Here is a 72,089-nt window from a genome sequence, read left to right on the forward strand (position 1 = left end):
AGAAGATTGAGTGAATTGAGTCACACCAAATTATGGTGTGGTCACTCTTTATTCCATCATCTCCCACTTGAACACACCATAATAAGATGATAAACCTGAGTTGAGCATTTTTAACCTTGGTACCAAAATTTTGCCTTATGTCAACTTTCATCTATGAAATTACCTCATAAATCGACGTCTGATTGTGACTTCGCCATACGTGCGCATGTTTTTGTCATCAATCTGACAGCACCAGTACGAATTTGTTCTCCTACTGACAACACATTCCAGATGACTTCAATTCACTATATAACAAGTGAACGACATCAATTTTCAGTGATGGGTTCATAGTCCATACCCAATCACCATTGACGACTTCAACCGTATACATTTTTCATGTGTCGACCTGCACTAAAATTATTGTTAAGTATTTCCTTTAAGACCCATTCCTGACGGTTTTCCTCAACACACCTTATCAATGACTTTTTGTTGATCAAGCAGACAATAGCATCTAGTTAGCACGTTGCATATTATGGACTTTACATCTCATGCTAACTATGATATCCGTACCTTGTCAGTTCCTCTATCTTGTTACCTGACCAAACACATGTTTCCATGCAAGATAGAGTCGCAAAACATCAGTTATCTAGGCGTCCCTAGAGTCATCCGACTATGCTCTTATATAAGTAGCTAAACCACCTAACTAGGTATTTTTCAATCCCATATTAGCTATATGTTCTTTGAATTTTTCCAGAGACAACCCTTTGGTCATAGGGTCAGCCACCATCTCTTCTGAGGGTATATAGTTGACTTTAATTTCACATCTCTTCATTATGTCCTGAATATAGTGGTAACTAACATCAATATGTTTTCCCTTAGAGCTATTTGCTCCACTTTTTATTAATGAGATGGCTGACTGATTGTCACAAAACATACTGACCGGTCTGACAGGTATACCTAATTGTAAACTGTCAACAAATCGTTTTATCCAGACCGCATAATTAACGGCTGTGCTACAAGCTATATATTCAGCTTCCATAGTATACTTTGCAACACAACTCTGTTTCTTACTTAACCAAGAAACTGTTGTTCCACCAAACAAGAACACATGACCACTAGTAGATTTTCTATCATCTACATCTCCTGCAAAATCCGCGTCAATGTATCATTTTATGTCTAGATCACACAAACCAAAACATAATTTCAAGTTTTTAGTGCTTTTTAAATATCTGAATATTCTTTTAACTGCTTGCCAATGTTCCTTACCTGGATTAGATTGAAACTGACTTACCAATCTGACTGCATGACAGATGTCAGGTCTAGTGCTTGTCATGGCATACAATAGGCTGCCTACTGCCTGAGCATACGGAACATTTCTCATTTTCTCAATGTCCGACTTAGTTTGAGGACTCATACTTTTACTAAGACTTTGTCCCTTGCAAACAGGCGTACTTAAAGAATTACAGTTATCCATATTAAATCTTTGAGCACCTTGTCTAGATATTTCTTTTGATCTAGATATAATAATTTTGAATTTCTATCTCTTGAAATTCTAATTCCTAGAACATAGGTTGCAAGACCAATGTCTTTCATTTCAAATCTAGATGCTAAGAAATTTTTGGTTTTTACAATCATATCTGGACAATTTCTTGCTAACAATATGTCATCCACGTATAAAGACAATATTGCTAACTTGTCATCATTTTTCCAAATATAAACATAGTGATCTAATGGACTTACGACATAGCCCATTTCTAAAATGGCTTGGTGGAATTTCAAGTACCATTGTCTTGAAGATTGTTTAAGTCCATATAGAGATTTTTTTAACTTGTAAACGTTATCCTCGTTGCCTTGGTTCTGGAAACCATCAGGTTGCATCATATAAATTTCCTCTTTTAATTCTCCATTGAGAAAAACACTTTTAACATCTAATTGATGCAATTCCAAATCCATCCTGGCTACTACCGCCATTAGAATCCTTATAGAGGCAAATTCTACAACAGGAGAATACGTATCTACGAAGTCTATTCCAGGTTGTTAAGTGAATCCCTTGGCTACTAACATGGCCTTGTATTTTTCCAAACTTCCATCTACTTTGAATTTCTTTCTAAGAACCCATTTGCAACCAATGGCTTTTCTTCCATTCGGAAGATCGGTTAATTCCCAAACATCATTTTTCTTGATCGAGTCAAATTCTTCATTCATCGCCTCAAGCCATTGTGTAGCATCATTGCTACTCATTGCTTCATTATAACTAGTAGGATCATCTACTAAGTTATTAAGTTCTTCAAGTTGAAAAACATAATGATCTTTCAAAACCGTAGATGGATGTCTTGCACTTTTACTCCCACTTATCTCAGAATTCGAAGCAGGTAAAACAACGTCATGTAATTTGCGTTTGCTCCCACTATTAGATGGTTCGGGGAGAATATGTGGACTGTGAGACAAAACAAGAAAAGAAGAATCCTGAGATACGTTAGAGAGCAATTCAATTTGTTCAATAGGAGTAACAAGATCAGTGGATTCAAGAAAAATAGTATCTCAACTTTTTATCAGTCCACGTTCGGGATGGTAAAAACGATAACCACTCCCATTTTCGACATAACCAATAAACTTGCATTCCCAAGTTTTGCTTCCCAATTTATCCCTTAAAGGTTTGGGAATAAGTACACGTGCCTTACATCCCCAAACTTTGAGATTTTGAACATTAGGTTTAGTGCCATGCCAGCATTCATAAGGAGTTAGAGATTTGGCTTTTGTTTTGACTCTATTTGAGATGTATGCAGCGGTGGACAAGGCTTCCCCCAAAAAATGAATATGAAGATCAACATGAGCCATCATAGACCTTGTCATTTCCATGAGAGTACGATTTCATCTTTCTGCGACGCCATTTTGTTGTGGCGTATATGGCATTGTAAACAAATGTTTTATGCCATTCTCCTTGCAGAAAGAATCCGTAGCTTCATATTCGCCACCTCGATCATTATTCAAGTGTTTAATGGATCGACCAAGTTGCTTTTCTATCTCTAAGTTATATTCCTTAAACTTTTCAATTGCTTCTGATTTGTGTTTAAGAAGGTAGATATGATCATATCTTGAATAATCATCAGTGAAAGTAATAAAGTATTCCATGCCTCGATGAGTTTTAGTTCTTAAAGGTCCATCAATGTCCGAATGAATTATTTCAAGTAATTCCGATGATTTCCAATGTTTAAAAAATGGCTTGCGAGTCATTTTACCTTTGATACATGGTTCACATATATCAAAAACATCAGAACATACTTTAGGCAATAAGCCACTTTTAAACATTCGAGACATTTTATTTTTATTAATGTGACCTAACCTTAAATGCCACAAATAAGAACTATTATTAGTAGAAACATGCAAATAATCAGAAATACATACTTTATTATCAATAGGAAGAGAGTACAGGTCATTCACTCTTACACCTTTCACTAATACACTTCCTTTCTTAATCAATACTGTGTTAAACCTAAAAGTAATCTCAAAACCTTTTTGAGTTAACACCGGAACTGAAATTAAATTTCGCCGAATGTTAGGTACATAAAGCACATCATGAAGCACAATAGAAGTCCCATTAATAGAGAATTGCCAATTGCCGATGCCCAAAACATCACTATAGGAGTTGTTTCCCGTGTAAATTCTATGTTCACCAACCTTCTTTTCAATAAACTCCACGAACATATCTTTAGTTTGCACAATATGCCTAGTTGCAGCAGAATCAATCCACCATGAATTTGATGAAGGTTCAAGCACCATTGCTTCAAAAACTGTCATGGCAACAGGGTTACGCTCCTTTGTCTGTTTCTTCTGAGGACAATTGGCTTTGATATGACCTTTTTGACCGCACTTGTAACATGGGCCAATTTGATGCTTGTGATGTTGTTGTTTTTGCCATTCTTGTGGTTTCTTCCATCCTTTCTGAAATCCCTTCTTCCATTTTTTCTTTAAAAAAGTCGTCTTTTTCTTGTTGAATGAAGTGTGGGTATTATTCTGTGGTTGTGGTGAAGATTGTGCCATCAACAAGTTAGAAGACAATCCTTTTTTACGCCTGCGCTTCATTCTTTCTTCTTCCAAAACTAAGAGTATAGGCAATGTGACCATTGAAATCTCTCGTCCGCTATGAGTTAAAGATGTGATAACATGATCCCAAGATAATGGAAGACTATTAAGTATAGTAGTTACTTGCATCTTGTCTGACAAAGAGTGATCAGCGTTGGATAATTCTTTAGCAATTAATTCCATTTGATTAACATGATCACCAACACTATCATTATCACTCATACGAGTGTTATTATATTTGTCCAAGAACAATTGAATTTGAGTATCCGATTGAACTCCATACTTACTTTCTAGTGCTTCCATTAGTTGTCTTGTAGTTTCATGTTCTTCAAAAAGCGGAATAATATTATCTTTCATATTATGTAACATAGTTGCCTTTGCCATTGCATCATCTTCTATCCATTTAGTTTGGAACCAACTAGAATCATTATCTGGTTTAGAAGTGGATAAAGTATGCAATGTTTTCTCATGTGTAAGAAGATAAAAAATGTGACGTTTCCATGCTCGGAAATTATTTCCATTAAACATCTCGATTCTTGAAGAATCCATGGTATTTTTAATAGCCATATTTAAAAAACAAAATGTGTTTCTATGAAAATTGAAATGTGAATATTACAATACTAAACTAAAAATAAAAATAAGCAAAATCAGCCTCTGTGATGAAAATGATGTGAAGGAATAGAACGATACTGTTGCCTTGGGTAAGAAAAATGAGGAAAACCTAAAGGCCTAGTAAACCCAATACTTTGCTTATGAGTATTGTAATAATAGTTACGAGCCCAAGGAACACAATGGTGCCTTTTAAACAATGTTCCTTTGGATGTTTTCCTTGGTAACACCCTTGGATAGCCTCCTCCTCGAATTTTGTTTTCAAAAAATTTAGTACAACGATCCACGGAAAAATTCTTAGAAGAATTTTGGAAATTTTGGCTTTTGAATGACTGAAAACGGCCTTGAAATGAGCGAGAACGAGCCAAAAAACCCTTTGAACCAATCTGTCGGTTCAATATTGTGGCTGAATCGGCTTGAACCGCTGGTCAACGCATGGGTCAATGCGCGGATCTGGGTGCGGACCTGGGCGCGGACCTGGACTGGCACGAGGGTCGGCGCGCTGGGCTAGCTGGGTCGCGAGCCTGGGCTGGTCTGTGCACTGGGCTGGCTGTATCTCTGGACTGGGCTGCTCTTGGCTGTGGGCTTCGCCTGGGCTAATGGGTTGAACAAAATTCTTTTTAATTTTTAGGCCCAAAGGAATTGATTTTCTGGCAGTAACTCTTATTTTTGGGCCCTTTTGAATTGGTTTTGTTTTTGGCCCAAATTCTTGAATATTCAAAACAGAGGCAAATTCAACGTCTTTCTGATTCTGGTTATTTTCTCCGGTGACAGGAGTCAGTGACCAAACACTGAATTTCGAATTTTGTGGATCAAATTGTCGCCGTTTTTCACAACGAATTTCACCGTTGTGATCAAAATTCTGCGAAGAACAAGATGGAGCCAATTTGGACACCCAATTTGAACCGAAAAATATTTTATAAAATTTCTTCCAACGGTGTAATTCGGCTTCACTTTCGGCAAGGTTCGGAACAATAGCGCCACCAACAGTTATTTTCTTCGGATAATATTCTGGAAATACGACAGGTTAATGATGATTAAATAAACAAATGGAATTTACCAATGCCGAAGATTGTTGATCAATAATTTTTTGAATTTTCGGAAAAAAGAGTTCGGAAACTTGTCTTTCTTCCGGACTAAAATTCGACATCTGCGATAATGTATATCCTTGCTCTGATACCACTGAAAGATGAGCTTTACAATGGCAATTGATTGAAATACCCGTGAGGGTGTTTATCACGTGAGAATGTCGATTATCCGAAAGTTAGAAAAATGATAAACTTCTAGTTTATATGTATATCTCTTTCCAAACCTGCTGTCACTATTTATATACAAATAGGTGACTTTTGGGAATAGATATAATACAACAACAGTCACCATGGTTCACAAAGTTGTGTCTATTGATGTTTGAATTCAAACCATTAACTAATTAACAGATAGATTCAACTCTCTTGTGGGAAGGTTCTTTACAATGCAAGAGAGAGAAGATTGATTGAATTGAGTCACACCAAATTATGGTGTGGTCACTCTTTATTCCATCAGCTTCAAGTCCATTGTACCGATAGGGGATGTGGATTTGGAGAAGTTAAAATTGGCATCATTTTGGGACTGTTTTTCAAGAGCTTAACATCAATATTATTGTGGGAGAATTACATTTCAGTGGGAGAAAATAAAATTTTTTACATGAACATGGAGATTTGCATCCCCACAACCTTTTAATTGCATCTCATCACAAAATTACTTACACCTCACATATTTTTATAATTTTTTTTTTTTTATATGTTCTACTGTGTTGAAACTTTCCCTATTATTATATAAAGGAAAAGAGGATGGACGAAACTCAAGTATCCAAGTTTACAAAATGAAACTCACGTCTTGGAAATGATGGCTTTTCTTAAAGCATTCAAAACGTCACAGTTTTTAGAGCAGGAATAGCTGCTGTGCATTATGCACAGTAGCATCAATTTGCTAGCTACGTAGGCCCGACCCAACCTGACCGCCCAAAAACCACATAGGGAGTAAATAATTATTTTTAGAAGTCAACGTTTTCCCAACGTATCATTCTTGGCCAAGTTGTGTCACTCCTTATAGATTGTATAAGAATCAAAATTGGATAACTTAGAAATACTTTGTGATACAAAATGAATGACACTACTAGGCGAATGTATTCTAAGATTTCTATGTAATCAACTAACTACTTAAATTTATGTTATATGGACTCTTTATGTTTTGGGAGGTACCTATGTCAACATGATATGGGTATGAGTGCGAGATACGGCTGGAATACGGCTTTTTAAAATTGGGTACGGAAGAAGAAATGAAAGAGGAGAGAGCAAGGAGACAATCTGGTCGTCGACTTTGAAAGGGTGAAGACATCGATTTCTCTGGTCACCGACTTTGATGACTCTGGTCTCACACCAATCGAGCTCTATCCCTTTGACTTCCTCTTCGACTTCAATAAGCACTTTTTGACTTTGACTTCGTCTTCATCTTCGACAAGCACCATTGTAAGCCCCTCTCTCTTTCTCTTGTCACGTCTCTCTCTTTCTCTTCCATCTCACCGACTTTGATCTGCCCCTATCTTTTCTTTTTTCTTTTTTTGTTCTTTTTATTCCATCTCTATTTTATTCTTTTTATAAAATTATTTATGTAAAAAAGATTGGGTTGAACCCAATAAATAAAATAAAAATTTGAGCCTACTAAAATTTTAGCCAACAAATCTTTTAATATCATGGGCTGTAATGTGGCTAATTTATATGTTTGGTCCATAAATTATATATGAAAAAAGTTATTCGGTAAACTTTTTAACTCGTGTTTATGTAAAATATATATTTAAGAAATAATTATTTGATGTATCCCAGTATCCGTATCTAAATTTGAATCCGTATCCATGTATCCTCTATTTTTAATTTTGAGGTGTCTATCCCTTAGATATGTACCGCACCCGAGACCCTATAACGTAGACTTAAAGAATAAAAAAAATTAAAAGGATCGCAAAAAAAATTCTTATGAAATTCTAATAATTTAATCACATGATCTAAAATAAAAAAATAAAAAAATAACCTAAGACGGATGTTGCTAATAAGGCAAGTTTTGTCTTTTTAAACTTTTGTTGCGCCTTGATTATGCATTGGATATTTTGTTTTAGGATTAGGCTTCCACGAGTTGGAGGGATTGTTTTAGATGACCTAAATAAGTATACTTTTTGTCTTTTTACGAAAAGATATGTAGAAAAGTAGAGAGGTGATGTGATGAAAAAAAGGTAAAAAGATAAAAAGATAGATTATTTTGCAATTGCCAAACTTGGCCTAAATCTAAACTAAACCGTGATGTTTGGATTTGTAAGATTTATCATGAGTTTCGTTGTAACAATTTAAATTATTTTTTTTGTAAGACTCTTCATATATATTATTTTTGAAAAAAATTAAGTAAATTTGATAATCGCAACATTTTCATTTTATCTTGTTTATTTCCAAAAAAATGAATAAGAAGTATGTTTTTAAAAATAGAACATTTATTTTTTTTAAGACAAACGTGATAAAATGAAAATATTACGATTTTCAGATTGATTTAATTTTTTTCATGGATAATATATACGGAGAATCCAACGAAATAAATGGTTCAAATTATCAAAATAGGATCCGTGTTGAGTCTCACAAGTCTAAACATGATGGTAAAATTTAAATTTTAAATTTGAGAAAAATTCAATCCTTTATTTTAAATAATTAATATAGGCCATCGATAATATTGAAGGAGTTAATAGCGACATTATATGAATAGCCAACAAAGCTCCTTCCTCCTCGACAACATCCATAACAATAATAACAATGGCTCATCAGATTCTCAACATATTTCTAGTCTCATTAGTCTGGGCAAGCGCAATTATCTGCATAATTAGCGGCACCGCCTTCATCCTAATTTTCTCCAGCTGCCTACTATCTTTACTATGTCGCAGGATGACAGAGACGATGACTTTGCCCTCTTCCATTGGCATGGTTTCAGAAACACAGCTCATTGTTCTTCCTTCATACAATTACACCAAAGACAATATTGACTTGGTTTCAAAAACCCAAGATAAAACGTGTGCAGTCTGCTTGTCTGAGTTCCTCGATGGCGAACAGGTTCGGGTCCTGCCTGACTGTTTGCACCCCTTTCATGTACCGTGCATCGACATGTGGCTGTACTCTCACTCAAACTGTCCGATCTGCCGCACCGATGTAACACCTCCGGCTGAAAATATATGCCTTGAGGTTGCCATTGCCACTGGGTGAAGCAGAGTATGATCGATAAGTTTTACTATCATTTTAGTTACTGGGATGGTGATTTAGCTTAGGATACACCGTACTAAGTTTTTCCAATAAATTGGATTACTTAAATCATAGATCGCTTACAAATGGTTACAATTATAGTCGCAGTCATTTGTAAGGTATCAGTGATTTCGGTGATTTTAATAACGTTGTTTTGGAGTTTGTCGAACGACGTTAAATTTGGTCTGTTATCACGAGTAAGTCAATATTTATTTCTGTCTAATATTTATTTTCTGGTGGTAATGATCTAGTTTTGACTTTTTTTTTTCCAAAAAAAAAAAAAAAATGCAATTTTTAAGAGACAAATAGGACCCGCAGCCCCTCCAGCTATTATCTGAATTGGATGGTTTTGTCTAAAGGCTGGTCATAGATTCCATTTTAATAAATTTAATTATTCATTTTGTGGATTCTTTTATATATATATATATATATCATTCAAAAAAAATTTAAATCGATATGATATTCATAACTTATTCAATTTATTGGATTTATTTCCAGAAAAATGAACTACAAATGTATTTTTTTAAATAGACCATCTATTTTTAGTGAAAAACTCGATAAATTGAATAAGTTAACCTTTTTCTTTTTTTTTTTAATGTGGAAGATATAAATAAAAAGCCCAACAAAATCTTTCAATGGGATTTCACAATCTCTTCAAGCCTCTCCTCAAAAGACTGTTAAAGAGAGAACTTTTAAAACAGAGAACTTTTAATCAAACTTTTATTTGTAAGTTCAAGTTTTGATATTATGTATATATAACAAAGAAAGAAAGGAAGGTAAGAAAAATGAAAAGGAATAAATTAAAGTACCTAGACGGCCTTCTAAATTGGGATCAATTTAATTGTTGGTTATGACACTTGTTTTTAATGAAGAATGGCTTATAAGGTTCATCTAGATTAGTTGACGAATTGACCGATTCAATTGGTCGATGTAGTCCAAATTTTAGAACATTGTAATCTAAAAAGCATGGATATTGTACGGGGAGGAAATAATTCTCCTCGTATAATCCTATTGACCAAGTCCACGCTCCTCCGTACGACGTTGCTTTATAACCTGAAAACACAAAAGTGAGCTAGCCGGCGGGTGTGTGCCGAAAACCTCTCCGATGCCTTAGTCAGTAAGCTTGACAAATAGACAAAGTTTTATGCTCTCAGAAAGAATTATGTTCAATTACCTCCTCCAAGGTGATGTTTGTGAGCTTTTATAAGTTTCCCGTGGCACAATCCTAGTAGGACTTGTATTTCTCCATGCAGAGTCCTCCTAGGATTCATACTCCTAAGGATAATGCTTATCCTTTTACACCCTCCCCCACTGCTTAAACCAAGTGGGATGGTTTTCTCCATGGCCGAATCACCATTTAACCGAAGTAACACTGGCTATGCTGAGCCACAGAGAAGACCGAACTATCCTTAGCTCGGTTTTCTCCTCCAACTCCTTATCTCGGCTTTCCCCCGTTCAACCATGATGCGTTTAGACCAAGCTTCTGAGTAGCAAGCTCTGGCCGATCTAACCACAATACACCGCGACCGGATTAACTCCGAGACCGGACTAACTCTAGTTATGAACTAACTGTGAGGCCGGACTCACATCAAGTTACCTCCAGACCGGAGTAGCTTTATACCATCTAGGGCCGAAGCAATTACACCTCTCCTAAACCGGAGTAACCATACCTCTCCTGGGCCGGAGTAACTATGCTTCTTCTGGACCGGAATATCATTGCGGCCTTTTACTGAGTTCTTCACACTTTGGGCCATAAAGTCCATCTCACAGCTCGGTCCAATTTCTCCAAAAATTATCCTCTCAGATATGAATGCAGACACGTTAATTTCAAAAAATTGGAGACATGAACGCAGTAACAAAATAATTTTTTTCATATACTTTTATTTGCTATGTAGATTAATATTACATCTACAAGCAATAAAAATTTACAAAAACTAGCACTAATTCAATATTTTTAAATTAACACTTAACGTTTATATCTTTTTTATGAATGATCTATTATGTATTTAAATTTAAGCAAAAATGAACAAACATTCAATATCTATCAAAAGCACTAAAAAAATGGAGGGGGGAAACTAGTTGATGTGTCCCCAAAGTGTCCTGAGGTAATAAAGGGACGTGTCCCCAAAGTGTCCTGAGGTAATAAGGGGACATGCCACGTGGTGTGTCCCATACATATCCTCGCGTTCAACACGATTATAGCACTTAACGTGTCCCTGTGTCACACAGTTATGGAGCTTTTTTTTTTTTTTTTGAAGTGTTGGTGCTTCATAGATTGTAATGTCATCAGAGAATATAAAATAAAGCAAATGCAATATAGGAAGAGAGAAATTGAGGCCTTTCCCTTGAAGAAGTTCCAACTTTTAACTGCTAATAATAATTGATTAATATTCAAAAGTGCTGCATTCATTCATTGAAAAAGGAAGAACAAATTGAATTTTGCAACCTTTTTCTTCTTTTTTTGGGAAAATGTAAGAGATGAAACCACCATGAAAAACTATTAAAAATCCTACAGAATAAAATGTATCAGAAGAAAATTCAAAACATTGTTCAATATTTGATTTAGAGTAAACTGTCAATAAGCATATGCCAAAAACCATAGAGCCTGAAAGTATATATCAATAACCATAAAACCTTCAAGAAAGCCGATTCCTTTGATTAGTTGCACGCTGGAGTTGATATGGAACTAGACTCGATAGCTGGAAATGCAGTTGAGACGTTGCATAGTGATTTCTCACCGCATTAGCCATCTGATTCAAGCAATTTGCACACACAAACAGTGCCATCAGTTAACTCCAATGCAAACTGGTTCGGTTTGTTTGGTTTCGAAGCAACCACTAGTGGGTATACGCCATGACTTTAGGAAAGAACTGTCATGACCTGAACCAGCCCCTAGAGGTTTGGATCATAACCAGCCAGTAATTATAAGATTACCTATGACCTTAGACAGAAATCAAATCATATTTAAACATATGGGGCTAGAAGCGGAAGCAAAATTAAAAAATTTTGTCTAATGAGCTATGTATAAATGGCATAAATAGAAATTTCTTATATATTAATAACTCACACTCATATATAGACATGAAAAGATAACATATGTTCAAGATCTTACAAACATCAATGTCATACAAACCAAAACTTATTAGTGGTGGTTGCGGGTCGGTTGCGGCCATGGAACCTCTAATTCGCCATCCGTCCGCCAGATTGGCGGATTGAAGAAAATTAATCCACATCTGTCCGCCAATCTAGCAGATGTGGATTGAGCGGATTGGCAGATTGGCGGATGGATGCGAATCAGTTTGGCAATTTAAAATTTTACAAATTTTCCGATTCCATTATGCATTAAAAAGTAAACTACTTGGAAAACTAATTTTGTATCTCAAGTTGGGAAATGGTCACTGATAAATGACAGCAAATGTTTGGCAAATTTGAAAATAGAAGGAACTATGCAATTACTAGGCAATAGAAAATACAACTTTCCATAATACGTCCATATATTCATATATTAACATATATATAAGCAAATGAAAAATAGAAATCAAAAGCAGTAATTCTAGTGGGATTGAGCTATGATTATCAATTATGCACATTTTTCTGAAGATAAAATGCATAAATATTACATTTAAGAAACAAAATTCACCATAGCAATGAAAGCCAACTCCATCACAACAATTTTTTCTCCTTGTGAAAAATCATTAAGTCAATTTAAATGGTCAAAAGTTCAGAAAAGATGCACCTCCGAAAGCAGCTCATCCGGCAAGAACTGATGTATAAGTGCTGGATCAACAAATGTTTACTACTTGCACTCCCAAAAGAAGGGACTGGTCTTACATGAACTCCATAAAGATCTGGGATTTAAAAGTAAATAAACATAAAAGACAATGAAAATCCAAAACTATTTACGTTCTCAAAGAATAACTAAGCCTATAACAAATAAAATCCTCATTGCATTAGCTAAATGAGAACATTAAAAAGAGGGCTTGATATAGAACCTTTACCAAGCCATGGCATTTGTGTTACAAAGAACTGTGCAATCCTCAGCTGTGAAGCTACTTCAAGCTCCGCTGGAATTTTCAAAGCAAAATCTGAAAGGGCCATAAACATTGATTCAATATGAATTAAATTAACACATACCACATAAAAATAAATAAATAAATAAATAAATAAAAACCTATAAAATTGAATGAATTTGGCTTTAGGAAATTAAAAAAAAAACCCAGATCAAATTACCGCAAATATTGACCATTTGGTCAATGCCCAGATGGTAAAATCCAAAGAATCGATCGAATTCGTAGAAGTAATAAAAGGAAAATCGTAATTTCGATAAATATTTGCATTGAAACAGAGGTGTATGTGAGGGGAATTACAGTAATTATAGGAACTCGAAAACCTACCTGAAGTCAAGAGGGTATCACGATGGTGGTTCTTTCTCAGAGAAGAACTGGCATGAATCTTCATTTCTTGAACATTTTCTTGAGAAAATTAGGGAAATAGAAATGTGAGGTACAAAAATAGAAACCAGTTTAATCAAGCCCATTGCAGAACACGGAACATAGGTTAAGAAGAAAAAAAGAGAAGAAGAGAAGAGAAGAGAAGAGAAGAGGAGAAGATAAGAAAAGAGAAGAGAAGAGAAGAATACTTTCCAATCGAGGCTCTGATCGTTGCTCACTGCTACTATCGTTGATCATCGCTTGCCGTCTCTGTCGCCAATCTCCGAACGTCGCTCGCCACTGTTCAAGTAAGAGAGAGAGAGAGAGAGAGAGAGAGAGAGTCAAATGAAGAACCTAGGGCAACAAAAACGTGAAATGACAAAATGAGGGCAAGACAAAGGGGGAAAGGGGAAAATATGGCCGTCGGGCAGGTCGGGTACAAGAATAAAAGTGGAGGATAATCCGCCACCCGACCCGAATCCGCAAAACTAAAAATTTTAGGCCCGCATCCGTCCGCCACCTGTCACGCATCCACCCAAAACACGTCACGTCAGGTCGGGTTGGATGGATTTGGTAGGTTGGGCCATTTGCTGCCCAGCCCCCTAGAACTTATACACAAAAGTGGTCGAGCATGACCAACAAAAAGAAACAAAAAAATCAAAAGACAAGAAAAACAAAAGTTCTGCTTGTGAGGCGTTCATAACAGACTTCACAAACTTGGTATCCTTCACAAGTTCACAAGGGCTGGGGCTGGACATCCTGCTACTCACCTACATACATGTATATAACGAAGTGAGCAAAAACCCAGTAAATAACATCAGAGTAAGGGTGTGTTTGTTTGGACGGACTGCATAAGGGAGGATTGGAATCCACTAGATTGTTAGTCCTGTGATATATTGTTCCCGGACTATTTGGTTGAACTGGATTTGTATCTCATGTTTATTTAGTCATGGGATTAGATATCAGGAAATGACTATTTGGTTAGATACGATATGAATCCTATGTTTGTTTAGGATATTATGGAAAAGGATAAATTTTCAAATGACTATTTTACCCGTTTCAATTATTTACTAAGCAATAGCAATATTAAACATATCTTTAATATTTTAATTATTTTTAACTAGATTAAATAAAAATTTATTTTATTTTATTTTTTACACAATTAAATAATTTTATTTTTTAAAAATAAAATATAATAAAAATGTGTTATTTTTTTAATTAAAAATTTAAATAAAACATCTATTAAAATTTAAATAATGAAATTAAATAAAACATAAACAAAATTTTAAAATAAAACATCAATAAAATATCTATAAAAAATTATTTTAAAAAATTAAATAAATAAAACATCAATAAAAATTAAATAAAATTGTTTTATTTTTAAATTAAGATATTTAAATTTATTGAATTTTACTAAATATAATACATAATTAAATAGTAGAGGGTCAAAATGGTCATTTCACCACCTAATCCCATATCCCCCCTTATCCCTCCATTTGTGTCCCACCTCTCTCCCCCCCTCCCCCCAATGGGACATAATAGTCTAATGGATTTAGAACTATTAGTCTGGAGGGACTAATAGTTTAGTGCCAAAATTGTGAACAAAACAATGGACTATTAATCTGGACGGACTAATAGTTCAATCTCACCCCTCAATCCCTCAAAACAAACACCACCTAAGAGGGTTATGTAAATGAGTTATATTAATGACATAAGCAATTTCATATCATAAACAATTCGTAATGGAACGACCTTGGGTCCATTATCAGATATTCGGAACGACCTTGGGTTTAATTCAGTTATACAGAACGATCTTAGGTCCATCATACACATTTGTGTCATATCAATTGCATTTACAGATATAATGTTGATCAAACAGATAGGAACTCATTCATACTTACAAAATCACCAGTTCGGAAAATATACCACAGTAGGATATACAAAAAATATAGTAATTAAGAAAATATCTTTACTAAGATATTACTCATAGTGATTCGGTTGTTAACTTGTCCTTGTGGATGATCCTACACAATCATAACATAGACACGTTGAATCACATCGCTTAACCGAATTGTTCTTTAACTTATTCAATTCTCTTAGGCTTCATTCTAATTCATTTAGGATGTTCAATTCGTGCCTAAGAATGCTCATAAAGCAATGAGAATGCACAATTGATCAGAATATGTCTTTCCAAAATATGTTAAAACAAAGCACTTTGATCGAGCGCAACATTAGTCGCTTGAGCGGACCACTTGGTCTGCAAAAGTACTGGATGGTCCGAATCTAGATTCGATGTTCGTTGAAGCCAAGGTACAAAATAAAAGGCGATCACTCGAGCCAACTTCAAGTATCTGCAAAAATACTGGATGCATGAAATACGCGCTCGAGCGACGGATTGTTCGCTCAAGCGGTGAGATAGAATTTTGGAAATTCCAAAACAGAGTTGAGCTTCAAAGCTTACATTTCAACACAAACTCTTGCATAGCTTGTAATCCACTTCTCAAAGACTTAAAACTCTTCCAAAAACATGAATACAAAACCAATTTTCAAAAATCAAAGCTCAAGGCTTAAAGAATTCTTCAAAATGAAACCCAAATCTTCATGCATGTTGATTCTAATTTCAAATTCTATTCGAAAGCTTCAAAAACATGCAATTCACTTTCAAAACCTTGTAATTCATGCATGCATGTACACTTCATTTTCCAAATTCAACATGGATGAGATAATTATGCTAAAAAATTGGTGAAACTCAACTAAACTATGCATGCATGTATGAATTGCCTTTAAATTCCACAATCTTAGCTTAATTCTTGTACTCAATCACATAGTTCTCTTGAATTCACATATGAAATAACTTAACTTCATAAATTAGGGTTCAAAAGCTTACCTAGGGTCTTCAATTGAGCTCAATTTAGCAAGTTCTTGAGTTGTCTTCCTTCCTTAAGCAAAATTCTTCAAATTCAAGCTCTTTCTTTCTCTATAATTGAATTCTCTCTCTTTAAAGCTCTCTATCTCAGAATTTTTGAGCTCAAATTTATGATTAATGCTTTAAGTTCTCAATTACAACATATTTATACTTGAGGATTAGATTAGGGTGTTAATCAAGGCTTAAGATTAACTAATTACACTTAGTTCTAATTAGTTTAATCTAATTAATTTAGACTGAATCAAATTTTAATCAAACTTTCTAATAGGCTCTAAAAATTATGTTGATCACAATAATTAACTAATTTCGGTTTCTGAAACTATTAAAACCTTCAATTTTCAAATCAAAGCAAAAATCATAACATATTTTCCTATGATCAACAGATATAAAGTCAAAAACATAGTAATGACATATTTATCACTCAAATTCACACTTAGCACATAAGCACATGCACAATTAAGGAATTAAAAATATAATACAGAACGCGGTTGTCATAAGAACAATAAGAAGAAAGAATTAAAAATGAATATTAGCACAAAACTTAGATATGAAACTCAATGCATATGTACGAAATATGTCTTGAATATCATTTTTTTTTCCTTGAAATTTAATGACTAAAATATTGTTTCCTGTCAATTTTACTTAACAGAAATAGGTGGATGGTTTAAATTGAAAATTTGAAAGTTAGTAATACCTGGTGCTGGATGGAAGATAAGTAGCAGGATTAATCAGGCATCATGGCCGGAGATCTGAAGCACGAAATATGCACATATTTCCATCCAAAAAGGCAATGTAAACCAACTGGCTATTGCATGAAAATGTTTCATGTGAGATTTGAGCCGACATCTCCAGAATCAGCCACCAGGAATACAAAACATATTTTATTTAAATATAAAAACAAAAACAAAACAAAAACAAAAAGTGTCAAACTATGGTATGTGCAAAATAAAGTTACCTGGACAACACATTCAAACTTGATACAACTTTCAACTCGTGCAAGGCAAGGAAGTGTTTCTGATCTTGGTGAAACTGAACCTCTGTTTCTCATAGTTTCCTGGTTGATCTTCTAGGTGGAAGCTGCAATAAGCAGCTCTTCTTACTTATCCATTTATTGCACTGCCACACAATTAGCTGCCAAATAAATAAATAAACAGTTAGAGAATTATGCGTTTGGGGAGGGCTTAGAAAATTAAATTGTCGAAGTTGACAAAATGTTAACCTAGTCATGTGTTCCAGCAGAAACAAGTAAATTACGCAGAGAGGAAAAGGCAAGGTCGGTGATCAGTTTAGAGTGACTCTCCTGCTTGGATTTAACCTTCAACACGAAGAGGTTAAAAAATTTACTTATCGTTTGAATTATCCATTTATAAAGAACCATTGAATCTACACATAAACAAACTAAGAAAATTGTACCTCATTTGCACGGGCATCATATATTAGAACTGTCGAATCATCCATGCCAATGGCAATTATGTTCTTATTATAAGGATAGAAGGAAACGTACATTGGCATAGACGGTGGATGCATAAAAGTCGCCATTGTCTGTGATGTTCCAACATTTAGGAAAGATCAATCTACTCTAAATAAAAATAAGGTTGTTTTTTACAAGAAGCTTGAGAACAACTTTTAATAAAGCCCATATAGAAAAATAGAATACTTAAAACCATATAAAAGCACTTGAAAGTCATACGATACCTCAAATGTTTCTATGTTGAATAAGGAAACTTGACCCCCAAATGTTGAAATGATTTTAGAATCATTTTTGGACAAAGAAAAATACATTAGTTAAGTCATTTGTCATTAATATCCTCAATATTGGATGCCATAATTGATGGGGATTCTTCGCCGTTGCTTGCATCAAGACAGACCTCAATTCTCAACATAACAATCATGAATTAATATTTGAATTCAAAGCAAAGCGTGCATGCATACAAATGAATGATGTAAATTTTATTACCTTGGCATCATGTGTTCACCTCCAAAGAAAATGGATTGCATTTGATTCTAATGCTAAAATGGCATCACTGGAGGAACTGGTATATGTCAACTTCAAGATCTGAATTAGTTAGTAGAGAAATAGATGAGAAGTACTAGCCTTTATTTCTCAAAAACTAAGAAGCACATACACGACACTGATACAACACGGACATGCCACCTTCTTAGAAGTTTCTGTGTATCTGATATTCCAATATAGAATGTTGTTGAAACAAAGGTGCAATTAAGGTAATCAAAATGTAACATTTATAGGATCATTTTGTATCTAAAATGGATGAACAATGATTGAACATATCTACACTACAATAATTAGTGAATCGCACCTTGGCCTTTTTGACAAAACTAGGAAGTAACAAGGACTGAAGTTGAGCATGTTCACTAATTTCTTTGATCTTCGATGTCTTTGTTGGTTTGACAACTTCAATTGTTTTAGGAACATCCACTGAGCTCCTTTCATCCCCATTCTATAGTAAGTCCAAGTTTTATATTACTTCAGATGTGATATCGAATATAGATATAAAGACATGGAATACATGTAAAATGAACGAAATATGACAGATTGTGAGAACAAAGAATACAATTAATATGAAAATATACCAAATGGAGAAACATTATGTGCACAATATAAATAAATATTTATATAACCACATCTTTAATTTTGACAAGAAATTTTGTTTAGTGATATAATGAACTAACCTTAGTTGCAATAATGGATACATGCATTTCATAAGCTTGCAATGACTGAATTCCATTGAGCGTTCCTAAGATTTTAATTCTGTTGTTTCTCACAAATGCAGCTAGTAACGTGCCATCCTTGTTGAAGCATATGCATGGAGTTTCCTTATGATTTGAGGAGAAGAAAAAAAAAAAAAACAAAAAAACAAAAACCAAAAACAAAAACCAAAAAAAAAGAAAAGAAAAGAAAAGAAAAGAAAGTGAATTGGAGTACAATTTTTAAAACATGGCTACGACACCAACACGCCAACACGTCGATTTTCAAAAAATGTAGACACGCTTGGACGTGAAAGTGTTTGATGTTATGAACTTGATTTTTTTAAATCAAGACATGTTGAAGAAGTGTTAGACACACTTTTAAGAGTATCCAAACAAAGTGACATGCTTCCTCCATAGAATAGATCGTGGTTCTTAGGATAAAGCTTATTACCTTTGGATTAATGAGCTTCTGTAACCTTGAATCTGTCAAGTTGCGGAAATTTAATCTACCACGAAAAACAACATTTGCCTCAATAAAGTCTAAACCCAACCACCATCTTTGATCTTACATTTGCTGCGTTAGTATAATTGGCAAGTAGTTTATTTTCTCTGCAAACCCACAAGATTTTTCAAATACATAAATGTCATCAAATGTTCTGTGAGAACATATTTTGTTTAGATTTCATACCTAAAATCATCTTATGTCAATAGCTTGGCCAAATCATTGAACATGTCTTGATTAAAAGCCAAAAAAACTTTGAGTTCATTCACAAGGATTGCAGTGGTTGCAACATAATCACGCCTAAAAAATTCTAACAAATTCAAGTTGATGCAAAGATTAAAGCCATACATAAAGGGAAAAGGGAGAGCAACAACTCAAGAAAATTTAACAATATACCTATCCAAGGCCTCAAGGAACTTCTGTTTTCTCAATTTGAAAAAGATCTTCCTAGAATATTCATTATCCTCCAATTTGGTGAAACTAGAAAGGTATTTTTATGTCTCATCCCAATTACCATCAAGTATCAGTTCCTTAAAATAGTTCATGTTAAATATGCAACTTGATTCACGCTCAAACTTTGATATAAACGGGACATTTTAAACAAGCAATATGTGAAATTGGAAAGGAAAAGATTAGGATTGTGAAGAGATGCATTGTACTTCTCCTCATTGAAAACTGCAAGATTAGGAAGATGAGATCCCTTTTGAGCCCTAATTTTTTGGTTTCTTGCTCTGACTTCATCATGTTCACTTCTTCAGAACCTCTAAAAATAAAAAAATAAAATAAGTCAATAACATCAACAATAACAATCTATTAAATGAGAAAAAAGGGAAAGTTGATCTGTTTGGTTTGACAGAAAATGTTTCCTTGGAAATCTTGTTGAGAAAGAAAATGAAATTTTTGCATAATTCTCAATTAAGAACAAGATCAAATATCAATGGGCAAAAACAGAGACATATTCAAGACAATACAAGAACATTAAAATTAAATGACATTATTAATCAAACAAGAGCATCAAGAATTTAGAATAAAATTAAAAGAGGCAAGCAAATAATTACTAGTAAGATCAAACAAGAACTACTATAATCAACTGGTTTGAACTAATCATCACAAACACAGTTAATTCTCAGAAACTAACAAAAAATTAGGGTTAATAGATCAAGAAATAGTATTACAAAAAATAATTAAATAAAAAAAAAAGAAACTTTTTTGGAGTGGAGATTCTAGAAATGGCAAAAAATAAAGAGAGAAAATTTAGGAAAGCTCAAGTGGAACCAAACTAACCTAGTTGGAAGTTAAAGATACAACAAAGAAATCCATAGCTTCAATGGCAGAAAAGAACATAAAAAGAAGTTAACAGAACACAATTCTCTTCTCTACAGCCTCTCTCTGTCTCTCTCCCATTCCCCTTTCTGGGCAAGGAAATGGGTTTATAGAGTACCAGAGTCTCTCTCTCTCTCTCTCTCTCTCGCTTTGGCTTATCCTTCTCTCTCTCTCTTTAGTGTATCTCTTTTTAGGACTACTAGCGGTTGCCACACGATGCGTGTGCAATTCAAATAAATAAAAATAAAATAAAATATTTATCATATAGTAAGTGGTAAGAGTCTTAAGTATAAGGTTTAAATCTCCTCCTTTCATTTATCTAATTTTTTTTTATTTCAAATAAAAAAATAGATACGTGGCAGCATAAGAAACAAAGACTTCAAAACACCATAAGGGGTGTTCACTTTATAATAGTATAGATAGATAGATAGATAAATAAAAATAAAATAAAACATTTATCATATGTTGTGTGCTAGTTAAGTTGTAAATGTCTTATTTATTTGACATAAGTCTAAAGTTCAAATCCCCTCTTCTCATCTATCTAATTTTTTATCTAATTTTTTTTTAAATAAAAAAATAGACACGTGGCAGTATAAGAAACAAAAGTTTCAAGACACCATAAAAGATGCTCACTTTATAATAATATAGATAGTAGGGGTGTGCATAATACTGCCGAAACCGCCAAAACCGCACCAAACCGCACCGCCAAGGCAAATTCGTTATTATTTGCCAATCGAACCGCCGGTTTTTGGTAAGAAAAATGACAAATTCTAATGACACTTTTATCAATCCGCCGGTTTCTATTTTTCTTCCAAACCGCACCGACCCGCACTGCTATTAAATCATATTTTATAAGATTCTAAAAATTCTTTTTTACTTAAGTTTGCTTGTTGTTCTATACCTTAGAATATAGTATTACGTTACTGCTCGAGGGGAATTCAAGATGTCAGTAATCCAAAATAAAGTTGGATTCCGATTAACTTTTCAATCTTTTTTTTTTTTTCTGGCCATGTTGCAAACTTGCATCAGCTCACTTTTCAATTTAAATACTTTTCAACAGTAAACATTTTCAATATATTGTAAACCCTGAATGATATTAATTTTATGTATTGTATTTGATAATTGTAGCTTCCACAGATGCTTGTAATGAACTGATGGCATAGTCATTGATATTATCATGTTATTGCTACACTTGCTGCATCAGAAGAAAGCTTCGCAAGATGCTTAGCATCACGGTATCTCTTGTCTTTTTTTTACTCTTTGATTTAAGTTTTGTAATTTGAATTATATTTTTTATAAACCGCCAATCCGCCCGAACTGCCAAGGAAAATCCGCCATTATTTGCCAACCGAACCGCCGGTTTTTGATAAGAAAAATGGCAAATTTTAGTGACACTTTTATCAATCCGTCACCCGCCATACGGTTTCTATTTTTTTCTCAAACCGCACCGACCTGCACCGCGCACACCCCTAATAGATAGGTAGATAGATTTGGTGGACTCCGATTTATAAAGGGTTACCAGATGATAAGCCAACGTGCTTGTCATTTAGTTGAATCTGGTAAGCATCTCCCACTTTCCACTATGACGTGTGTGCAACAAATCCGAAAAACGGATCACAAATAATTTTTTTTTACCAACCATGTAAAATAGTTTGAAAATGACATTTTCGAAGTTATAAGTGACAATAATAAATATTGAATAATGTTAGGAATCTTAAACGAATCATCAAAATATGTATATGAGTGTGAAAAGTCATGTGGATCTCAAATAATGTGAATCCTACACTCATGTACTCAATTTGTAAAATATTTTAACATTTTTATATAAAAAATAATTCATCCATATAATTTCTCCCCCACAAACTCTTCGAATGACGTAACAAACAAAATTTGAAAATTTGTCTCATACTCTAATATTTTTTTAAAACTCTTCTTACATGTAACCTGTCTTACCACCTTATTTGAGAAATTGTGGGTAGGAAAATTGTACGAAGATTGTATACAAATAGATTATTTAAAATAAAACAATCACAAGAGACTACACGTCACGTTGTATGAAAATAAAATAAAATAATCTATTTGTAAAGTATTACAATTATCTATTTGATAACACCACTAAGAGAAGCGTTGCATAATTTAAAAAAAAAAAAAGAAGAAGCTTTTACGTTACCCATTTATTTTATTTATAAAATTTAAACATATTACAAATCAATGGAATATTCCCCAAAATGACCATGGAGTTTAAAGGAAAAGAATTACCAAAACATGGTATAATGACTTGACAAAGTCCAAAATACCTTTTCCTCTCATCTTCTTCTTCCCCTTCCTTTGCAACTTCAGCAGCCATAATCCATTACTGGTCAACCCTCAATTTTCCCTTCCTTGTCACTCCTAGCCCCTCATCCACACTTCTCCTACTACTGCAACTCCTCTCCTAGCCCTCTCGCCACTACAAATTCTTTCTACCATGCCTAGCCCTTCCTTATTCGTCTCCCGTTACTGCAACTTCTCTTTCCCAATCCCTATCTCCTTTCCATGCCTCCACTGTTGTCACTACCCATTCTCCACCCTAACTAATCGTGGGTGACCTGCCTCTTACCTTCCTTCACCCTACTTAAATCTTCCACACCTTAATCCCCTTAGATCTAAATCAAATTTACAAAAAAAAAAAAAAAAAAAAGAAACCTTAAAAGAACAAAGACAATCCTCTCAGATCTAGATAAGATCTCAAACAAACCCTTAAAATAAAAACTTTAATAGAAGAGTCCCCTTAGATCTAGATCATATCTATATAAAAAAAAATAAAAATCCAAATCAAAACCTTAAAAGAAGAGAGAGAGAGAGAGAGAGAGAGAGAGAGAGAGAGAGAGAGAGAGATTATCGAATTAGATTTGGATGGCCCTCTTTCTTATTTGGTTGGTGATGAACTAGATCTAAATGAACCAAATCAAACTAGAGAAGGTGGTGTGCAGTGAACGACAATGTTGTTGTCGTGAATGGTAGTAGAGAAAGAGAAAGGCGGTAGAGCAGGATTGGGGTCACAAGGAGGGGAGATGTGGTAGTTGGCGGTAGCCCTTTTCTTGATTTGGAGGAAAAAAAAAATGTTAGTGGTACGGGTGTGATAACCCAACCCGAACTATGTTTAATTATGCATGTGATTATATGTTTGATATAAATTTGTAAATTTAAGTATATGAATTATGTGAATTTGGAGTAATATCTATTGAATGTAGAAAAATCTGTTGCAATTATAACTTTGAACTGAAATTGAAAGCCTTATAGGCGCGATAAGCCAAATCTAACTTCATATTGGTATTTAGCATGATTTTTAGAGACTACAGTAAAATTTTGAAAAATTACAATTCGTAATGTTTTAATTAAGTTTTATGAGTTAAGTTATATCTATGTATTTGGCTCTTGAGTTCATCATTTGGTTGAGAGCTTGCTAGAGTGAGTTAGAGAGAGAGGAAGAGGAAGAGCTAGGGTTTTGGAAGAGAATCAAAGGGTAAACCCTAGACTTGAGTTAAGGTATGATAATCTACTTATAATCTTTGTCTCAAACTCATCTTTGGCATGAAATCAAGAAGAAATTAAGAATTTTGAGTTAGGGTTTTGAGTTGTATAAGGGTTTGAAATAAATCATGAAATCTCTTCATTTTTGTTTGATTTGAGTTCATTCTTGTGATTGATCCATGAAGCAAACTCTAGATGGTTTATACAAACAAGATTTGTTGGAAGATTCACTATGTTTGTGTGTATTTTGAGCTTGTGTATGACATTCATGATTGTATGAAAAAGATGAGTTAATGAATTTGATATTGATGCAAGATTGATGTGTTTAAAGTGAAATCACACCTATATCATGCTACTATATCATTTTTTGAGTGAGTTTTGCTTTGATTTAAACTTGGACATGAGTTTGGAAAGTTTGCATCTTTGAACCATTTTCGGACTATCTGATTTTGCCTAGACCGCACGAGCGGAGCATGAACAAAAACAGAGGTTTCATTTTGCTCTCTCGGTGCTCGAGTGGCCATTGTTTCCGCTTGAGCGGTGAAGACTTCCGCACGTGCGGGACCCCTATTTCAACCCAACTTCAAAAAGGCATATCTCATTTATCTGGACTCCGTTTTAAGCGATTCGTGAGCCTAAACTCAAGCCCTGGAAGTCTAATTTCTAATAGTGGTGGTCTTATATCCAAATTCTAAGTGCACAAATAGATATACTCAAATTAGTGAAGGCTGTTTAATTTCTTTTAACCGTTTCATGTCATTTCCTACCCTAACTTAGTTTCCTTTCACTTCTTGCTATTTCCTTAAACCTTAAATATGTAAATATGATAATTTCAATGAAAAACATATGAAATTGTTGTAGGAAACATTAATTTAAGTCATGAACATTCAGGGTCGTTTAAAGTACATCTTTTGCACATACTTTGTACGTGATTCACATGTAGAAAAGATTAGCATTAAATACTTGAGAGAAATTAAAGAATGGGGAATGATTGAACGGATATGTAATGAATAAATCGATTGCGTGAATTGAAGGCAATGTGTTTTGAAATGTTATGCTTGGTTATGTTTTTGCAGGCTAAGTTGTTAAGGAGTATCATCCGACCAAGCACTGTGAGTAATTTCTTTGTAACGGTATTTTCATATGAAATACTTTGGAATTGTGAAACTTATGCTTTGTATAAATTATGTGCCTTGACGAGTGTTTTCGAAATGATAAAATATGCTTGAAATCTTCGGAGTAATTATGCTATGGCAAGTTTCTAATTTTTTTTTTTTTTGAAAAGAATGAATGAGTTTCCTTTCTAGCAACGATTATGATAACTTGGGAAAATGTACTTTGACCCTCAGTAACTGTTATTTGTCCATGATTCGTCGTGTACATTTTGTATAAGATAATGATTCGTTATAAACGTTTTGTATGATGTTAATCCTTGACGATTGTCATGTATGGTAATTCAACAAGTTAATTAAGGCCTAAATCACGATGAGTAATAGTAATGTAAATTCTTAAATAATCATTTTAATCCAGGTACGGTGACTTATTCTGAAATTGTGTTTGAATCGAAATGAATGAGTTTTATGAATGTTATACGACATGTGCAATATGGACCTAAGGTCGTTCCATTTATGCTACGATGTGTTTGGGCCCGAGGCCATTTTGGTATATTAGACCTAGGGTCGTTTTCTCATATGTGGGCCTGAAGCCATTTTGATATATTGGATCTGAGGTCGTTTTGTCATATATGGGCCCGAGGCCGTTTTGATATATGATTGGGCCTGAGACCATTTTGATATATTAGACTTGAGGTCGTTGTCATATATGAACCCGAGGCCGTTTTAATATATTAGACCTGAGGTCATTTTGATACATGATTGGGCCCGAGGACATTTCGATATATTGGACCCGAGGTCGTTTTGTCATATGTAGGCGTGAGGCCGTTTTGATACATGATTGGGCCCGAGGACGTTTCGATATATTGGACCTGAGGTCGTTTTGTCATATGTAGGTGTGAGGCCGTTTTGATACATGATTGGGCCCGAGGCTGTTTTGATATATAATGAGCCCAAGGTTGTTCTGTTTATTTGATGGGCCCAAGGTCGTTCTGTTTAGGTGATGGGCCCAAGGTCGTTTTGTAAATGTGATTAAAAGAAAAATATGAACTTCGCTATTTGGTAAGCTATGAAAGGATCAATGAACGGTATTTGATACTATGTGCTTTAGAAACGAGTTTAAATATGTCAAGATCTTTATATTGATTAAATAAGACATAAGGCTCATTCATTTAACCCCTTTCGTGGAGATTACTCATTGGGCTTCCAGCTCTTTCTGTTTATTTATATGTATGTAGGTGAGCATTAGGGAGTTCCACATTAGAGACCGCATCGGAGTCAGCCTTTTGTAAAGCCACCCAAGTTGCACCTCTACGTCGGGGCCCTAGTGTTGTTTTGGCCAAGCTTGAGAAGCTTGGGTTTTGTATAGTCTATGATGTTATAAGTTTTGATTTTGGGTTATGTATATATAATGAATGTGTGTAAATGTTATGACATATAACATGAAGTGTGATGTAAGATATAATATGTATGTTTCTGATCATGGCATGTATGCATAGCTCAGTGGACACATTTCATAATTGCTTCTGTTACAGGCCCCGTATATTTAAATATATTTTTATAATTCTGTTTGAGGCCGTAGGTAATTTCATGATTACTAGCTGGTTACGTCTTAAACCTTTAGGGGCAGGTTTAGGTCGTAACAAAGTAGTATCAGAGCATGAGTTATATCTCACACACGTGTCTATTTGAGCAATAAGAGTTGTAGAATGGAATTGAGGATTGCATTCATCTGTTAAGTGTTCATTTATCTGATAAGTATTCAGTGTGCAATATTTGACAAGTATGCAATCATCTGTTATGTATGCATTTATTTGATGCGTGTTCTATATGTTTTCATCTATCAAGTATATGATCAATTGTGCACCCAAAATATGTGAAATCTGAATATAAGAGTATGTGTTTATTTGTAAATATGCCTATGTGTATGTGTAACTTTCTGTATCTGTTAGAAAATAGTGAGAATAAGAGGGGATAAACTAGAGGAGTCAACCTCCTCATGACTAGACAGAATAGAAAGAATGATACATGAGATGGCGAAAAGTTTGGGACAACAACAAAAATGGAAACAACAACGGTAACAACCGCCACCTCTACCCCCAGTGCCAATACCGCCTATGCAAGAACATCAAATGGATGACCAAATTATCGTATTGACAAAAGTGGTCAAGAAAATGAAACCACCACTGTTCCATGGAGGACCCCGAAACTCAATCCACGAGAAAGCTAATGTGTTGAAATTAACAAAATACATTGATGTGTTAGATCGGGCATTGATGTCTGAAGTTAATATCAACCGATCTTCTATATGGAAGGGAAAAAGAAAAAGTACTGATGAGAATGAGGAATTTTCAAAGACTAAGAAATCAAAGTCAGGAACATCGAGCCAAGATGAACTCGCCCAAAGAAATGGTTTAGCACTGATTTGTTCTGAATGCGGGAAAAAGCACTAGGGAATTTATTATTGAATTTTCTGGAGCTTGTTATAGGTGTGGTAAGATGGGCCATACAGTGTGAAATTGTCCTCAGACTGGACAGACTATGAATAGACCTACCGCTAACTCAACTGGATTAGTACCAATAACGAGACTTGTTACTACAAGAGTGAATGCTAATCAAGGTACCTTTATTGATGTGAATGGTTACCTAAGTGTTACTTAATTTTGGACTAATATATATATACCTTTGCTAAGAATGATTGTTATGTTACTTATTCCTATTGACTAGACTATCGAAACTATAAGTCTATAATGATTATGTGACTTGGTTTAATATCTTGGATAGTAAACTCTATGCTATACATAATTGTGAACCTGCACGCCTACGTGTGGACTTATTTGAGAACTGTTATATTGAATACGATATGATACCCATTGATATGACTTTGAGATGATATGAACCATCACAATATGATTATGATATAACTGTGAGAACTAATGAACTTAAAACAAATTGTGAGACTGCCCATTCGTCTATCTGGATGATTTGATTATGACCTTTAGGACAAAACTTTGTTTGAAAATGATGGGATAGAACTGCATTTGATTTGATTTCATTACGGAGGGACTATGACTTGTTTATAAATAAATGACCAGGTTATGTCTACTAAGAGAAATGATAAACCGAGAACTTGAATCTGTTTTGAAGACTTTATTTGGACTGCCAATAATAGACTATTCGATATGAACAATATATAAACTCATACCTCCAATTGATTGGGAACATATTTTGATACCATGGGTTTGATGGTTTTAGAGAATGGTTGTATCCATGTCACCATATTTAAATATGATGCTGGAGGAATTGTTAACAACGGATTATATTGAATGTGAACATTATTTGGGATAAAAAATCTCAACTACGTAGAAGTATATGGATTTAATACGTTTTACGAACGATTGCTTTAGTATTATTGTACTATACAATTGATTCTATGGGCTATAGGGATATATGAATTATGAACATCATGTGACTGACTACTTCAACGTTGCATCTGTTGTCATGAGATATTGATCTATGAAGTTGCATTCCATTTCTAAAGACTTCTAAATAACCTTGGATGATTGTGATGGATCATTGAACTGTGAACCATTAAACGATTAAGATTTGAATTGAACTTCTGTAGCAAAGTTGAATATGGGAGAAACCCTTTGGAAAAAGGAGAATGATATAAGACTGAAATGTCTGCTTTGTATCCGACGCAAGGTAAACAAGTTTGGAGGACCAAACTTCTTAAATGGGGGAAAACCGTGATAACCCAACTCGTACTATGCTTAATTATGCATGTGATTTTGTGTTTGATATGAATTTGCAAGTTTAAGTACATGAATTATGTGAATTTGGAATAATATCTGTTGAATGTATGAAAATCTATTACAATTACAACTTTGAACTGAAATTAAAAGCCTTAGAGGCGCGATAAGCCAAAATTGACTTCATATTTGTATTTAGCATGATTTTTAGAGACTACAGTAAAATTTTGAAAAATTACTATTCGTAATGTTTTAATTAAGTTTTATGAGTTAAGTTATATCTATATATTTGGCTCTTAGGTTCATTATTTGGTTGAGAGCTTGCTAGAGTGAGTTAGAGAGAGAGGAAGAGGAAGAGCTAGGGTTTTGGAAGAGAATCAAAGGGTAAACCCTAGACTTGAGTTAAGGTATGATAATCTACTTATAATCTTTGTCTCTAACTCATCTTTGGCATGAAATCAAGAAGAAATTGAGAATTTTGAGTTAGGGTTTTGAGTTGTGTAAGGGTTTGAAATAAAATCATGAAATCTCTTTATTTTTGTTTGATTTGAGTTCATTCTTGTGATTGATCCATGAAGCAAACTCTAGATGGTGTATACAACCAAGATTTGTTGGAAGATTCACTATGTTTGTGTGTATTTTGAGCTTGTGTATGACATTCATGATTGTATGAAAAAGATGAGTCAATGAATTTAATGTTGATGCAAGATTGATATGTTTAAAGTTAAATTACACCTATATCATGCTACTATATCATGTTTTTGAGTGAGGTTTGCTTTGATTTGGACTTGGAAATGAGTTTAGGAAGTTTGCATCTTTGAACCATTTTTAGACTGTCTGATTTTGCCCAGACCACATGAGCGGAGCATGAAGAAAAACAGAGGTTTTCATTTTGCTATCTGGGTACTCGAGCGGCTAGTGTTTCCATTCGAACGGATTTGGGCCACACGAGCAGTGAGGACTTCCGCACGTGCGGAACCCCTATTTCAGCCCAAATTCAAAAAGCCATATCTCATTTATCCAAACTCCATTTTAAGCGACTCGTGAGCATAAATTCAAGCCTTGGAAGTCTAGTTTCTAATGATGGTGGTCTTACATCCAAATTCTAAGTACACACATAGATATGCTCAAATTAGTGAAGGATGTTTATTTTCTTTTAACTGTTTCATGCCATTTCCTACCGTAACTTAGTTTCCTTTCGCTTCTTGCTATTTCCTTAATCCTTAAATATGTAAACATGATATTTTCAATGAAAAACATATGAAATTATTATAGGAAACATTAATTTAAGTCATGAACATTTAGGATCGTTTAAAGTACATCTTTGTCATATGCTTTGTATGTGATTCACATGTAGAGAAGATTAGCATTAATCACTTGCGAGAAATTAAAGAATGGGGAACAATTGAACGGATATGTAACGAATAAATTGATTGTGTGAATTGAAGGCAATGTGAATTGAAGGCAATGTGTTTTGAAATGTTATGCTTGGTTATGTTTTTGCAGGCTTAGTCGTTAAGGAGTATCATCCGACCAAGCACCAGTACAGGAATTCACACTTTTGCCGACTAAAAATTTAGTTGGCAAAAGTCCATTTTTAATTAGCAAAAGTTATCCGCGACTATTTTTTTTTGTCGCCACTTTGGTCGCCAATTGAGGGTTGCGAAAAGTAATTAGCGACTAAAAAGTTTTTTAGTTGGGAAAAAGTTCTATTTGCTGACTAAATTTTTGGTCGCTAAATATATAATTACTGCGACTAATCCATTTTGTAGCTAAAACACTTTAGTCGCCAAAAGTGATATTTTTCCGACTAAATATGTTAGTCACTAATTATACCATTCCTCGACTAAACATGTTAGTTGCCAAAAGTAACATTTCCTGACCAAATTGGTTAGTTGCCAAAAGTAACATTTCCGGACCAAATCCGTTAGTCGCTAAAAGTAATGCTTGCGCGACCAAACTCTTTGGTTGCTAAAATTAATAATTTTACCGACTAATTATTTAGTTGCCAAATATACCCTTTTGCCGACCAACATTTTGGTCGCCAAATGTGAGTGGTCATACACCGACTAACAACTTTAGTCGGCAAAAATATTACTCATCTTTCCCGACTAATCACTTGGTCACCAAAAGAGGGAAAACAAAACCAATTTTTAGTCGCCAATTCAATTCTTTTTGTTTATCAAAATATAATAATCCATCAAATCCATGTAATATAACTTGTAATTTAACCAACAAAATCAACTGAATCATGAACATCTAACAAAATACATAAATCATCAAATCCTTAATCTGTTTAATTAAAGTCATCAATTATTATAAGTTTCCATCCACAAGTAATTCCAAATTACATAACCATTCAATTAAAAGTCATGTAATCTATATAATCATCCAATTCACATCTATCTAGCATAAAAAATTTAAAACATAACAAGTACTTGTTATTATATTTTAGATTTTAATCCATGCTCATCTATCTAAAAATATAACTACTAATCTATCCAAATATTTTCTATACACATCTACCCAAAAATATATAATCCTTCAAAAAATGTAACAAGTGCCAACTAATCCTGTACAATTCAGCTTCATGCATGAGTTCATCAATCTGTACCAAAGAAAAACAAAAATATTGTCAGGTACTTTTTTTATGAAAATATTTTCACATCAAATGATTATAAAATTGGACAAAAAATGAAAAATGTCAAAGGAAAGTAAAGGTAATATGAACAAATTAAATGACTATCAATACTATTTTATAAATAAAACAACATTCATAAGTATATATCCAATCAACACTACAATTCTATCAATGTCATCATTTGCAATGTTTGTCGCCTAGTTTTAATACCAACCACATCCCCAGACTTTTTCATTTGTGGTCTTTACTCAAATAAGGCTTTTTTTTATTATTCTTTACAGAAATGTTTGTTTTTGTTACTATTTCAGGAATTGTGGAAAAAGTGATGTTTTGTTGCTCTCACAAATGTGTTTAATCTAGGCCGATGTGACTAGGATGATCTTGGGGCTGTTTGGGTGCTATTTCCAATTTTCACCCCCATACGGCTCGTTTTTGCCTTTTTCTGTCACATTTTTTTGTCTATATCTCTAACCGTATATCCTATCGATGCGCCGTTTGCTCTAACAAGTTTGTTTAATCTAGGCCTAGGTGACCGTTATGATCTAGGCCTAGGTCACTCACCTGTTATTTCAAGTCCATGTACTTCGGTCATAAAATCCAACAATGGTTTCACCAAGATCCATATCCTCAATAATTCTAGCATCAAACTTGATTTCCAAGCTCAAATCAAAACTACTCAATCCAAATACCATCTATAGAAAATCTCAAGTAGCTTCATGACTATATTTGTTATGCAAGGCAAAAGATATAGAAGCTAAATTCTATCAGAACTTTTCAAAAACAAAAAAAGGTGTAACCTCACACAGACTCTAAATCTTGGTACCATTATGTTCATAAAAAGTATTTTCCATCTTGAAAAGTTACTTCTGTTGCAAGAAAATTTTCTAGCAAGATTTCAATGATAGAAAACAACTAAACTAATTGTCATAGTTAAAATAAATTCGCCAAGAAGATAATAGAATGATCTCAGAAAAGAACTATTTTACAAGCATAGATAAGAATTTTGATAGTCACAGTCAACAAAGAGTATGCTCACATGAAAGAATCCTATAATTTTCGGGATAAGATAAGAATATCAAATAATTTAAATGATATCTACTTTAGAGTTCATAAGCATACCTCTTCCTCAAGTACTGCATGGCAAGCAATACCAGCTTTCATTGCTTTAGTCTTTTCCGGTTTGCCAAACAGTAGAGAGAATTCCATTTGTTTTTCACACCATTCCTAATGTTAACATGAAATGAAGATGAATGTGAGATAAATCTAATCAATTTCCTTGCACCAAAACTAAAAGAAAAAAAAAAACATTTCCATGTTAAGAAAAAATGACAAAAAAAAAAATAAAAATGACAAAACATTTATATACAAAATCATAATGTGAAAATGATTACCAGGTTTTCAAGAGTCAAGGATGCCTTATTCTTATAGGATTACGGATTAATGCAGTGACAGCTAATAATTAACTTGAGTGCACACAACTACTGAAATATATTAATTTATATTTTCAAGTCCTAATAAAGAACCAGAGTCCCACCAACTCTACAATTTTCAAGTCCTAAAGAACCACCCACATTTTTCTTTGTTTCCCTCACCTTTTCCTTTCCCTTTCAAATTCCTATCCAAATTCATGATCCAAACATAACCTAAATAATTCTAGAAAATATGAAGTCTTTTTTTGCCAAATTCTCTGTGTACTAACTTAATAAAGTGCAGCTAGAAAATACTTATAATAAATTGTAGATCAGTAAATTACAGAATTCACTGTATAGAATGCCACAAAAAATGCATAATTTGTTATAAGATTCTAATATTCATGGACCTTCATTGAAAACTAGTGGACATCTGGCAACGTCTGGATTTTTTATAATAGTCTCACTACAAGATTATAATTTGTTGTAAAATTCTCACTACAAAACTTCTGGATTTGGCCACTATCAAAACAAGCATGATCATCTTTTCAATTTTAACAGAGATTCTATGTACATTATGCATGTAACCTCAATGGACATCTGGGAACTTCAGACCACTAAATGGGCTATAAAGACAAGGGGCGTTTTGAACAAATTTGAACTCTCAAAACCTCTGATGATCAGCAACATGCACAAACTATTTCATGAAAGCACAAAAAGGTGAGACTAGACCTCACCTATTCATTATTATAAGCATTTAATAATAGAAGTAGAAGGCTGAAAGAAGGCCGATTGCCAGAGAAGGTCTGTGAAAGACAATATGAATATTAGAAACATACTTTCAACAGAAAGTAAGAGACTACATGTCGTGAGAGGAAAATTACCTTGTGAGGGATAAGATAAGGGGGAACATTCTCATTCTGCAACTCCTGTGGTGTCTATAAGAAACTGAAATTTAGTTAAATGGGAGAATTACACTGACATTGTGTCAGTTACACTTATTTACCAAAAAGTGAAAAACATTATACACATTAATAATCAATATTATAAACTTTTTTTTATTAATTTGTAATTTTTTTCCACTGACCCAACTGTCAAGTAATTGTCCCTAGTTAAATATCCTAGCACTTTTAGGCAGATGTTGCAATCACAAGGCAAATTAATAGAAAAAAATCTGATGATTTCCAGATATGAATGCACACAATTAAAAATGGAAAAAGAAACAATCAACACTACAGGAATTTTTCATAATGTCAAACACCATGTAGCTGCGTGATTTGATGTGAAGACACTACTAGTTGAATGTGAACACAAGCACTGTGAGTGAGAAGCCACAAGATGACTTTTTAATTTAGTTATTTATATAATATTCAAAATGCTGAAAGCTTAAGAAAAGCTTCATACCTGAACCAAATAAATTGCCAACCAAAGTTTGTACATGACAGAATGGTTGGCATCATCTTGAAGCTATTAATGACTTATTATAAAGACGTGCACAAAAATTATAAACTGGGTCCAAAGCACATCTTTTTGATCCATGAAGGAAGGAAACATAAAATATTTTTACCATAGGACTGTAGTAGAGAGAATTTCATTACTCTACTCAGAAATGACTATTTTTCTCCTCTCTCTTTTCTGTTATTTTCTTATTGGGTAATTTACAATTAAATTTTTGTTTTCTTACTCTACTCCATCTTCCCCTTTTGTCAATCTACATATAATAATCAACACTCCCATATTTTTATAAAGTTTAATCTGAAATCTCTTCATTTGAAATGCATTAATCCAAGCAGAACCTTGGTTTCTCATAGCATGCTACAATCACTCCGCATAATGATTCACCGTCTTATTTAACATCTAGCAGAACAGTGCTCAATTATCATAATTAGTATGCAATTGAAAGTAAGAATCACAAGTGTATATATGTAGATAAATTCTTACTTGGATTGGGCTAGCAGCCCTTAGCAAACTAGCAATGCCACCACCAATAACACGACTATCAGGACAAAGATGGGGTGTGGAAGCAAAGAAAAAGTAAGTGTCAGTCCTCAACTCTTAATCTTAATCGTTTTCCAGTTGGAAAAACTAAATTGTTTTGAGTGAAAAGAAATTACCAGCATAGCTTTCTCTTGTAATGAACAAACTTGTGCTTCTATATTGTGGGAATTTGACAAACCATTTGTGCAAGAAAATTAAATTGTCCCGGCTATAATACAAAAAATTTCAGACAATTAGATTTAAAGTTCTAAAATTCCAAGGCAGTGTATAAAGTGGGACTTTTTTCAACCCCCAAAAAGAAAACAAAAACAGTAAACATAAAAATGACAAAAAAGTGAAAAGTTTACATAGTATTCAGTACTAAACCATTATAGGATTCTTACTACTAAACAATGAAAAGTGTAAAAGAAGAAGAACAAGTTGACTGTATTTTGAGCATAGAAAGAAGATAAATGTTTTTAGAAAACAATTTCAAGAAAATTGAAGAAAGTTGGGAAAATGTGGGTAAAATTGGATAGACATGCCTGTGATCTTGTCATTTACAGCCGCATAGGAGGAAGGATCAGATGAGTAAGAGAACCCAACTCCAATTGGTGTCTCCAAATACAACATATTTGTTTTTGTGGATCAATAAGCACACAATCACATGAAATCAATTCTTAGAAGCCAAATCATCTATATAACTTGTAAGGGTATATATAAAGTATAGTATAGTATAGTATAGTACCTCTGTTCCAGCTATATTCATTCCTGACCAGTGCCTTCCCACTAGGCCTAAACGGTCCATTTTCAGAGAATGCCCCAACCCCCAATGAAGAACAACCAAGCCCTACCACCAAAATAAAAATCAAAATTTTAAAAAATTAAAATTAAAACTAAATACCCATAATGTGGGTGTGTATGAGGAAGTAAGAAGTTGGAGTACCTCCATTTAACCAGATAGCAAGAGGCTTGCAGGCCGGATTTGATTCAGCTTCAAGAACCAGAGCTTTCTGTTTCTTGGCATCAACGGTCACATACCCAGAAAATTGCTGGTAACTGACTTGGGGTTGGCCAGGTAGTTGATGAATTCTGTCCGATGTAGAGAGGGAAGATGAAGAAGAAGACTCTACTGTTAGATAATATCTCAATGGGACCACATAATTAAATGTGGTGTTATCATTTATAAGAAGCCTACAATTTAAGTGATTCAATTTAGTTAATAGGCTTAAGGGTATATATGTGTTATGGACCTAATGTGTAGATACTAGTTGTATAATTTCTATTTCTATGAGGGGCAGAAATAGAAATTAAAACATATTGGTTAAAGTTGGTTTTCATTACCTTTCAGTTTTAAAACCAATAATGGGTAATTTATTGATTTTCATTACCTTTCAGTTTTAAAACCAATAATGGTTAATTTATTGGTTTTCATTACCTTTCAGTTATGAAAACCAATTACAACCTTTAAAAGGTTATGGTCCCTATTCCTTCCCAAGTGTGAGAAAAAAATAAGAACACTGTTTGTTTTTCTAAATCCTCTCAGGGAGAAACATAAGGCACCAAAGGGGAAAGGATTAGAAGGCAATAACATAGTCAATATCAAAGGTTTTATTGACAATCAGACGCTTCCGTTTAACTGTTCATCGATGGATTCAGGTATGTTTTTTTGTCTTGATTTCTTGATAATACACATGGTAAATGATCCGAAACATGAAGTTCTGAAATTTCTCTTTACAAGTGGTATCAGAGCGGTTATATCATGTGTATTATCAGAATAGATATGCTTTTATTCATCCTATTTAGTTTTTTGGAATTAGATTCTACTTTTTGTATTTCTGTTTTTCCCTCTGCTGCAAATTCTATTTTGTTTTCTGGAAATGGAACATAATTCGGATGGGCAGTTCATTTTTCAAATGGTGAACATCATGTATTTATATATATATGTATATAATTGGGATTGCTGCAGATTATATAACATATACGGGGTAACAAATAAAGCAATCTTTAAATTTAATATAATTTCATACAACGTCTACGGAAATTTAATTTTCTAATGTTCTAAATATAAGTCAATTCAAACAAGATGTCACAAAAGTGATCTCTCTTGTCTAGATTGTTTTATATGGAATGTTTTGAAGTTCATGTCTGTGTATCTCATGCGGGTATTTATCAGTCCAAAGACATGATTAATACTTGGCAGAATTACACACACATTTTGTGGTGATAAACATGTGCCAATTGTCAAGGAAACCTAATGTGAATAATAAATCCATCAAAAGATAGATTTGTTATTTGACATAACTTATTGTCAATGTTTGATCATTACAACAAGAATACCACTTACAGTTAATATCACTGCCCAAAGGCTTGGTATTAATGTTGTGCTAGGTATCTTGAGATGTTGTCATTAAATTAATTTATTTAGAGATTATATGTTTGGTAACTTAATGTGGGCATAATTGTTTATTCCTTTTATTTTCTTTTCGATTCAGCTTTAATGTCGACTACTTCAATCTCTGCCAACATGAACAATGTTCCAATGTTAAATGGAACAAACTTTAAGGACTGGAAAGAGAACATATTGATTGTTCTCGGCTGCATGGACATAGACTTGGCATTAAGGATGCCAAAACCGAATGCTCTCACTACACAAAGTACTCCTGAAGAAACTGTGTACTTTGAAAAGTGGGATCGTTCTAACAGGCTAAGTCTTATGATCATGAAGCGTGGGATTCCAGAAGTTTTTCGGGGTGCAATAACAGAGGATGTTACCGTTGCCGATGAATTTCTTTTAGAAATTCAAAAGCGTTTTGCTAAAAACGATAAGGCTAAAACAAGCACGCTTTTAGCAAGCTTGATTTCAATAAAGTATAAAGGCAAGGGTAATGTTCGCGAGTACATCATGGAAATGTCTCATCTTGCTTCAAAACTTAAGGCACTAAAGCTCGACCTATCTGATGATTTGCTCGTGCATTTAGTTCTCATCTCTCTTCCTGCACAATTTAACCAATTTAAGGTCAGTTATAACTGCCAGAAGGAGAAATGGACTCTCAATGAGTTCATTTCATTTTGTGTGCAAGAGGAAGAGAGATTGAAGCAAGAAAGGACTGAAAGTGCTCATCTAGCAAGCACCTCCAAGCATACGGGCAAAAGAACGCATAAGGGAAAGGAAGTTGCCATTGGAACATTGTTCATAGACGATTATTCCAGATATGGGTATCTATTTCTTATCCGTGAGAAATCACAGTCTTTGGACGTATTCAAAAGATTTAAGGCCGAACTTGAGTTACAACTCAACAAACGGATTAAAAGTGTCAGGCCTGACCGTGGTGGTGAATACTATGGCAGATATGATGGATCAGGTGAACAACGTCCAGGACCGTTTGCAAAATACCTGGAGGAATGTGGAATCGTCCCACAATACACCATGCCAGGATCACCTAGCATGAATGGTGTATCTGAGAGACGAAACCGGACTCTTAAGGATATGGTAAGAAGTATGATCAGTCATTCTACTTTACCAGAGTTCCTCTGGGGTGAGGCTTTAAAGACAGCAACTTATATCTTAAATCGGGTGCCAACTAAAGCACTTGTAAAAACACCTTATGAGCTTTGGGTTGGGCGAAAGCCTAGTCTAAAACATTTGCATGTGTGGGGGTGTCCTGCTGAGGCGAGGCCTTATAAACCTCATGAACGAAAATTGGACTCTAAAATCATTAGCAGCTACTTTATTGGCTATGCCGAACGATCACGGGGTTACAAGTTTTATGATCCCACAAATAGGTCAATATTTGAGACGGGAATTGCAACATTTTTTGAGGATGTTGAGTTTGGGGGGAGAAATCCAGTTAGAGACATTGTTTTTGAGGAGGAAGCAGGAGTCTTTGAGGAGGAAGCAGGAGTAATCCCACTTCCTACTACTACTTTTGACCAATCACAGGTTCCTATACCTGTCATTGCTCGAGAAGTAATTTCGAATCCTCAACTTCCTACTACTACTTTTGACCAATCACAGGTTCCTATACCTGTCATTGCTCGAGAAGTAATTTCGAATCCTCAACCAGACAATGTTGTTCAAGATAATATAGTTCAAACCCCCATTCAAGATGAGGTAATTGTTCCTGAGGAACAAACTCTACAACCTCAACCTCAAGAATCTGTGCCATTAAGGCGATCCACCAGAGAAAGGAGATTTGCATTTTCAGATGATTATATTGTATATCTCCAGGAACATGAGGTAGAAAATGGAATGTCGAAAGATGATCCAATCAACTTTCGTCAAGCCATGGAAAGTTCCAACTCTCATAAGTGGATAGAAGCCATGAATGAAGAATATAAGTCTATGCAAGATAATAAAGTTTGGGAACTTGTCTCATTACTAGTTGGTGCGAAGCCCGTAGGTTGTAAATGGATATTTAAAACCAAAAGGGATTCAAATGGTAATGTGGAGAGGTATAAGGCACGTCTTGTAGCCAAAGGATTTACTCAAAAAGAAGGAATTGACTTTAAAGAAACTTTCTCTCCAGTTTCTTCGAAAGATTCTTTTAGGACAATTATGGCGCTTGTTGCATATTTTGATCTTGAGTTGCATCAGATGGATGTCAAAACAGCTTTTCTTAATGGTGACATTAAAGAAACAATTTATATGGTGCAGCCAGAAAACTTTGTGTCAGGAGACCCAAAGAATATGGTTTGCAAATTGACTAAATCCATCTATGGACTCAAACAAGCTTCTTGTCAGTGGTACTTCAAATTTCATCAAATTCTCACTTCGTATAGTTTTGAAACTAATGTTGTTGATGAATGTGTGTATCACAAGTTCAGTGGGAGTAAACACATATTTTTGGTTTTATATGTTGACGACATATTGCTTGCCACAAACGATATAAACTTATTGCATGACACCAAGAGATTTCTATCTAAAAATTTTGAAATGAAAGATCTTGGTGATGCTTCCTTTGTATTAGGAATCGAAATACTCCGAGATCGTTCTCGGGGTATTCTGGGGTTATCACAAAGGAGCTATATCGAAAAAATACTCATTAGATTTGGCATGCAAAATTGTAAATCAGGTGAAACCCCGGTTGCTAAGGGAGACAAGTTTAGTCTCAGCCAATGCCCGAAGAACAGTCTTGAAATTCAAGAAATGCAGAAGATTCCTTATGCCTCGGCTGTAGGGAGTCTAATGTATGCTCAAGTATGTACGCGTCCGGATATTGCGTTTATAGTTGGCATGTTAGGCAGATATTTAAGTAATCTTGGCATGGATCATTGGAAAGCAGTCAAGCGTGTTATGCGATATTTACAGAGAATAAAGGAATATATGCTCACATATAGGAGATCGGATAAGTTAGAGGTCATTGGATATTCCGACTCCGATTTTGCTGGATGCCAAGACAGTAGGAAATCCACATCAGGCTATATTTATCTGTTAGCTGGCGGAGCAATTTCTTGGAGGTTTGCAAAGCAGACGCTCATAGCTTCATCCACCATGGCTGCAGAGTTTGTAGCATGTTATGAGGCATCAAACCAAGGGATATGGCTGCGAAATTTTGTCACTGGGTTGCGTATTTTGGAAGGCACTGAAAGACCACTTAAGATATATTGTGACAATAAGTCTGCAGTTTTATATTCCAATAACAACAGGAGCTCGACAAAATCAAAGCATATTGATATCAAGTTCTTAGTTGTAAAAGAAAGAGTGCAGAGTGGACAGATTTCCATAGAGCACATTGGGACAAACTCCATGATAGCGGATCCACTTACGAAGGGACTACCACCCAAGGTCTTTCATGAGCACACTGCTCAGATGGGTGTTGTTCTATTTGAGAACATTCTGGTTTAGTGGGAGTTTGTATTTATTTTACTGCTTTATGTCAGCCTTGAGTTTTATCTATATAATTAGATTAATTTCTGCAGAAATGAAGTATTCAGTTTATTACACTCTGTTACGTACTGTGAAGTATTGATCTCAATAAAGTTAAGTAGGACCAGTTGGAAATAGGCATGTATGGATCACATCACATGTAATTTCCATGCTACGCATCCATGATTGATCTATGTCATTTAGCTGTATTCGTATACGTGACCATTGGTGGGCCGAGTTACGATTAATGTAACGAAGACCGCTTTGATCCTATATTAATATAGTTAATGGACAAGATTGTTTGGATACCCTCAAGTTATGATAACAAATTTCTGAGCTCACTAAAGTTAAGCACATTTTTCAGGATACATATGTGGTCCAGTGGGAGATTGTTAGATAATATCTCAATGGGACCACATAATTAAATGTGGTGTTATCATTTATAAGAAGCCTACAATTTAAGTGATTCAATTTAGTTAATAGGCTTAAGGGTATATATGTGTTATGGACCTAATGTGTAGATACTAGTTGTATAATTTCTATTTCTATGAGGGGCAGAAATAGAAATTAAAACATATTGGTTAAAGTTGGTTTTCATTACCTTTCAGTTTTAAAACCAATAATGGGTAATTTATTGGTTTTCATTACCTTTCAGTTTTAAAACCAATAATGGTTAATTTATTGGTTTTCATTACCTTTCAGTTTTAAAACCAATAATGGTTAATTTATTGGTTTTCATTACCTTTCAGTTATGAAAACCAATTACAACCTTTAAAAGGTTATGGTCCCTATTCCTTCCCAAGTGTGAGAAAAAAATAAGAACACTGTTTGTTTTTCTAAATCCTCTCAAGGAGAAACATAAGGCACCAAAGAGGAAAGGATTAGAAGGCAATAACATAGTCAATATCAGAGGTTTTATTGACAATCAGACGCTTCCGTTTAACTGTTCATCGATGGATTCAGGTATGTTTTTTTGTCTTGATTTCTTGATAATACACATGGTAAATGATCCGAAACATGAAGTTCTGAAATTTCTCTTTACATCTACTACTTCCATGGAAAGGGTAATTAGCTGTAACAGAGATGGGGTATGGATTTGCAATCTGTGTGGATCACTCACAGATCTGTGTGGATCGACTCAAATCTTGGCCTACGGTTGTCAGACCTACACTGGAACATGGTTGATGCTGCCGTATCTCGCACTATCGGCTAGGGTTTTACGATCAGAACTGTGTGTGTGTGTGTGTGTGTGTGTGTGAGAGAGAGAGAGAGAGAGAGAGATGAAATAGAAGATGTAGGGAGAGACGGTGGTTCTAGTGGCAAAGTAGGTGAGGAGGACGCGCGTCGCCGGAGGGAAGGGGAGGCAGTGGTTCTGTTCTGCGTATTTTAAAGAGGAAGAGGAATGGGTTTAAAGAGAGATGAGGTTTGGTTATGAAGAAGAATCTGTGTTAGAGAGTGAACAATCTATTTTTGTTTAAACAGAGAACAGGCGGGCGTTATTTCCCTCTAAAATTTTCACACCTTTGGCGACAAAAAATAAATTTGGTCGCCAATTAATTTTATAAATCATTTGAAATGACTTCCTCAAAATATTTTAGTTTTTTGGCGACAAAAATAATTTTTCGTCGTTGAAAATAAATTTTTGGCCACCAAACTTTTGGTTGCCAAAGATAAAATTAAAATTTTTGTTTTTTATTCGGCGACTAAATAATTTTAATAGCCAAAACTAAATGTACAGCGACTAAAACATATTTTAGTTGTTGAAATTAAATTTTTGGCGACCAAATTTTTGGTTGCCAAAGATAAAATGTAATTTTTTATTTTTCATTCAGCGACTAAATAATTTTGGTAGCCAAAACTAACTGTACAACGACTAAAACATATTTTAGTAGCTGAAAATAAATTTTTGGCGACCAAAATTTTGGTCACCAAGATAAAACGTAATTTTTTATTTTTCATTCGGCGACTAAATAATTTTAGTAGCCAAACCTAACTATACGGCGACTAAAAAAAAAATTTGTCTCCAATTGTGCAATTTTTAGCAACTAAAATATTTTTAGTTGTCAATAATCAATATACCACAACTAAAAAGAATTAGTAGCTAAATCTTGTACTTTTCCCGACTAATATAATTTTTTGTTGCCAATTCCACAACTTTTGGCACTTATAAGTGTTTATAGGTAGATTGAGAAAGAGAAAGAGATTGTGTGTGTGAGAGAGAGAGATTCATATCGCTCTTGTTCTTCAGATCACCATGGCAACGAAGAGAGCTTGAAATAGAGAGAATGATATCAAGAGAGACAACATCCAAGGAACAATGCATAAGAAAAGGGGCTACGGCTCGCGTACAAGAAAAGGGCCTAGAGTGCAACATACGGTGGTAACAGTGGAGAGGCGAGAACGGCGGACGACAACGTTGATAGTGAGGTGAGGTGAGGTGAGGTTTGGTGGTGAAGGAGAATCTGTATGAAAGAGAGAACAATCTGATTGGTTTAAACAAAGAACATGCGGGGGAATCTAAAATTTTCACACCTTTGGTGACAAAATTGGTTTTTGGTCAGCAAATGCTATTATTTGCGACCAAAATATTTTAGTCGCTAAAAGTTTTTCATTCCCACTTTTTTTTTTGGTCTTCCCTCTTCGACTTTTGCTGACCAATTTTTTTTTTTTTTTTGTCGCCAAATGAAAATTTTTTGCGACTAAAATAGTAAATTGGTCTCTAAAAATCACTTTTTGGCAACAAAATATTTTTAGTCGGTAATAATGTCAAGTTTTAGCTATGAAATTTTTTTTGGTCTGCAAATGTCAATTTTTTGCTACCAAATTTTTTTTCGTCGGCAATTGTGTATTTTCTTGTACTTCAGATTCCATCAATTCCATCAAAAGAAACACATAATAAGAAACAGAGCAAGATTCAATTTTCAAAGCATAGATCAAGTCAACCACAATAATAGTAAGTCCAATCTGTGTAAGAGAGAGAACAATATGATTTGTTTAAACAGAGAACAGGTAGGGACAATATTAAATGGTTTCCCTCTAAAATTTTCACACCTTTGGCGACAAAAGTAGTTTTTGGTCGGCAAATGTTAATAATTGGTGACTAAAATTTTGTTGTAGCCAAAGCTTAATTTACAGCGACTAAAATATTAGTCGGCAAAAATATTAATTTGGCGACTAACTTTTTTTTGGTCGGAAAAAATAAATATATGACGACTAATTTTTTTTTGTTCGCCAAAGATAAAAAATAATATTTTTATTTTCCATTCGGCGACTAAATAGTTTTAGTAGCCAGAACTCAATATACGACGACTAAAATATTTTTAGTCGCTAAAAATAAGTTTTTGGCAACCAAAATTTTGGTCGCCAAAGATAAAAAATAATTTTTTATTTTCCATTCGGCGACTAAATAGTTTTAGTAGCCAAAACTCAATATACGGCGACTAAAATATTTTTAGTCGCTAAAAATAAGTTTTTCGGCGACCAAAATTTTGGTTGCCAAAAGATAAAAAATAAAATTTTATTTTCCATTTGGCGACTACATTGTTTTAGTAGCCAAAACTCAATCTATGCCGACTAAAATATTTTTTGTCGCTAAAAATAAGTTTTTGCCGACCAAACTTTTGGTCACCAATTCCACAACCAACTTATTTTTTGGTCGCCAAAATGTGACATTCCGCGACCAAATTTGTAGTTGGTCACCAATACCATACCACTTTCTGCAACCAACTCATTTTTTGGTCGCCAAAATATGACCTTCTATGACCAACTCATCTATGGTCGCCAAAAATAATGATCATGCGCGACTAATTAATATTTGGTCGCCAAAAGGTAACTTTTAGCTACCAACTTTTATATTGGTCACAGAAAGTGGTCGCTAAAAGTGCAGATTCTTGTAGTGCACTGTGAGTAATTTCTTTGTAACAGTATTTTCATATGAAATACTTTGGAATTGTGAAACTTATGCTTTGTATATATTATGTGCCTTGACGAGTGTTTTCGAAATGATAAAATATGCTTGAAATCTTCAGAGTAATTATGCTATAGCAAGTTTTTGAAAGTATGTTTTGACAAGAATGAATGAGTTTCTTTTGAGCAACGATTATGATAAATTGGAAAAATATACTTTGACCCTCGGTAACTGTTATTTGTCTATGATCCGTCTTTGACATTTTGTATAAGCAAATGATTCGCTATAAATGTTCTGTATGATGTCAATCCTGGACAATTGTCCTGTATGGTAATTCACCAAGTTAATTAAGGCCTAAATCACGATGAGTAATAGTAATGTAAAGACACATTCTTAAATAATCATTTTGATCTAGGTACTGTGACTTAGTTTGAAATTGTGTTTGAATCGAAATGAATGAGTTTTATGAATATTATACGACATGTTTAATATGGACCTAAAGTCGTTCCATTTATGCTATAATGTGCTTGGGTCCGAGGCAGTTTTGATATATTGGACCCAAAGCCATTTTGTCATATGTGGACCCGAGGCCATTTTGATATATAATTGGGCTCGAGGCCGTTTTGATATATTAGACCTAAAGTCGTTTTGTCATATGTGGGCCTGAGGCCATTTTGATACATGATTGGGCCCGAGGCCGTTATGATATATTGGACCTGAGGTTGTTTTGTCATATGTGGGCTTGAGGCCATTTTGATACATGATTGGGCCAACAGCCGCTTTGATATATGAGTGGGCCCGAGGCCATTTTGATGTATGATGGGCCTAAGGTCGTTCTGTTTATTTGATGGGCCCAAAGCCGTTCTGTTTACATGATGGGCCAAAGGCCGTTCTATAAATGTGATTAAAAGAAAAGTATGAACTTTGCTATTTGGTAAGCTACGAAAGGATCAATGAACAGTATTTGATACTATGTGCTTTAGAAATGAGTTTAAATATGTCAAGATCTTTATATTGATTAAATAAGACATGAGGCTTATTCATTTAACCCCTTACATGGAGATTACTCATTGGGCTTCCAGCTCACTCTGTTTATTTATGTATATGTAGGTGAGCATTAGGGAGTTCCACATTAGAGACCACATCGGAGTCAGCCTTTTGTTAAGTCACCCAAGTTGCACCTCTACGTCGGGGCCCTGGTGTTGTTTTGGCCAAGCTTGAGAAGCTTGGGTTTTGCATAGTCTATGATGTTATAAGTTTTGCTTTTGGGTTATGTATATATAATGAATGTGTGTAAATGTTATGACATATGATATGAAGTGCGATGTGAGATATAATATATATGTTTCTGATCATGGCATGTATGCACAGCTCAATGGACACATTTCATAATTGCTTCTACTATAGACCCCGTATATTTAAATATATTTTTATAATTCTGTTTGAGGTCATAGGTAATTTCATGATTACTAGCCAGTTACGTCCTAAACCTCTAGAGGCGGGTTTGGGTCGTGATAGAGGGTGGTCAACGATGGCGGTCAACGATGGCGGTGGCTATTGCCAACACCATTGCGATGAAAGGGGTATGTTGAAATATGATGGTTTCAAAGATTGAGAGAGAGGCTACAATGATGGAGGGAAGTAAAGAAGTGATTGCTGATGACCAAGGTGACAGAGTTTTGGTTTGCGACGAGTTTGGGTTACAAGGGAGAGAGAAGAGAAAAAAGAAAAAGAAAAAAAAGAATGAATTAATACTAACAAATTTATTATTTTTTCTTGTATTTATAAGTTATTTTGAATTTCCATATATGTTGCAAATTTATTTTAATACTCCCACTAAATTGCAATATTTTTGTCTTGTTTCCATTTTATTGTAATTTCTAAAAAAAAAATAAAAAATAAAAAATCACTCATTACAAGTAAAAGCCATGTTCAAAATCTTTTTTTTTTAATAAAAGTATATTTTACATCTTTAGTAAAAATAATATTATATTTAAAATTTAGATTTTGCAAACAAATGTTCAGCAGCACAATAAAAAAGACAAACAAATTTCAAATCCAATACATTTCTTATTAATTTCATATAGTATTTTTTACTCTTTTTTTTTTAAAAAAAAATCACTATTTTCAAAACACCTCTACATCTTTCTCAATATTAAACAATATTCATGAAATAGTTGTTAGCATTTGTTTAGTCTAAAACACATAAAAATTAAAATTGAAAATAATAATTAAAAGGATTGCCAAACAAGGAGGCGCGTGAAAGCACAACAACATGGGTGGGTGGTGTAGACGTCCCCGAACGTCCCGGGAGGGAAATCCCGTTCTGTTCATATGGGTTCACTACAGTTCAGGACTCAAAATGTCACGGTCCTGTATCTAATCTCGCAGAGTGCAATGCATGACCGATGAATCATCAAAGAGTCCAAATTCGGCAAATCATTTTTGAAAACTGATTTTTTTGAAAGAAGTGCCAAACATGGACTACTTTGCCAGATACAAAGTCGCCACCTAAATGTTTTATTTTGGGAAATTTAGGAAACCCTGACTCGTTGCCTAAGGCCACGTGCCCGTCATCACCAAAGTTGCCCCGGCTCGGGAACTTGGGTACGATTGTGGAAGGTCACTTCGTAAGCACCCACGTTCGCCTGATCAAAGATCGGCCTCTACTAACCATGATATCGAGTTTTGAAAACATTATGCATTCTGATTCCGGTTATTAGCCTAGATTTACTACGTGATGCGCACAACATACAAGTATAGACTGGATCGCCTGAATTGGAACAACACATCTCATGCTTGTTTATTTTGAAAATGGTTTGATGGTGCTACCCGCAAGTAGGCTAAGACGTGGATTTGCCACCCTCGGGTGGGCTTAGAAAACGTGATGGTTTGCCACTCTCAAGTGGGCTTAAAACTCACAGTCAATGCATTATTCCAATTTAGATAATCTAATATTCACCCACAGGCATTCAGGCAGGTATATCACATAAGCACATAGCCTCATGGTAAGCATGCTATCATGGCAGTCACTAACACACATGCAAGGATGCTAAAACATAAACACTTACCGAGTACTCTAAGCCAAAACAGAAGCTATGTTAGAAATCCATGCATGATCCTAACTATGCTGAAATGCCTAATGCAACACATGCAAGAATGCAACTACAATAGGCTCGACTATTCTAAAGATGGCATGTGAAATGCTACAACTAACAAGTATTCAACTCGAAATTGAAATACAATGCAGTTAGTATGATGCGCCGAGCCCGGTGCATGCAAGACAGATAAATGAATGCAAACATGCTATCATAAGTATGCTAATTGAAACATGCCCTAAACTAACCATCATAAGCTGGAAAACAAAAGGGAGAAAGACGTGGGGTTGGAAGACTTACATCACACACACGCACACTTATTACAACAATTGGCCCTCTCTCGGAGGGTCTGAAAGAATATTACACAACCAAAATAAATAACGAATTATTACACAATACTAATTACTTAACAAATGAATTAGGTAAGCAAAGTAAACTAGCATGCTATGCTACGTGCAATGGACTGCTTCAGCTCTGTTCCGAATGATGAAGGATGCATGCATACTCGGGTCACCTTGTCGGGAAATTCCATCACGACGCCTCGCCTCGCCTTTGTTCGCAATTGATCTCAGAAACTTGCACAAAGCTCCAGAAGGCTGAAACTCCACCTTGGGAAGGCTACCGACCAGTTATTAGCATGGGAGACCACCTACCGACCACCCTTTGTGGTGGAGACCAAAGAGGGTGGTCGGCCTGCTAGAAAATCTGGTCGGCCGACCTGTTTCCATCTCTGGTTTCTGGTTTTTCTGCAACAAAGATAAGAGAGAGAGGAAAGGCAATGTATTTTCAACAAATGTGTGCATGACCACTCTCCCTATCATTGCACAAGCTCTAGGGAGTGTAGTCCTCGATCCTCGTGCCACCAATCACGTATCTCGATGCATGATGGCTGAGAAGTCGAATTGCAGGACTCGATGTGAAATGAATGCACATATAAGCAAGTAAAGCCAACAACTCTATTATGGACAGTCAAGAGTGTCGGCGATCGAGAATCGAGGCACGTTTCGTCACTTGGAGTACGAAACGTCCCTCGTTTCCCGTGTTCGGACTAAACCCTACTCCAAACACAAAGCAATGAGATGGCATACACAATGCGACTAACATGCAACCTAGCATACGCAATGCTATGGGCTAAAATGGCATACACAATGCACGTGACATAACATGGCATACACAATGCACTTACGAAGACTATCATGCGCACATGAACTAAATGGCATATAAAAATGCAAGATGGACTTAAACCAATATGAGTGGACCTCAACCACACTCACATCAGTGGCCATGTGATGAAAATGAGACAACCGAAATACATGCAAACATACACGGATGCAAAGGATCGACCCTAAGGCACAATATGTAACTCTAACAAAGCATGGAAAGGGATGACATATGGCATATAATGACACAAATTCCAGCTCTGAAATAACATATAAGATGGTCTCGAAACATGCAAACGACTCACACAATGCATGCTAGATGGCCCGGATACCGAAACTAGTGAAGTGCGTTACACTAGAGGTATACAAAGCAATGCACAAATGGAAAAACCATCCCCAAACAAACCCTAGTCAGGTCCAAGACAGTAGGAAAATGGCCTAAAATGATGGCTCAAAGTGCATGGAAATGAAGCTCATTCAATGGTCCGAAAATGAGGCATTTATGCACAACTCTCAAACGCATTTAAAGATTGGAAAACATGACAATATGGTATGCATGTAAGCTTTGAAATATGATGTATAATGACCCCAAAGTATGAAAACACCTTAGTATATGCATGCAATAGACCTCAAATCTCAAAGCTAGGCATGGATATTGAACTACAAGCATGCAAAACAAGCATCATTCGACCATGAGACCCCAAAAGAGAGTTAAGGCAGTCTAAAACATGCACAAAATCAGTTTAAGGCATGGCCAAAAAGTGCTAACATGAAGGGCCAAAACAACATGCAACATAGGCTAGTAAGCCTAGTTTACACTACATATATATGAAGCACATAAGAGGCCACCAAACCAGCCAAAAATAGAAACATGGCATGCCAAAATATGACCAAAAACCCATTGAAACTCAGTCAACACATGTTAGAAGGAAGTGTTCCTTTGAAAGGCCAATGAGAGGGTTTTTCTACACATGTATGATAGACACACAAAATGGAAAAACTACCTCTGGATAGAGGTTATGAGTGCCCTAAAACTCACTGAAAAAGGGCCTAAAATGAGTCTAGGAAGCATGCAAGTAAAGGCCCCTTTGGAAGGCCTTGAAGAGGATTACTCTACACATGTATAGTAGACATTCAACATGGCAAAAAGGGCTTTGGACAGAGCCTATGAAGGTCACAAAACTCACAAAAAGTGGCCTGAAACATGACTTTGAAGCATGCAAATAGGGGCTCATTTGTAAGGCCAACAAAGCTAGTAAACAAAACAAGGAGTGAGAGGGTCACCCCTCTCTGATTTTGAGGCTCAAAACCACATGTTAGCCACTAAAAATCTGTTGGATTTCAGTGGCTAAAAGGCCAAACCAAGGCCAACACAAATGCTCTAATGCATAGCTCAAAACAAGAGGAAATGAAGCATGCAAGGGGGTAGATGACCCCCAACAGAAAAATGGCCTTAAACAAACATGTTTAGAAGCTCAAAACAAGGCTTTTTTTAGTTTATGACAAAGCCTAAATATGCTTGGAAATAGAGCTAAACTATGAAGCAAAATAAGGCTACAAAGAGGGAAAGAAGTGTTACCCTTGTAGAGAAGAGAACCAGCAACTTCTAGACCAATGTAGCAAGCTTTCAACCTCTGAAAAATAGCTCCAAGGTGCTTGGAGTGATGGTGGAGGTGTTGTGCTTGGAGGTGTAGGGCAATGGTGCAAGAACTATGGAGTTTTGGAGCTCAAGTGTAGAGATATAGAGAGAGAGAGATGTATAAGCCTAAGACACAAAAATCTCAACCTTGGCTCATGAGGGAGAGGCTCCCTCTTATAGAAGAGGAGGTCCATAAGCTTGGAGCAAAGAGGCCAAGCTTCTAAAGGAAGCTAAACCAAAAGGGTCAAGCTTCTTGAGGAAGCAAGATCAAAGGGGTCAAGCTTCCTCAAGAAGCTCAACAAAAGGTCAAGCTTCTCTTAGAAGCTAAGCAAAAGGGACCAAGCTTCTTTAAGAATCCAAAACAAGAGGGTCAATCTTTGGAGGATAGAGCAAATGCCTCCCAGCTGGCACAGCTGGATAGCACTCAAAGAGATAAAAAAGCAGAAGGCTGGCCGACCAGTTCAAGTGGTCGGTCGACCACTTGCCTTGGTCGGCCGACCAGGGGTCAAAAGGTTCAAGTTGAAAAGGTGGTCGGCCTATCCATATTGGTGGTCTCCCAGGTGCATGCAACTCAATGGTGGTATGGGAGACCAGAAATTGTGGCTCAAAAGTGAGGGAGACCACTTACCTGTCAAGAAAAATCGGCCGACCGGGAAATGTGGTCTCCAAGAAGAAAAGGTGGTCTCCCACCTACTACCACCTTCCTAACAATGAAACTAGGGTCCATGCCAAAAATGAACCCACGCCGATGCAAAACGAAGGTTCGAGGGCCAAAACGCGCAGCCAGGGGCCCCGAAAACTGACTGTTAAGCACCGGAAGTGGCGTGCGACCACGAAGGTGGTCTCCCGGGCCACAGTGTCCCTCTAAAGAGAGGAAACAAGGTGTGTGCCAAAAATCGGAGCAAACAGAGATAGTTAAGCAGTCCCGAACCGAGGCGCGTGGCCGACGGCTCTGAAAATTGGAAACTAGTCTCCAAACTGGAAAAGTGGCCGATGACCACGAAACGTAGCCTACGGCCACTGAGAGATGGTCTACGAGACCTCTCCCTCCCTTCGGGAAGAGAAAACAGAACCTGGTTTGCAAACCGAGGCGAAGCACAAAAATTCCGAAGTCTGGAGGCAAGGCTCTCAGCCGAGACTCCGAAACCTCAGAACGAGCACAATATGTGCAATCACCGAGCGCTCAATCAATGACATCTAAGTCTTAAGGTCAGTCAAAAATGGGGTGTCTACAGTTGCCCCTCTTTGACAGAACTCGGAAGTCATAAGTGACGGGAGTGAATGTCAAAGCCCAGAGACGACCTATTTTTGACAAGGCTGAAGATTTAGACAAAGCATACAAGCTATAGATAAAAGATATGCGCCCGAGGGCGGGGGAAAAATGCAAGAACAATGCACAAAGCCGAGCATAATTTATGATCACGCAAAGAAAGCTGTAACGAAACATAACATGCAACAGTTTTAAGCAAGAATACACAAATCTAACTACATTACATGCAGAAAGAGTGTAAGAGAATTACTGCAATTCTCACTGCGAATACAGTGTGTATGTGTGATAGATACACAAAGCGAATGTGTGATAGATACACAAAGTGAGTAAGCACGTGTGATAGATACACAAAGGGTGAACACAAGGTGTGATAGATGCACTTAGTGAACAAAGTGTGATGGATACACAAAAGGTGAACACGAAGTGTGATAGATGCACTTAGTGAACAAGTATGATAGATACACTAAAGGTGAACACAAAGTGTGATAGATGCACTTAGTGAACAAGTATAATAGATACACTAAAGGTGAATACAAAGTGTGATAGATGCACAAAGTGAACAAATGTGATGGATACACAAAAGGTGAACACGAAGTGTGATAGATGCACTTAGTGAACAAGTATGATAGATACACTAAAGGTGAACACAAAGTGTGATAGATGCACTATGTGAACAGAGTATGATAGATACACTAAAAATGAACACAAAGTGTGATAGATGCACTAAGTGAACAAGTGTGATGGATACACAAAAGGTGAACACGAAGTGTGATAGATGCACTTAGTGAACAGGTGTGATGGATACACAAAATATAATGAAGTGTGACGAATACACTAAAGTAAATGAAGTGAATGCGTGCATGATAGATACACAAAATGAGGATGTGTGTGATAGATACAGAAAATGAAAGAAGTGTGATTGATACACTAAGTGAAGAGAGTGTGATTGATACACTAAATAAATGAAGTGTGATTGATACACTAAGCGAATGAAGAAAGTGTGATAGATACACTAAGGGTGAATGAGGTGTGATTGATATACTAAATAAATGAAGTGTGATTGATACACTAACTGAATGAAGTGTGATTGATACACTAAATAAATGATCTCAAACGGAACTTCTTTGCATGAACCGTACATACAATATCGTGCATGAATGAGAAAGAAACTTGATAGGTACAACGCAATATAATGCATGATGTTTAAGGAACGCAATAAACAAGCGTAGTAGCGCTTTAGAAAGCACCTCATGGGGTGAGTGGCGATGAACCGCTCCACTCTAATGGGGATCTCCCTTCGTGCTCTTCGAACATTTACCTTCAACTCACAATACAAAAGCTCTGAAATACTGACAAGGGTTCTTCACATAGAACACTTTGGATTCTGCCTTTCTTCCTGATCATATTCACAACTTTCCCTATTCTCCAACGGGGTGACAGACTAGGTTGGTTCGGTATCCAGAATTGAGGTGCATACACGCTATCTCAACCTATGGGGCTTCCATACAGATTTCAAGCCGAGGACACGCCTCTGGGTATTTAAACCAAACTTTAGTCTCAAAAATCCCGAACCTTTGCATTCTAGGCAACAGCCATTCGAACTCTAGTTTCCACCGTCACAGTTGGTCTCCTAGGAACTCATTGCGAACACAGCCAAGATGCCTCTAGCAGGGAATGGTACTCAGGGAGAGCACTTCTGATTGCCATTCTGGCTTGAAGTAGACTTGATCTTGAGCTTGAGGTAGAGGCACACTCATACTTCGGAGCATTGGCAAGACCTGAAGAGGTACACACGGAATGCAATCTCGGAACTTACTAAAGTTAAAACAAACTCAGATGCCCGACATTTCCTCTTTTCTCTTGCTTTGCAGTCTGGAAGCCATATAGCTTCAGATAGGTCCTGGCTTTACTGTTCTGACATGACCTAGGTTGAACCCTGCAGTTTTATGAAAGAACGAATCCTGTTTTGCACAATTGTAAAGAACGGCACAACACTCTGAGCACAAAACAAATCATTTTGAAATTGAGAAATGAGTTCTCAATCGGGTATTGAGCCTACGACTGAACACAGCGCACCACGGCTCAACAAAGGAAAACAAAGGCAAAACAACCTAAACACAAACACAGACACTAAAAAATGACTCAAGACAAGAATCAAGATAAAACAAAAAGACACAACACTCAGACGTGCATAGGGAGCCTGTTTCTCTAGGTATTGTTTCGCACCCTCTCTCATTTGTGATTCTCACATCACTCGGCCCTCAGGCTCGGCTTTTCTCACAAAACCCTTTTTCTCACTTTTTCTCTCAGCACACATCTCTCTATTCTTCAATCTCTCATTTTTTATCCCTCCCCTGGGTGGTTGATGGATAAACAAGAAGTTGCGGGCTCTTGCCCCTAGCATTCTGCTAGATTTTCTTTCTTGTTCACAATAGTGAGTTTCTCCTACAGAGGGGTTGCAATGCGACCAGACGCGCAGCAGATCTGCAATTGATATCGGTTGACGATGCTCCGCTGAGGAGTTTAGACGTGATCTGATCTGTCCGGATGAGGGAGTGGAATACCTTGCTCCATTCCAGTTCGTGCTTCGCACTTGGCTTGATACCTCGCTGCTCGGAGTATATGAGAGCTTTCAGCCCTTTTCTGTTAGCTTCCGATGTGCCCTTCTTGGCGAATAGAGTGCCCTTTCCGGCAAGTATGGTGCCCTTTCTGGCAAATGCATTGACAACGGGGGAAAGACAGGAAGTCTGACTCAACTATGTCCCTAGTTCATCATTTTGACCAATTTTTTTTTTTGTTTTGGCTTTCTACTAAAACAATTTTGACCGACATGAGAGTTAGATTAACATGCTTGCTCAATTTTCTGATTTGAAATCATGCAAGTTAGGTTATGAGCACTGCAAATTTTCCTTTTTGGGTCCAAGAAATGGTCCAGTTTTGGAAAAATGGAATAATTTTTGAGAAAATTAGTCAACTTCATTAAAAATTCTCAAAACTATTTTTACAAATGGCCACTGCTCAACGAGCGCCGAATTTACTCTTGAGATGCACAACCTCAGATCCGAAGGAGAATTGCCCCTTATCTAAACAGCACTGCATGGCAACGGGAAGTTACCCCTTGTTTGAATGGCACCGCAGTGCGCTGTATGGCAACAGAAAGTTACCCCTTGTTTGAATGGCACCGCAGCGCTGTATGGCAACGGAAAGTTGTCCCTTGTTTGAATAGCACCGCAGCACACTGTAACCAGTTTTCAAGGTGACGATCACAACCGAACTCTCGGATACAGAGAAGACAATGATGATCAGAACCATCACATGGACACAGTCGAATTTGAAGTGTTTTACGGCTGAACTTCAGAATGAAGTTGCCTACGTATCCCAAAGATGGGAATCAAGCCTTGCGTAGTTCGGGGTTAAGGTATACTCGTGTATTTAACCTCTCCTTTTGCGCTCTAACTTTTGCTAAGGCCGCCCTTCCGGGTTTTCAACCTTGCGAGCTCTGTTCTTCTTTTCTTTTCATTTTTTTCTTTTTCATCTTTTCTTTTCATTTTCTTCATTTTTTTTGCATTTTTTTTCTTTTTTTTTTTGTTCTTTTTGTTCTTTTTCTTGCTCTAACTTTTGCCTGGGTTGCCCTTCCGGGTTTTCAGCCCAGCGAGCCTCTCAAGGGTAAAAGTGTAGCTTTGTCTATGTCAAATGGTTTTGAGATCCTGAAGTGATCTGAATCCAGGAGAATTGCTGTTGTTCGCTGATGATGTAGGAGTCTATCCAATGGGGGGTTGAATTGCCCCCCAGTGTTGTAGATAGGAACTCAGTTGTTCTTCAGCTATACTTCATTCTTTTCTTCTCTTTTGGGATTTGGCATTCTTGCCAATCTTCATTAGCTTGAGCAATGACCCCATTTTTGACTCTTCGAGCACATTTGACATTTTTTGCCCCTAGTTTGAGGGGTGCTTCTGGTCTGACTTTGTAAGCTTTCTTCTGACGGCGTCTGACCTTCTTGATCTGACTTTCTTGCCTCTTTGTCGAGGGCCGTTTTTGATCCAACCACACAGGCTTTACATGGTGGTTGACCATTGAACATTCTGAATCTAGGTTCAAGGTTCGAAAGCAAGGGGTCGAGTCTCGAGGCTGAGAGCGATCCTAGGCTGCACAATCTCAAGAGCGATTCCACACAGGTCTTCGCAAGACCGCACAAAATATATATATATATATATTTTTGAAATCTTTTAAGAAAGCGACTAGTCGCTCGTGCTGAAGACAGTGTAGAACCAATCTGGATCAAGCCAGGGTCCTTCTCAGTACTCATATTAACAAACATGATTTCATTCATTAAGGGCTTAGCATGCCTCTCTTTCTCTCAATTGATCAAAATTTTTTTTTGCAAATCCTGAGGAATTCCTTCCTCTTTGTTTTCATCACAATGTTCAAAAAGTTTTGAAAAACTTAGGTCCATGCAATGAGTTCGAGGCACAGAAAAGTAGGCAAAAAGTACTGCCGTTTCATTCAAACTTTTTGGCACAACTGGCGCAAGACAGAAGCAAATACAAGGGTGTGAAAATCACTGCTGTTCATTCAAATCTGTTGGCATTACTGGCTCCAAGGCAGAAACAGACTCAAAAGAAAGCAAAAAGACAAACATAATACAAAATAGTGATGTCTGAGGTAACACTCCCCGGAATCACCCGACTCCAACGCAACAGGACTGACTCGATGTAACAAGACAGACCCGACTGACTCAGTACAAAAAGACTGACTATGCACAAAACAATAAAACTGACACAATACCCAAGTCAGAAAGTACAAAAACTAGCATTCTCAAATGCTCAAAACAATGCATGCCATACACCACATCTGGAGTAAACTGAGCGCTGCCCACAGGTGGTTCATCCCTTGATCACATTACATTACCCCCCACAAGTTCACTGATCAAGTGCCGATAGAGTTTGCTGAGCTGGTGCGGCGATGACCTTGTTGTCAAACAGATCTTATATATCATGGCGAAGACGAAAGTAACTATCAGTGTCATGATCGGTTTGTTGATGGTAGGCACAATATTTAGTGTGGTCATGCTTTGGAGGGATAGGATCGGGTAGAGGCCGTTGTTCCAATGGTTTCAAATATCCCTTTCGGAGTAAGGCCTCCAAAGCCTGTGATAAAGGTATATAAAGTGTGGTAAAAACCCTCTTGACTCGGGGTGGATATTTTGTTTTTTGTGAGCTAATTCCGGACGCACTGGTGAATGGGGTAGCTATTTTTGATGCGGTGGTGGTAACCATGCCCACTTCAGAAGATCTTGCAGCCGCATCACCACTGGTGGTTGCATTCGAGCTGCGGGAAAACGCCCTCCTGGACTGCTCATTCTCTTGGTCAATGAGGCCCTGCTTCATAGCATCCTCAATTTGTACCCCCATCTCATGTAAATCTGAAAAGGTGGGGAAGGGGAGAACAATCATTTTCTGTATAAGCTTGGGCTGGAGATTGCGCACAATCATCTGAATCTGATCTTTGTCAGTGGGCCTAGTGGTTATCATTGAGGCCTTGGCTCTCCATCTCATTACGAACTCTGAGAAACCCTCATTTGGTTCTTGGCGGGTGACTTCGAGATCATGAGTTGTGACCTCGATCTGTGTGTTGTAGGAGTATTGAGCAATAAAGGCCTCAGCCAGCTCTTCCCAGTTCCGGTTCACAGAGTCCTCTAATTTCGCATACCAGATTGCGGCTATCCCAGACATGGTTCGGCCAAAGAGAGACAATTTCTGAGCTGTGGTCAAACCCATTGGCCTCAAAATATCAGAAAACAAGTGGAGGTGCACCCTTGGGTCTCCAGAGCTGTCAAAGCGATCGATATGCGGCATTTTGAATCTGTCCGGCAACGTCACAGCTGCATCGGTATACCCATCCTCGATGTCTGGGATGGACTTTACTCCCTGAGATTCCTTGAACATCTTTTCAAGCTTGCTCAACTTCAACGCTCTATGGTCTATCTCGAACTCAAAGGGAGAGTCTGGTAGGTTGATTGGTGCTTTAGACAGCTGGGGTAAGATTGTGGGCGGAGCAGGCCCTGTCGGAATGTCCGTACCTTCTTGGACATTTGGTGTCTCCCCAGGTGCTGGAGCTCCTGGTGGGGGAGGAGCTTGATGCGAAGTAGATGCTCCGTTTTGCTGTTGCAGCTTGGTGATTAGCTCAGCCTGCTAGACCATGATCGCAGCCTGCTGTTTGGCAAATTCCGTCTAGCGGGCAGCGTCTTGCTGCATGAGTTCCATACTTTCTTGGAGTTGACGCATCATTTCCTCCATCCCTGCCATGTTCTGCTATTCCGGCTGACTGACTGGTATATCTATCTCTGTGATAAAAACTGAGGCCTTGGCCTGACTGTTCGCTGGTGGGGTGAATAAGGGCCACTGATTTGGTCACTGCTGACCTGGTGATCTGTGCCTAACTGGCCCTTTTACCCTACCTCTGGCAAAGGAACACTGATTGCCCTTGAATTGAATCTCTGACCCGACAAAGTCTATCAACACAAGTCCAATGAATTTGGGGGATCTCAGAGCCTTCTGAAGCTATGGTTCCAAGACTACCCCTAGCAAAAGAGAAAACAGACAGCATTTCAGCCCAATTTCACCAGAACAGATTTGAGCACAGTTGAATGATTGCACTCGTTACTGATTTCTGTCCCAAAATTCTACCTCAAATCTGATACTCTCGAGTAAAACTGATTCTCTAAATAGTGATGCCCGTAGGCCTGATGCCCGGACTCGTAAACTGATACATGCATTCCTGTAGAGACGCACTCTAAAAGCATATAGCAAGAAAATGAGAGCCAAAACACCCCTATGGTGGGGTAGGGTTTCCCTATCCTATTTTGTCAGGAGCTAGGGTTTTACTACGCACACAACAGTTTCAAACAACCTATGATCGGGTAAGCAACCTGTCCTAGCTTTGGAATGGTCACTATGGATTCCGAATATGCACTAGGTCGAATGGTCAAAAAGGGTGCCCCGGTAAAATCGGGGTTTGTGTTCCCGTCGTGGCAAAGCCCGCAACTGGTCAACCTTATGGCGCGCTTCGTAAAGCGAGCCTCCGACAAACCGTTCAGGAATAGCATACGGCAAACACGGTGTCCTAGGCGCACCAATGCAAATACAATGCAAAGAAACACATAAGTGTAGTCAAAACCAGATATCACGAGTTCGAGTCAAGTTCTCTAAGTCCCCAGTGGAGTCGTCAGAAACTGTAGACGTCCCCGAACATCCCGGGAGGGAAATCCCGTTCTGTTCATATGGGCTCACTACAGTTCAGGACTCAAAATGTCACGGTCCTGTATCTAATCTTGTAGAGTGCAATGCAAGACCGATGAATCATCAAAGAGTCCAAATCTGGCAAATCGTTTTTGAAAACTGATTTTTTTGAAAGAAGTTCCAAATATGAACTGCTTTGCCAGATACAGAGTCGCCACCTAAATGTTTTATTTTGGAAAATTTAGGAAACCCTGAAGTTGCCTCGGCTCGGGAACTTGGGTACGATTGGGGAAGGTCACTTCGTGAGCACCCCCGCTCGCCCGATCAAAGATCGGCCTCTACTAACCATGATATCGAGTTTTGAAAACATTATGCATTCTGATTTCGGTTATTAGCCTAGATTTACTACGTGATGCGCACAGCATACAAGTATAGACTGGATCACCTGAATTGGAACAACACATCTCATGTTTGTTTATTTTGAAAATGGTTTGATGGTGCTACCCGCAAGTAGGCTAAGACGTGGATTTGCCACCCTCGGGTGGGCTTAGAAAACGTGATGGTTTGCCACTCTCAAGTGGGCTTAAAACTCACAGTCAATGCATTATTCCAATTTAGATAATCCAACATTCACCCACAGGCATTCAGGCAGGTATATCACATAAGCACATAGCCTCATGGTAAGCATGCTATCATGGCAGTCACTCACACACATGCAAGGATGCTAAAACATAAACACTTACCGAGTACTCTAAGCCAAAACAGAAGCTATGTTAGAAATCCATGCATGATCCTAACTATGCTGAAATGCCTAATACAACACATGCAGGAATGCAACTACAATAGGCTCGGCTATTCTAAAGATGGCATGTGAAATGCTACAACTAACAAGTATTCAACTCGAAATTGAAATACAATGCAGTTAGTATGATGCGTCGAGCCCGGTGCATGCAAGACAGATAAATGAATGCAAACATGCTATCATAAGTATGCTAATTGAAACATGCCCTAAACTAACCATCATAAGCTGGAAAATAAAAGAGAGAAAGACATGGGGTTGGAAGACTTACATCACACACACGCACACTTATTACAACAATTGGCCCTCTCTCGGAGGGTCTGAAAGAATATTACACAACCAAAATAAATAACTAATTATTACACAATACTAATTACTTAACAAATGAATTAGGTAAGCAAAGTAAACTAGCATGCTATGCTACGTGCAATGGACTGCTTCAGCTCTGTTCCGAATGATGAAGGATGCATGCATACTCGGGTTACCTTGTCGGGAAATTCCATCATGACGCCTCGCCTCGCCTTTGTTTGCAATTGATCTCAGAAACTTGCACAAAGCTCCAGAAGGCTGAAACTCCACCTTGGGAAGGCCACCGACCAGTTATTAGCATGGGAGACCACCTGCCGACCACCCTTTGTGGTGGAGACCAAAGAGGGTGGTCGGCCTGCCAGAAAATCTGGTCGGCCGACCTGTTTCCATCTCTGGTTTCTGGTTTTTCTGCAACAAAGATAAGAGAGAGAGGAAAGGCAATGTATTTTCAACAAATGTGTGCATGACCACTCTCCCTATCATTGCACAAGCTCTAGGGAGTGTAGTCCTCGATCCTCGTGCCACCAATCACGTATCTCGATGCATGATGGCTAAGAAGTCGAATTGCAGGACTCGATGTGAAATGAATGCACATATAAGCAAGTAAAGCCAACAACTCTATTATGGACAGTCAAGAGTGTCGGCGACCGAGAATCGAGGCACGTTTCGTCACTTGGAGTACGAAACGTCCCTCGTTTCCCGTGTTCGGACTAAACCCTACTCCAAACACAAAGCAATGAGATGGCATACACAATGCGACTAACATGCAACCTAGCATACGCAATGCTATGGGCTAAAATGGCATACACAATGCACGTGACTTAACATGGCATACACAATGCACTTACGAAGACTATCATGCGCACATGAACTAAATGGCATATACAAATGCAAGATGGACTTACACCAATATGAGTGGACCTCAACCACACTCACATCAGTGGCCATGTGATGAAAATGAGACAACCGAAATACATGCAAACATGCACGGATGCACAGGATCGACCCTAAGGCACAATATGTAACTCTAACAAAGCATGGAAAGGGATGACATATGGCATATAATGACACAAATTCTAGCTCTAAAATAGCATATAAAATGGTCCCAAAACATGCAAACGACTCACACAATGCGCGTTAGATGGCCCGGATACCGAAACTAGTGAAGTGCGTTACACTAGAGGTACACAAAGCAATGCACAAATGGCAAAACCACCCCCAAACAGACCCTAGGCAGGTCCAGGACAGTGGGAAAATGGCCTAAAATGATGGCTCAAAGTGCATGGAAATGAAGCTCATTCAATGGTCCGAAAACGAGGCATTTATGCATAACTCTCAAACGCATTTAAAGAGTGGAAAACATGACAATATGGCATGCATGTAAGCTCTAAAATATGATGTATAATGACCCCAAAGCATGAAAACACCTCAGTATATGCATGCAATAGACCTCAAATCTCAAAGTTAGACATGGATATTGAACTACAAGCATGCAAAACAAGCATCATTTGACCATGAGACCCAAAAACAGAGTTAAGGTAGTCCAAAACATGCACAAAATCAGTTTAATACATGGCCAAAAGTGCTAACATGAAGGGCCAAAACAACATGCAACGTAGGCTAGTAAGCATGGTTTACACTACATGTATATGAAGCACATGAGGGGCCACCAAACCAGTCAAAAACAGAAACATGGCATGCCAAAATATGACCAAAAACCCACTGAAACTCAGTCAACACATGTTAGAAGGAAGTGTTCCTTTGAAAGGCCAATGAGAGGGTTTTTCTACACATGTATGATGGATACCCAAAATGGAAAAATTACCTCTGCACAGAGGTTATGAGGGCCCTAAAACTCACTAAAAAGGGCCTGAAATGAGTCTAAGAAGCATGCAAGTAAAGGCCCCTTTGGAAGGCCTTGAAGAGGATTACTCTACACATGCATAGTAGACATTCAACATGGCAAAAAGGGCTCTGGATAGAGCCTATGCAGGTCACAAAACTCACAAAAAGTGGCCTGAAACATGGCTTTGAAACATGCAAATAGGGGCTCCTTTGTAAGGCCAACAAAGCTAGTAAACAAAACAAGGAGTGAGAGGGTCACCCCACTCTGATTTTGAGGCTCAAAAACACATGTTAGCCACTGAAAATCCACTGGATTTCAGTGGCTAAAAGGCCAAACCAAGGCCAACACAAATGCTCTAATGCATAGCTCAAAACAAGAGGAAATGAAGCATGCAAGGGGGTAGATGACCCCCAACATAAAAATGGCCTTAAAAAAACATGTTTAGAAGCTCAAAACAAGACTTTTTTCAGTTTATGACAAAGCCTAAATATGCTTGCAAATAGAGCTAAACTATAAAGAAAAATAAGGCTACAAAGAGGGAAAGAAGTGTTACCCTTGTAGAGAAGAGAACCAGCAGCTTCTGGACCAATGTAGCAAGCTTTCAACCTCTGAAAAACAGCTCCAAGGTGCTTGGAGTAATGGTAGAGGTTTTGTGCTTGGAGGTGTAGGGCAATGGTGCAAGAACTATGGAGTTTTGGAGCTCAAGTGTAGAGATATAGAAAGAGAGATGTATAAGCCTAAGACACAAAAATCTCAACCTTGGTTCATGAGGGAGAGGCTACCTCTTATAGAAGAGGAGGTCCATAGCTTCTCTAAGAAGTTTGGAGTAAAGAGGCCTTCTTAAGGAAGCTATACCAAAGGGGTTAAGTTTTCTCAAGAAGCTCAACAAAAGGTCAAGCTTCTCTTAGAAGCTAAGCAAAAGGGACCAAGCTTCTTTAAGAAGCCAAAACAAGAGGGTCAATCCTCGGAGGATGGGGCAAATGCCTCCCAGCTGGCACAGCTGGATAGCACTCAAAGAGAAAAAAGTAGAAGGCTGGCCGACCAGTTCAAGTGGTCGGCCGACCACTTGCCCTGGTCGGCCGACCAGGGGTCAAAAGGTTCAAGTTGAAAAGGTGGTCGGCCTACCCATATTGGTGGTCTCCCAGGTGAATGCAACTCAATGGTGGTATGGGAGACCAGAAATTGTGGCTCAAAAGTGAGGGAGACCACTTACCTGTTAAGAAAAATCGGCCGACCGGGGAAAGGTGGTCTCCAAGAAGAAAAGGTGGTCTCCCACCCTACTACCACCTTCCTAACAATGAAACTAGGGTCCATGCCAAAAATGAACCCATAACGATGCAAAACGAAGGTTCGGGGGCCAAAACGCGCAGTCGGGGGCCCCGAAAACTGACTGTTAAGCACTGGAAGTGGCGTGCGATCACAAAGGTGGTCTCCCGGGCTACAGTGTCCCTCTAAAGAGAGGAAACAAGGTGTGTGCCAAAAATCGGATCAAACGGAGGTAGTTAAGCGGTCCCGAACCGAGGCGCGTGGCCGACGGCTCAGAAAACCAGAAACTGGTCTCCAAATCGGAAAAGTGGCCTATGACCACGAAACGTAGCCTACAGCCACTGAGAGATGGTCTATGTGACCTCTCCTTCCCTTTGGGAAGAGAAAACAGAACCTGGTTCGCAAACCGAGGCGAAGCACAAAAAGTCCCAAAGTCCGGAGGCAAGGCTCTCAATCGAGACTCTGAAACCTCAGAACGAGCACAATATGCTCAATCACCGAGCGCTCAATCGATGACATCTAAGTCTTAAAGTCGGTCAAAAATGGGGTGTCTACGGGTGGGAGAAGGAGATGAACCTTAGAGCTCGTTTTAATTTTTTTATAAAAAAATTAAAAAGTGATATGATAATTTAATGAGTCGTGCTGCAGGCCTCGAATATTGAGACGTGAATTTGCCTCGAATTTATTTAACTGGTTGTCTGGCCGGTCATTCGGTAAAGAGGCTGACGGCTGCGGTCGACAAGGTGACAACCGCAATAGACAAATGTTTCACCCGATTGTCCGGTTGATCGTCCGGCCAGTCAACCGGTGACCACAAATTCGAGCCATTTGCGCCTGAAACTCTCAAGGCCTGAAGCATTAGTGTAATTTAATTTGATTTTTTTAACTATTTGAATTAAAAAAATACTCCCCAAACAAATATCCAAAGTTGTATGAAATTATGGCAAAACTACAAAAATGATGGGATTTATTATCTGGTGGTCCCAACTATTAACGTCTGCCACGTAGAAAGTGTCTACAACATTTTGTAGTTTAGTGACATTTGAAAGTGCCACAAAACTATTGGTTTAATGACATTTTTTAGTCTTGTGGCATTTTGAACAAGTGCTATTTGTATCCGTGCCACGGTAGATACTTGCAAGTGCCACTACACCATCATGGCTAAAAACTTTCAATGACATTTTGATGTCATGGTAGATATTATTTGTGGCACTATCAAGCGCCATTAAAAAAAGAGTTAGTGACACTTATAAGTGTCATTACACCATCAAGACTAAAACCTTTCAGTGACACTTTAATGTCATGGTAGGCACTATTTGTGACCCTATCAACTGGCATTCGTGACGATAATTTGTTGTAGAACAATTTGATCCGCTCTTGCGGAGACTCGAACCGCCAACCTCCCGCACCATAAACCTTACACACCACACTCTTCCCACTACACCTCTATAGCACCACATGATTATATATGCAACATATATTATTTATATAGTACATTCATCCATATTAATATAAAAGTATATGTATAAACATAATTATTTTATTGAACATAATTTATTTAAAATAAACTATTTACTAGCAAAATAAAAAAAGACACTTTTGGCGACTAAAAATATTTTTTAGTCGTCAATTCTATACTTTTGGCTACTAATTGTTTTTTAGTTGCTAAAAAACTTAACTTTTGCCGACCAAAATCGGATTTGGTTGCCGAAGATGCACTTTTAGCTACCAAAATTTGGGTCACCAAAAAATTTAATTCCCGCCTTAGGATTTTAGTTCTCCTGCGCTAAAAATATGGCCACTTTTGGTGACTAAACTTATTTTTTAGTCGCTAATTGTAGACTTTTGGCTACTAAAATTTTTTTAGTCACCAAAAAGCTTTACTTTTGGCTACTAAAATTTTTTTAGTCAATAAAACCCATATAATCAGCAGCCAAACTTATTTTTAGTCGCCAATTGTAGACTTTTGGCTACTAAATTTTTGTAGTCGCCAAAAAGCTTTACTTTGGGCAACTAAAAATTTTTTAGTTACTAAAACCCATATAATCAGCGACCAAACTTAGTTTTAGTCGCCAATTGTAAACTTTTGGCTACTAAAATTGTTTAGTCACCAAAAAGCTTTACTTTTGTCTACTAATGCTGTTTTGGTCGTTGAAAGCTATACTTTCAGCGACCAAACTTTTTTTGGTCAGGAAATTTAGTCGCCGAATGTACTTTTTCCTATAGTGTATATTGAGTTTAATTTATTTATTTTCAATCATTTACTGCATTTTAAAAATTTAGAAAATATATTGGCATTTTTTGTTTTTTCAAAAATGCCATTATAAGCTTAGAAAGTTTTTGGCTTCGTGGCATTTCTCAAAATGCTATAAAATATCTGTTTATGACACTTTTCACCTAAGTGCCATAAAAAGTAATTTGCACCTACCTAGTATCCTGACAATGTTTTAAAAATGCCATTGCTACAAAAGTTTAGTGGCATCTGTTGGTAAATGTCACGAATATAATTTGTTGTGTCATTATTTTATAAAATGCCATAAAATTGATGTAACATTTCTTTATTGAAATGTCACTAGAGCCTTATATGTTTGTGGTTTTGTGGCATTTTTCTAAAACATTTAATGCCAATTTTTATTTTTGTGGCATTTTCTAAAAACATGCCACTAGTGTAGTGTCACTAAAGTGTAAATTTGTTGTAGTGGCATTTTTGTTGCAGTGAAGTGACACTTTTTTTAATTGAAATGCCACGAGAGCCTTGTATGTTTGTGGCTCTATGACATTTTTTCTAAAAAATGCCACCAAATATTTTTTTTTGTGACATTTTTTAAGAACATGCCACTAGAATAGTGTCACTAAAATGTGTTTTTGTTGTAGGTACACCATCAATCCCTTTATTTTGTTTTTTTATGTCATTTTGGTTCATATATTTTCAATTGGCTCAATTTTGATCTTTAATTTTAGATTGTGTCAATTTGATCTAATTGGTAACCCTTTTAGTGTTTTTGATGAAAAATTATAACTGAATTAGTTTAGGTTAACACATTAAGTTGAATAGGTTCATAATTTTACACTTGCCATGACACATGCCATTTTTGTGTGTATTTTCAATTAAAAATGATAACAATGGTAAATAATTGGACTAAATTGAAATAAATTAAGTCATAAATTTATGGTCGAAATGGAGCAAATTAAAATTACATGGACTAAAATGACACAATGGCGTCGTTTGTTTGGTGGATTAATTTAGATGGGATTATGAGTACGATGAGATTGAGTGAGGAGATTATTAGTGTGATAGTATTATGTCGGAAATGTAAAACAAACTGTGTTTGTTTATATACTAAGGTGATGGTATTAGTTAAGACTAAATCCATAAAATTATTTAAAAAACTCTTCTCGCATATAATATGATTTGTTTGATTTTGTAAAGTGGATGGCAACATGGTATTTTAATCATCAATTTGTGCGCGGGGATTAGCTATCCTAACCTTTCCATGGGAATGCTAATCCCACCATGGGAGAGGATTCATATACCAAATAGTCATTTCCTGACATCTAATCCTATGACTAAACAAATATGGGATACAAATTCTGTCCAACTAAATAATTCGGGAACAATGTATCTCAAGACTAATAGTCTGGTGGATTTCAATCTCCGCTTGTCTAGTCCTTCCAAACAAACACACCCTCATGGGATTGTTAATCCCGTGGCATTTTGTTGCACACATAGGTTAGGTGTAATGACCCAATTTTTTTTTTTAATAGCCAGTGCATAATTTAATGGAGCAAATTTTCGAATTTGATTGTTGTGTAAATTCTATGCGAAAATAGTTCGATTTTGTATTTTTTAAAAATAGTTTCTGATCTCAGAAAATTATGAAAGTTTTATATGTTGTTCTCATATGAGTCTAGCACGTTGGGTAAAAATTTCAGAATTTATTGGTAATTATTTATTTTATGAAAATTCGCGGACTGATCGGTGTTCGGTCTAGTATACAACAGAATTTGATATTAAGTTTTGGGTGTTTAGGCCATGACTCGAGATTAGTTTGTTGAGTCTATTTTGATGTATAATTGGGTGATGTTTAACTTATGGGTGAGACCTATGATTTAGATTTAATTTAATTTGAGTTTGTTTAGTAACTCATGTTTAACTATTTGGCCATTTTTAATTATGTGATTGTAGTAACCACCTTCGGAGTTGTTATTATTTATTATATAAGGGTTATAATAAATATTTGATAGTTGATTTTATGGTGTGTACCATATGGTGAAAAATTATATATTTTATAAAGAATGAAAATGTGCATATTTCGTAGTGAGCAAAATATTATATTTTGTGGTGTACAAAAATGTTATATTTTGTGGTGAGAAAAATTATATCATTTTATAATTTATATTATAAAATTTTGAAGTATTATCACAAAAAAATTATATTTTGGGGAAACCAATTTTTTTTTTTTTTTTGGAAAGCCAAACCCACATGGGGTTGTCCCCCCATGCCTCTCTCATTTTCCTCTCATTTTTGCTTTTCTTTTTGTTGTGCAGAGAGGTTGGCTCTCTCATTCTTTCTCCCAGCATGTATCTTTCTCTCTCTCTCTCTCACTCTCTCACTCTTTCTTTATTCTCCATTGTTACTCAATCTTTAAGCTTCAAATGGGAGTCCTTAGAGTAATATTTTGTTAAAGTGTTGTAAGTGAAAATCAGAGAACTCGTCGTGATCTTCACAATGGCAGTCTCAGATTCATGATCGGACAAGATTTGCCTTTCAGATCTGCTCTTTTTCATTATTTGATATAGGGACTTTCTTCATATTTTTACATTAAAGTTATGTTAGGATTATTTTGAGAGAATGTGTCATTTTAAGAGGTATTGCATATATATATATATATATAATTTTTAGATTTTTGTTTGGTAATTTTTGGAAGAAAAATTATGATGAAATGCTAAGAATGTTGGCATTTTGAGATTGATTTTGAGTAAAACATTTTGTGTTGTTAAAGGTTGTATGATTGTATTTACATCATATTATGATTAGATGATTTATTTTGAGAAATATAAAGTTGAAATTTTTTTTATCTTTGATTTGGAATTTATTTTTGAAAAAAATAAATTGATGTTGAAGAATATTATGTACATTGTTAAGTTAGGATTATAGAGTTGTTTTGGGATTAAAAACTTTAAAAGTATTATATTCATGAAACTTTATAGAAGATGATATGTTGATGATTAAGTTGTGTTCATTTTTTTTTTTTTTTTTTTTTTTTTTTTTTTTTTGTGAAAATGAAAAATGTGAAATATGAACTTTTGAACTCATAACCTTGAAAATGTTACTCTTGGGCATATTTCATAATTTTTTATGTAAATATCATATTAATTAGTTAATTTTATAAAAGTTGTGGAAATTGTTATTTGTAGAGATTTGAGAGAAAAATGAACTATTTAAGTAGCTTGGCATGAAATATGATTATGTTTAAAAGATGAGACATGTTAAGTTAGGTTTGATATAATTTATTTTGAAAAATTGTGAATATAATGAACTTACTAATTTGATGGATTAAATTAGTTTGGTTAATATTTTGTATCCTTTATGATTAAAAGTGTGTTATTGAGATTATACCATAACTTTTAATATTCAATAAGTATGAGATTTAGTGAAAAATCATTTTGGTTATTTTGGTTGAGGTGAAACAAAAATTGATTGAAGGTTTTGTGTGAGTCCAAACAATGGGAAGTTTGATATATATATATATATAGAATTGTCTTGAAATGACTAAATTGGAAATGTTGATTAACTTGTGGAGACTATATGAATGTGGATATTGTTGGATTATTTATTAGAATTGTATTATGATATTACATTGATAGAGATATGAAATTTGATCACAATGAAGCATTGTGTGGTAGAATTGAAATTTGAACTATTCTAATGCATTGTTACATATTGCATTGCAATTCCATTTCATTATTATCATGGATTTCGAATTGCAATTGAAAACTATTGTTTTAAGAAAGGAATTATTTTTGGTGAAACAAGATCATTGTGAATTGTTTTGAGTAAATACGTTGGTAAGTCCGGCTAGGGGGTGTAGTTTGATATTGGTTAAGTTGGCTTGAGAGTCCATGGTGAAAGACCAGAAACTGTGCGGATAGGTGTCGAGCCTTCCAGTTAATACTGGTAAAAATGACAAATTACAAGTGTCGAGCCTTCCAGTAAAAATGACAAATTGGTAGTACTTATATAGTCTACTTGTAGACACTAATAAAGGGATTATCTGAGTCGTATTTACCATCTTGGAATTTTATTGAAATTGTTGGATTAATGTGTTTTCAAATTGGCATTGCGCGTAAGATTTCCAAAAGATGAGAAAAATATTTTGAGCATGACATGGCATATGCATTCATCTCATAAGACTGTATAAAATGGATTTGATGAAGTATTTAATTATTTGATTCAATTGATAATGTGATAATTGAATGAATTGAAAAGGATGTCCTGTTGCTATTGGAACATGTTTATTTATTTAAGTTAACTTGTTGTGGTTAATTAAATAAATTGGATTTAAGAGATTATGTAATAAAATCATATGGTTTTGGCATGATATGATTTCACGTATATATACGAGTATTTTGGTATTTGCATATCTTCTAATGTTTTAATATGAGATTGCTTGGTGAGCTAGTGGTTGTTCACCGCCTGCCTGTACATGCGTACAAGGAATGCTTTTCAGATTAGAAGATCAAACAATGGTTTTACCATTTCATAAGTATAATGTAGTGATGGATTGTACTTATAGCGATCCCGGGTTTTTCCTTTTATGTATAGTATTCTGGACTTAGGTTCTGCGGTTGAGTATTGTTGCATTTGTTTAATTTCCGTCCTTTAAATTCCTTATATTTGAATTTTAGGATGTGTTGGGCAGGTTTGTTTTAGGTTGGGAGTGTTTTGAAACAAATGGTTGTTGCCCAGATTTTGGTGTCTTCACTCGAGCGAGGCTTTCGTCGCTCGAGCGAGCTCTGTGTTTTAGATACTTCGCTCGAGCCAGGGTTCTTTCGCTTGAGCAAGAGTTGGGTGATGTGTTTGGTGGCTCGGCTGAGAAGTCTTGCGCTCGAGTTTGTGTTTGCGTCTGGTTCTGGACCTGAAGATTGCAATTCTTCGCTTGAGCGAGCTTTCCTTCGCTTGAGCGAGCGAGGTCTATGTTTTGGGTTTCTTCGCTCTAGTGAGATTTTCTTCGCTCGAGCATGCATCGGGGTTGCAGACCTGAAGCTTCGATTTGTTGGCTCGAGCGAGGCTTTCTACGCTCGAGCGAGGTTTCTTTGTGTCTAGTCGCTCGAGCGACCACTTCTTCGCTCGAGCGAGCCTCGAATATATCAGTTGGCAGCAGCGGGTTACACTTCACTTTTTCATCATCTTCTTTTATACAAACCCTAGACTAGCTGCTCTTTCTCTCTCTATATACCTTCTCTATGGGGTTTCATCTAGTTCTAGTGGTCTTCTACCCTAGTCCCTTTGGAAGAAAGGTAGAGCTTCGCGAGGGCTTCGCTTTAATCTGAAAAGTTATGGATTTGGAGCACTTTGAGTTTCACCTCTCTTCTCCTTTGAGCTCCGAAAATTAAGGTAGGGATAACCTACTCTATTCTATGAGTTTTAACATAAATTTTGGTCATTTTGATTAGATGGTGTTGCTTTGTCATTTTCAGAAAGTTAGGGTTTGATTTGAGGTTATAAAAAGGGGGGTTTTCAAATGTTAGAACCTATGTGTGTATGAGTCATTGAAAAATGAAATTGTTGTTGTTAAATCGATGAAATTGAGCCTTTGGGCTAATATTGAGAAAAGGGGAAAAATGCCCTAATTATGTTGAATAATTAATTCGAATAACTAATTTGGGGAAATGTGAAATTGAAGTGAAATTCATGAAATTGGAAAATTGTGGGAGTAAATGGTGTAGTTGGATAATTTAATCACTCACCTATGAAAATGTCGATATTTTATCTGTTAATAAATTTATTATCTGTTTAGAGATAACTACTTTGGGCTATCGGTGGAGGATAGTCTTGATTGTTGTAGACATTGTATGATGATTAGGGAAAACTGAAACTAATCACATTGAATATGTCATTGAATATGATGGTTGGAATAATACAGCAAATGCGTGTATTGATTGATCATTGTACATGATACGTGTTTAAATACATTGTATATGTATATTGTTTGAGATGAGATAGGGGATGTACTCCATGGTTTGAGAGGAGATAGGGGATGAACTCCACTAATACAACAAATTTGTGTATCACTTGAAATATGGAAGTGTTGAAGTATGGAAGTGTTTTAATATGAGTTATATTCTCATGTGAATTGTGAAGTATAGAAGTATTTTAATATGTGTTACAGTCTCACTGAAATGTTTGGCCAGG

The 72,089-nt window shown here is 36.3% G+C and overlaps 2 protein-coding genes and 1 non-coding gene across 38 annotated transcripts; all 3 read right to left on the bottom strand.

The window, feature by feature from the left end:
- Window positions 1-11,391: 11,391 nt before the first annotated feature.
- LOC114316539 (F-box protein 7-like) lies at window positions 11,392-14,410 on the bottom strand. 5 transcript variants are annotated; one of them, XM_082866635.1, is made up of 4 exons: window positions 13,617-14,410; window positions 13,373-13,450; window positions 12,971-13,063; window positions 11,392-12,826 (listed from the first exon to the last, which is right to left on the bottom strand). In XM_082866635.1, the coding sequence occupies exons 2-4, from the start codon at window positions 13,434-13,436 to the stop codon at window positions 12,684-12,686; spliced, it is 300 nt and encodes a 99-aa protein (XP_082722761.1). In that variant the 5' UTR covers window positions 13,437-13,450; window positions 13,617-14,410; the 3' UTR covers window positions 11,392-12,683. The 5 variants fall into 5 exon arrangements, with proteins under 5 accessions (XP_082722761.1, XP_082722772.1, XP_082722774.1 ...); XM_082866646.1 differs by lacking the exon at window positions 13,617-14,410 and having other exon boundaries at window positions 11,392-11,728; window positions 12,715-12,826; window positions 13,373-13,601; XM_082866648.1 differs by lacking the exon at window positions 13,617-14,410 and having other exon boundaries at window positions 11,392-11,728; window positions 12,715-12,826; window positions 12,977-13,063; window positions 13,373-13,596.
- A 2,623-nt stretch (window positions 14,411-17,033) lies between these two features.
- On the bottom strand, window positions 17,034-20,117 carry LOC114316528 (uncharacterized). Of its 2 annotated transcripts, XR_014333396.1 has the most exons (9): window positions 19,732-20,117; window positions 19,495-19,652; window positions 19,026-19,169; window positions 18,653-18,793; window positions 18,030-18,390; window positions 17,748-17,876; window positions 17,554-17,649; window positions 17,290-17,465; window positions 17,034-17,180 (listed from the first exon to the last, which is right to left on the bottom strand). It is a non-coding gene; the product is annotated as an uncharacterized LOC114316528 (transcript). The 2 variants fall into 2 exon arrangements; XR_014333395.1 differs by having other exon boundaries at window positions 19,495-20,117.
- Window positions 20,118-20,122: 5 nt separating this feature from the next.
- Window positions 20,123-42,624, bottom strand: LOC114300669 (serine carboxypeptidase-like 45). Of its 31 annotated transcripts, none has more exons than XR_014333388.1 (9): window positions 42,184-42,620; window positions 36,219-36,399; window positions 35,818-36,122; window positions 35,410-35,501; window positions 35,237-35,291; window positions 34,180-34,243; window positions 34,033-34,101; window positions 33,006-33,110; window positions 31,518-31,853 (listed from the first exon to the last, which is right to left on the bottom strand). XR_014333388.1 is itself a non-coding variant. In XM_082875136.1 (6 exons), exons 2-6 carry the CDS (start codon window positions 36,222-36,224, stop codon window positions 20,300-20,302), a joined length of 276 nt encoding a protein of 91 aa, XP_082731262.1. In that variant the 5' UTR covers window positions 36,225-36,399; window positions 42,184-42,624; the 3' UTR covers window positions 20,123-20,299. The 31 variants fall into 31 exon arrangements, 5 of the variants coding, with proteins under 5 accessions (XP_082731262.1, XP_082731226.1, XP_082731250.1 ...); XR_014333347.1 differs by lacking the exon at window positions 35,410-35,501 and having other exon boundaries at window positions 35,818-35,890; window positions 36,021-36,122; window positions 42,184-42,617; XR_014333346.1 differs by having other exon boundaries at window positions 35,237-35,501; window positions 35,818-35,890; window positions 36,021-36,122; window positions 42,184-42,617.
- Window positions 42,625-72,089: the final 29,465 nt, after the last annotated feature.

This window comes from Camellia sinensis, chromosome 1 (assembly GCF_055761805.1).
Source record: "Camellia sinensis isolate YWXY chromosome 1, ASM5576180v1, whole genome shotgun sequence".
NCBI lineage: Eukaryota > Viridiplantae > Streptophyta > Magnoliopsida > Ericales > Theaceae > Camellia > Camellia sinensis.

What these genes read in the sequence shown, in the direction of transcription:
- LOC114316539 (XM_082866635.1), bottom strand. Translation starts at nt 13,436, where the DNA reads ATGAAGATTCATGCCAGTTCTTCTCTGAGAAAGAACCACCATCGTGAT. An exon ending in TGATACCCTCTTGACTTCAG is followed by an intron (nt 13,064 to 13,372) that starts GTAGGTTTTCGA and finishes TGGCCCTTTCAG; the next exon opens with ATTTTGCTTTGAAAATTCCA. An exon ending in AATGCCATGGCTTGGTAAAG is followed by an intron (nt 12,827 to 12,970) that starts GTTCTATATCAA and finishes TTTAAATCCCAG; the next exon opens with ATCTTTATGGAGTTCATGTA.
- LOC114300669 (XM_082875100.1), bottom strand. An exon ending in TGCTATCTGGTTAAATGGAG is followed by an intron (nt 36,123 to 36,218) that starts GTACTCCAACTT and finishes TTTTGGTGGTAG; the next exon opens with GGCTTGGTTGTTCTTCATTG. An exon ending in CTTATCTTATCCCTCACAAG is followed by an intron (nt 33,111 to 34,179) that starts GTAATTTTCCTC and finishes TGTTAACATTAG; the next exon opens with GAATGGTGTGAAAAACAAAT.